Source organism: Galeopterus variegatus, unplaced genomic scaffold, assembly GCF_000696425.1.
Source record: "Galeopterus variegatus unplaced genomic scaffold, G_variegatus-3.0.2 Scaffold3592, whole genome shotgun sequence".
Classification (NCBI taxonomy): Eukaryota; Metazoa; Chordata; class Mammalia; order Dermoptera; family Cynocephalidae; genus Galeopterus; species Galeopterus variegatus.
Window position 1 is genome coordinate 32,990 of NW_007729703.1, and position 68,289 is coordinate 101,278.

At 42.3% G+C, this 68,289-nt stretch overlaps 3 protein-coding genes across 8 annotated transcripts in view; all 3 read right to left on the reverse strand.

Annotated features, from left to right (window-relative positions):
• The window catches only part of ZNF23 (zinc finger protein 23), a 16,607-nt gene extending 8,456 nt beyond the window's left edge, over positions 1-8,151 (reverse strand). For 3 of the 6 annotated variants that reach the window (XM_008585483.1, XM_008585481.1, XM_008585487.1), the window contains exons 1-2: positions 7,656-8,151; positions 2,766-2,830 (exon numbers count right to left, since the gene is read on the reverse strand). In XM_008585483.1, coding sequence (XP_008583705.1) covers positions 2,766-2,789 — 24 coding nt within the window. In that variant the 5' untranslated portion in view covers positions 2,790-2,830; positions 7,656-8,151. Of the gene's footprint in view, positions 1-2,112; positions 2,153-2,765; positions 2,833-3,535; positions 3,574-7,655 lie in introns of those variants that run through there. The other 3 variants (XM_008585485.1, XM_008585482.1, XM_008585486.1) reach the window with 3 other exon arrangements.
• A 12,682-nt stretch (positions 8,152-20,833) lies between these two features.
• Positions 20,834-32,143, reverse strand: ZNF19 (zinc finger protein 19). The gene is made up of 5 exons (XM_008585488.1): positions 32,047-32,143; positions 29,737-29,801; positions 26,683-26,809; positions 26,054-26,167; positions 20,834-22,161 (listed from the first exon to the last, which is right to left on the reverse strand). Exons 2-5 carry the CDS (start codon positions 29,767-29,769, stop codon positions 21,059-21,061), a joined length of 1,377 nt encoding a protein of 458 aa, XP_008583710.1. The 5' UTR covers positions 29,770-29,801; positions 32,047-32,143; the 3' UTR covers positions 20,834-21,058.
• Positions 32,144-38,843: 6,700 nt separating this feature from the next.
• LOC103601106 (zinc finger protein 19-like) lies at positions 38,844-50,977 on the reverse strand. Its single transcript, XM_008585490.1, is given in 6 exon segments — positions 38,844-39,054; positions 39,056-39,356; positions 39,359-39,604; positions 45,150-45,263; positions 45,841-46,067; positions 50,799-50,977. Coding segments are annotated over 6 exon segments (1,278 nt in total).
• Between the last annotated feature and the right edge of the window lie 17,312 nt (positions 50,978-68,289).

Genomic DNA, 68,289 nt, shown 5'->3' on the forward strand with positions numbered 1-68,289 from the left:
AAGTGAGGGGCAGAGGGTAGTATAAGGGCCTGGGGAGGAAGCTTGTGAAAGCACAAAAATAATAACAAGGAAAAGATTTGGTACCAAGAAAAAAAAAGGCTGGCTGGTTAGCTCACTTGGTTACAGCATAGTGCTGATTACACCAAGATCGAGGGTTGGGATCCCCATACCAGCCAGCTGCCAGAAGAGAAGTGAAGAGGAAGAGAAGAGAAAAAAGAAAGAAAGAACCAAAGAACGAATACATAGGGCCGAGCCCGTGGCGCACTCGGGAGAGTGCGGTGCTGGGAGTGCAGCAGTGCTCCCACCGCGGGTTCGGATCCTATATAGGGATGACCGATGCGCTCACAGCGCTCACTGGCTGAGCACCGTGCAGCTGGTCTCAAAAAGGACAAAAAAAAAAAAAAAACTAACAAAGAACGAATACATAGGGCCGAGCCCGTGGCGCACTCGGGAGAGTGCGGTGCTGGGAGGGCAGCAGTGCTCCCACCGCGGGTTCGGATCCTATATAGGGATGACCGATGCGCTCACAGCGCTCACTGGCTGAGCACCGTGCAGCTGGTCTCAAAAAGGACAAAAAAAAAAAAAAAAAAAAAAAAACTAACAAAGAACGAATACATAAATACAAGATTTGAGAAAAAGCAAACAAATGAATGAATGAATAAATAAACAAACAGATTTGAGAAAAAGCACCAGGAAACCACAGAATATCTGACTTCTCTCACAACATAGAAACCTCATGTCATTTTTTACATTTATAAAATATAATGTAAGTGGGGCTGAAAGAAAATAGATTTTCCCATAAGCAAATTCCCGAGGCCACTCTGCGCTATTAGACAGGCCATGCTCTCACTGGCAGACTGACCAATGCACTAGCAGTTGCCACGCCATCCCTTGAGATCTTGGCTTCTCTGTGCCGAAGCTCAGCCCTGGTCTGTGACCCACACCTTGCCCTCGTCTTTACACCTCAAGTCACCCCCAAAGAACAGTCCTGGCTCCCGTCTCATCCAGCCCCATCCACCACCTGATTCCCATCACACCCCATAAAGAGCTGTACAGCCTCTGCTCGAGCACCTCTAGCAGAGGAAGCGCAGCGCTGCCCGGCTGGGGCTCTCCCCAATACCCGGCATTTTTCATTACCCTCTCCCATGCAAGCCTCATCCTTTCCAACTTCTCCCAAGACCTCACTGTTTCTCCAGGGAGGTGTGGGAAAGGAGGGAGAGCAGCCTCGCCATTGGCCCAGCTCCTCCGCCATGCTTTCGGCTTTTCCTGTGAGCTATAAGGGTGGCATGAGTGCATGAGCTCTGCCACTCGGGGCTGAGGCTGCACCTTGTTCCCAGCCCACTCCTCCTACCTGGCAGCTGCAGCTTCTGCAGGTCCCCTTTGCCCACCTCAGCTTCCATGATAACAACTGCTCTCTGACAGCATCTGTCTCCTTTGATCCTACTGACCTCCACTAGCAATTCTAGCCCAACCTCTAGGTGTTTCTGTGAGCCCTGTTTGGAAAGGTCAAGTAACTTCCCTGCACAAAATTAAATGCCTTCACAGGGTGCCACCACCACCCTGTTCCCCAGTAAGTTGGCACCTTCTGAATCCATACCTCAGCTGGTTCAGCACCACCTGCATAGGAAACCTCAGCTAGAAACCCTGGAATCATTCTTGACTCTCCCCTTGCCCCCCATCCTTTGACTCTCTACATCCTGAAGATTTTTATGTCTTAAGCATGAATTGGATCCCTCCTCTTTAACAACTACTTTCCTTAATGAAGCCCACTTCACCAGTGGAATTCTTTCTGAAGTGGTCACCTTGCTTTTGAATCTCCCCTGAAAATCGTTCCATACATAACCATCACAAATCTGACCAAGTTAATGTCACTGTTTCCACAGTTCTCATATGACTGAACAGTTATGCATCACACTATAACTTTGTGACCTTGGGCATGTTACTCTGTTCCTCTTTGCTTTCATTTCTTTTCTGGCAGAATGAGTACAACACAGCACCTATCACAGAGGGAGGCTGTCAGGTCTGAACGATCCATGCAAAGGGCTTAGCACAGGGCCCTCGTAAGCCTCAGACAATATTATTGGTGTTATTGTGACTATGATTATTCCCAACCTGTAGTCCATGGATGAGCATCAGGGGGTCCATGAAGTCCCTGAAAGTGTATGGAAAATTTGGCTTGCAGGTTTATTTTTCTGAGGAAGAGGGTTGAGAGCTCTTACCATCAACCTTAAGTCTGAGTCACTGTACCCCAAGCCCTGAAAGCCTCACAAGGACACAATGAGAAACAGGACTTCCTGTCTTTTCCCTCCTTTGATCCTATTCCTATCATTTTCCCCTTTCCCTGATATAAAAGCACAGCCATCTCTCTGGGTGATCTGATCCTGCTACTCCTCTTCCCCTACAGCCCGAAACAGAGAATCCTAATTCTCTGGGATTCTCCTCCATTCACATCTATGCACAGTGCCTCCTTCATGGACAGCTTCCACATCCCCATTTACCCAGAGCCCTCTGGGGGGAGCTCCTGAACAGAGGAGCAGAGACCTTCAGTGTGCAGAAGGCTACCTTTCCACTTCCAGGCTTACTCTCCTGCTACCTCCACTTGTCACATCCTGGTCTCTGCTGCCCTCTCTCCACACCACCCCTTTCCCACAAGTTCCAGCCTGGCAGGCAGAAACAGCTTTCATTCCAAGGCTCCCTGGCTCCCCTTCTCAGTTCTCCTCAATCTGAAATTGCCCATGGGAAAAAGTGAAGGACACACAGCTCACCTGGAGCCAAGCTGTCAGAAGCATGGCTGTCGTCACCTGGTCTCCCCCTCAGAGAAGGGCTGTAGCTGAGGAGAAAGAGAGAGACAAGCGTGAGGCAAGCCATCCCTGCCAGGAGCAATGCGGCCCTCCTGGAAGCCCTGAGACGCAGACAGCCTGCATTCAGACAGCAGTGCAAACAGGAGCTGCCACCGGAAGAAAGCACTAATGTATTCACGGGTTCGGCACTTGGGACTCCTCCCAGCCTTGACATTGACACTCGCTGCCGGAAACCCTAGGATCTGACAATTCTGACACATATTATACATACGAAAGAGTGTATATAAAATGTAGGCAGACCCTAAAAAGTAATAAAACAAAGACTCATGGATCAATGATTCCATTCGAGAGACTGAACATGACCGAGATCTTTGACTCATTTCTCTTTCTCTAAAACAAGCATCTGCCTCAATTACAAGAGAAGGTAGGCCGATCCCTGTACTAGCCAGCCACCCCGTCAAAAAAAGAAGGTAGGCTGGCTGGACTGCAGCCCCAGCACACAGGCCTGGGGAGGCAGACCCCAAGGAAGCAGCACCTGGACAAAGGGGAAGCTAGCCCCCACAGCCCAGCACAGAGGCTCAGGGAGTCAGGCCCCAAGAAGGCAGTGCCTGGAGAAGGGGGCAGCTGCTCTCTGACATCCTGCCCCATTCCCTCAGAGCTCTGAGTGTCCTCAAGAATCCTAATGCCTCTGTAGAGATCAAGGAAGGTCAGCCTGCTGCGTGGCCCAGACTTACCTTGAGGAGGCTGGGCTGCGAGTGAGACACCAGGCTGCCCCCTCCTACTTTCCAGCTTTCTGATGGTGAGTACACCATGGCTTGGACTTCTGCTGCAGCTTCTGAGAGAGATCACTATAGCATTTAGAGTCCCATGACACAGCGCCTCTTGTTCATCATATTCAAAAACACGCAAACTGATTATTTTCTAAATTTTACTGCTCCTAAAGTCGGTCTTGAAAATTTATATTTTCTTCAAATATTATTCATTTCTTCCAGGATTTCAACTTCAGTAGAGTTGTAGAAAACACTGGTTCATGATTCTTTTCATTTCTTCTTTATCTGAAGTTACTTTGCTTTTCTTACCTCTCTTTTGAATATACGTGCTTTCTAGAACTTTTCTCCAGGGTTAGTGTTATGGACTAAATGTTTGTGTTCCCCCCAGTTTATATGCTGAAACCTGAACCCCCAGTGTGACTGTATTTGGAGATAGGGCCTATGAGGTGATAATAATAATGTTCAATGAGGTCCCAAGGTCGAGGCCCTAATCCAACAGGTCTGGTGCCCACACAGAGGAAGAAGAGACACCAGAGTTCACTCATGTTCACCCTCTCTCCCCCTCTCCATCACGTGAGGACACAATGAGAAGGTTGCCATCTGCAAGCCAGAAAGAGATCCCTGGCAGGAACCAAATCACCAGGCACCTTCATCTTGGACTTCTAACCTCCAGAACTGTGAGAAAAAAATTATCCCGTTTAAGCCACCAGTCTATGGTATTTTGTTATGGCAGCACAAACAGACTAACACAGTTAGACTAAACAGTGGTCTACTTATTTTAATGTGTTGTTGTTGTTGTTTTAATTTTCAAAGACCCAGCTTTTTCTTTTATCGCGCAACAACCACTTTCTTCTATTTGTTTTTAACTCCCCAATCCTGCTTTCTTAGTTTGTTCCTTTAGCTCTGTAGGAGACAGCTTAAGCACCACTCCACATCCTCTTGTCCCACCCTTAGCCCAGTTCCACCGAGGCCTTGACCAGCTTTGCAAAGCTGCAACCTACCAATGCCTCCACAAGGACCTATACCATATATGCCTAGTTCCTGCCCCTGGGGCCTCTTTGCTGTCCTTTGTGGGAAACCTAGGGACACCTGCTGGGCCATGAAGTGCAAGGGAGTTAACTCCTGCAGGGCCACCCTTGACCAATAGGGGATGGAAACCAATAGATAAACATCTTCCCCATCAGTCCCCCAAGTGGGCAACCTTGAGATGCCAAGGCTCCTCAAAGACTCTGCACGACAGAACCTGTTGAAGGGGCCAAGCCTGACAATGCGTCCTTGCATCAGTTTTCCCTCCTCCTGTTTTACAACCTTGTCCTTCACTCTGCCCGTAACAACATTCCTAAATGAATTCCTATACACAAATCTTTGCCCCACGTTCGGCTCTTGGGGGAAGCTAGACTACAAGAGGCTTTTTTCCTACCTTCTTGAGGTTGTATGATTTGTTTATTTATTTTCGAACTTTCCTATTTGGCAATTAAAGCCCAAAAGGCCATAAATTTTCTTCTGAATACAGTATTAGCCACATTCCAGAGGTTTTAATATTTCATGTTTTAGTTATTATTTTATAACCAGTCAGCAACTCTGTTTTGTCCCTGACTTATAATTGCTTAGGATAGTTTGTTGTTGCTAATTTCTTCTCTGTTCATAAATTCTGGCTTTTTGCATGATCTTTAAATAACCTGATCTAATAACTTCTACTTTAGAAATTTCTGAGGGTTTTTTTCTTATGGCTAAAGTGTCCATTTAAAAAAAATATTCTATGGTGTTTAAAAAGAAAACTTATTATATGATGGAAGAACATATAGTTCCACTTGAATCTAATAAATCAATTCCACCAATTATATTATATAGATTTTCTCCATAATCTTTGATTATTTTTACCTAATTAAACCAAGACAGCCAGTAAAGAGCTACCTTTCACAAAATGCTGAGCCCAGATGTGTCATGAGCCAATCTTTTCAAATCTTTGTGTTAAATTAAGTCTGTCCTCAAGGTTTTTTTCAGACATAGTGAACTACAACCTAACTTGATATGCAAACAGACTGTAACCTACTTTTGTAAAAAGCAGCTGAGTCTCGATCACAGGCAGCCAACTGAAAATTCAGCAGCAACCAGAACAGGATAGGTTCAGAGTGACTCCACGTTAGCAACTCAGCTAACGTGGAGTCACTCTGAACCTATCCTGTTGCTGAATTTGTGGATCATTCTTTGCTCAATTAAACTGTTAAATTTATCTATAGTTTTTTTTAAATATGAAAAATGAATAATTCTCAGGCTGGCCAGTTAACTCATCTGGGAGAAGAGCATGGTGCCAATAGCACCAAGATCAAGGATTCGGATCCCCAGACTGGCTGGTTGTGAAAAAAAAAACGAAAGAAATAAATGAATAGTTCTTTTTTTTTTTTTTTTTAAAGATGACTGGCAAGGGGATCTTAACCCTTGACTTGGTGTTGTCAGCACCATGCTCACCCAGTGAGCAACCGGCCATCCCTATATAGGGATCCGAACCTGTGGCCTTGGTGTTATCAGCACCGCACTCTCCCAAGTGAGACATGTGCCGGCCCCAGAAATGAATAATTCTAACACTACTTAAACTATAGCAGAGCATGGCAAAATAAGTTTCCCAATTCTTTTTATGATGCCAGCACAAAACTGATACAAAACCACAGTCATCTCATTTATGAATACTGACACAAAAATTCTAAATATTAAGGAATAGACTCCAGCAGTTCATTACAGTAATGCATCACAACTAAGTAGGATCATCGATGAAGATAAGTAAAGCTCAATAACTGTTAGGACACAGATTAGTATCTTTTCCACATTAATAAATCAAAGATAAACATACTGTCCATCTCAATAGACGCCAAAGGTGTTTGAAAAAACTCAACATTTATGCTTCATTTTAAAAACTTATGCCCTACAGAAACTCTCATATGAGGGCCGGCCCGTGGCTCACTCGGTAGAGTGCGGTGCTGATAACACCAAGGCCATGGGTTCGGATCCTATATAGGGATGGCCGGTTTGCTCACTGGCTGAGCGTTGTGCTGACACCACCAAGCCAAGGGTTGAGATCCCCTTACCGGTCATCTTTAAAAAAAAAAAAAGAAAGAAAGAAACTCTCATATGTAGGAGATATGTACAAAAATATTCATTATCAGCATTATTTTAATACCAAAAAACTGGAAACAACCCACATGTCCATTGAAACTACAGCAATAAGTTTTCATATAGTTTTTACAATGGAGCACTACCCAGCAGCTACACAAAACATGTATAAATTTAGGAACATGATATTGAATTATGCCAACCCCAGAGACTATACGCACCATGATGCCATTTATATAAAGCTCAAATACAAAAAAAAATAATAATTTAAATGATATATGTATATATGATAAAACTATATTTAAAATAGTAAGGCTATGATTAAAACAAAATTTAAGTTAGTTGCTACCTCTATGGGTGGGAGGCTGGGAGTTGGGTTGAGGAGGCGCATACGATGCAGCAGTACTTGCAATGTCCTCCTTCTTAATTGGGTGGTGTGTTCATGAGTGCTCATTTTATTAGTACACACACTCGTATATTCATATTTATAACATATAGGTACTAAGCACATTGATAGACGCAGCGGTACTGGCAATGTTCTCCTTCTTACTTGGGTGGTGTATTCAGGGGTGCTCATTTTATTACCATATATGCTTGCATATTTATATTTATAACAAATATATATATACACCAACCAGGATGGGGTGGAGGTGAAGTCCCAAAATGGAATACAAACAACAGCAAATGAGCCTAACTACACTACAATTGAATAACATAACCATCCCGATGTAGTGGGAAAGAAAACAATTAACTTCGGAAAACAGTATTTTGACTAATTACGATTCAGCCAAAGACAAAAAGACCTATATCCAAATACTGCACTGTACTCTAGATATTAAATGTTTCTCGTGAGGGTATGAATCAGCAATTCTGAATCTATTTTATGTGTATTCTAGAACTGAGCAAATTCGTAATTACGTTGTAAAAGTCACTCCCAGGTCATTGTCACCCCACAGAGAGAGGTAGGGCTGTTTACCTCTTGGGACAGACACGGCTCCAGGAGACAGTGCCCTACAAAATCCGGGTTCCTTCTGCTCCCGGGTAGCTGGGGGTCTCTGCTTTTTCTGCGCTCCCACTTGGCCCTGATTCATGACCCCATATCAGGAGGCAGGGAGCACACAGTCCAAACTTCATACAGGTAAAAGTCCCTGCACGACCTCAACATGTCAAAAGACTGTGTTATCACCTTCGGCCGCTTCAGCCCCACAAATATTCCGCGCTCTGGCTGCAATGACACATCTTCCCCGAACAGATCAAGTGCTAAACGCTCTGTGCGTCGTGGCTGTGACAGTAACACAGGCTTCGCCTTCCTTCCGCTGGACGGATCCTATTCGGCCACCAAGTGCAAAGCGGGAGTCGAGGAGGGCGGAAGAGAACCGCAGGCCGCCGCTCCTACTCTCTCCCCCGGTCTCGGCCTCCCGGCAGCACAGCTCACCGGAGACCCAGCTCCACACGGGATGGAGACGCTTCCCAACCGCACTCAGAGCCTTGGAGTCAGGGCACCGCCCAGGCGCGCGCAAACCCGCACTCACCTCCGCACGGGCGAGTCCGCGGCGCGGCCGGAAGTACGTCACCAAGGGGGCGACCGAGCCTCTCTAGGAGCAGGGTCGCTCCCTCTCGGTGGTGCCCGGCTTCTTGAGGCTACAGCCCTGTCCGCTGGGACCAGGCGCCCTTCGTCCCTCTGCATGGGGTCTGACCCGCGAGGGCCCATACTCCTCGGAGGACTGGGGTAGGCAGGAATCAGAGTCCAGCGCGGGGCCCAACCCGACGAGGGGCGCCGGGAATCTGAGTCTTGGTAAAGCTCCAGGTGCAACCAGGTTTGGGAGTCTCCGGACTGGACCGGGGGATCACCCGCTGTCGGACCCACTGCCCCCTTTCTTAACGTAGTATTTCATAATGTCCACTTTATTGTCCTATCATGAAACTCGTAAATAATGGCCTATAAAGTCATAGGTGCTATAAACAACCTACATTTTTAAAACTAAGATTATGCCTTAACTTTAATAAAGGAGAAAGAAAAGGAACACAGTTATAAAAAAAAAAAAAAATACATATTTAAATATGTAAGTGTTTGGTCATGACTGCTGTAGCGGACCTAATGAAGTGGTCAGATATTTGCCATCACACATAGACTTTGCCAGAATGCCACAGCCACAAAGGTGTGTCTTATGCTGGTGTTTCAAAAATCACAAGTGTGATTCAAATGGAGAACACTTTTTGGTAAAGTTCTGAATGAAACACAGTACAATCTTCTTTCGATTGTATAGTAGTTATATTTCTATAACATCATGTGTTAAAAGTGTGCAAAAATACCTTGTGCTTATACAGAAAACAAGTTTTAGATTCAGGTCATGTATAGATAGGGTTTTCACCTCCATGAATGTCCAGTAAGACATCTGAAAGTCTGAAATTTTTTTCAGTAGGTGGGACTGACCTGTGTATTGCAGGATTTGTGGCACTCCTGGCTGCCAGCCACAATGTTAATAGCGACCCCACCAACATCACCCAATGTAACCTACCTCCCCCCCATAAAATTCAAAATTGAGCCCTAGGGGAGAAGAAACAGCTAAAAATCCACTGGACTGGATCACCCTTAAGTTCTCCCACCCCACCCCTAATAGAGTAGGTCTTTCTTCCTTCCAGCTCTGATCCCTCCAGTGTTGTTGCACTGGAAATTGGTGTTTGGTTCCCACTCGCCTGTCCAGCTTCTTATTACTCCCATTCTCTCACTTCTCTCAACTTCAGCCCCACATACTGAACATGCTGTTTTCTAAACCTAGAATGCCCTCCACTTCCCATCCCTACCCTCCATCTTGACTATTACTGGAAGTGTCAGCTCAGATCCCATTTCCCATGTGAAGCAAGCCTTCCCTGAACACCAAGAATAAGGCACCGCCCACTCCCTGTTATGTGCCATCACGACATCCTGTAGTTCTGAGTACTTGGCACATTTGTACATATTTAATGGTGATAGTTTATTCAAATACCCAGTCTTCTGTGGTAGCTCCAGGGGGCAGGGACTATATCTTGCTCAACACCATTATCCTCAGCTACAGCATAAAACCTGGCACAAAGGAGGGGAGCAATAAATGTTTGTAGCTGACATGGTCCAAAGGCTCCAGCCCCAACTCCTGGGTAGAACCCCACTTTATTTCTGTGCCACCAGAGGAAGGATATGTCTTATACCTGAGGTCATGACACTGACCATTGCTCTTCTCTGCCTTACCTTCACCCTCATTTTCACTGGTTCCCCAAATGGGCACTTTAAATGGCTTCTCTCATTGAGATGGGAAAATGGTCTGCATGATTAGGCAGAGTGATAGCTGGGGATTACATTGCTTTTGGCAATCAGAGCTGGTTTTCACTTCTTCCTCCACTCAGAAAGCAGACTTTTAGGTAGGAGTGAGGGTTTGTTGAAAGAAATAGGAAGGAATTCGGAGATCATGGTGTCACATAAATGCTGGCCCCGAATGCTTGGATCATAAACCAGTCGCCTGATTTTACAGATAAAAGAACAGGACCCCCTAAATAACCACGAAGTTCCTACTCCTAAGAATACTAGGATAGATGTAAACCAAGTTTAAAAAGCTCTGTGGTAGGGCCGGCCCGGTGGTGCACTCGGTAGAGTGCGGCGCTTGGGAGTGCGGCGGCGCTCCTGCCGAGGGTTCGGATCCCATATAGAGACCGGTCCGCTCACTGGTTGAGCACGGTGCGGGCGCGACACCGAGGGTTGCGATCCCGTTGCCAGTCGCGGTACAGGCGTGACACTGAGGGTTGCGATCCCTTTACTGGTCACGAAAAAAGACAAAAAGAAAAAAAAAGCTCTGTGGTAGGTCTGGAGAGGCAGAGACCACTTGTTGTCTGCCAGCCTCTGTTCTTCCATTATTATACAGTAACATAATCACATAATCTCTAGGAAAGTATGTGACAGTCCAGGGGAAAAAAAGAACACATTTCCCAGAATCCTTCAAAGCAAAGCGTGACCATGTGAGCAACTTCTAGCAAACAGGCTGTAAGAAAGAGTGATGCTGTGTCCTCAAAGACAAGGAACATGCCCTTCCTGGCCCCATATGCCCATTGGCTGGGTGGAATGCTGACGAGAATGAGCATCTTGGACCATGTGAATGTGGGTGTGGCCCTTGGGGATGACAGAGCAGCTAATAGCGGGAGTCATGGAGCTGCTATATCAGTCCCAGACTGCTTTCCATCAGCGGGGATATGAGAGAGAAATAAAATTTCATCCTATTTAAAACACATTTATTTGGCTTCTATGAATGAATTCCCATGCCCATATCGTAACTAATACCCCTAGGTATTAGGAATAATGGAAAATCACACAACATAACAGCTAAAAATTTAAGCTGGCTTGGGCCGGCCCGTGGCTCACTCGAGAGAGTGCGGTGCTGATAACACCAAGGCCGCGAGTTCGGATCCTATATAGGGATGGCCGGTTAGCTCACTGGCTGAGCGTGATGCTGACAACACCAAGCTAAGGGTTAAGATCCCCTTACCGGTCACCTTTTAAAATAAATAAATAAATAAATAAATAAAAATTTAAGCTGGCTTTCAGAATTCAGCATTCTGGGAGTCCATCTCTATGCTGGGCCTGCAGCCATGTTTCCTCAGTTTCCTCCTGCTTAGCTCTAAGCCTTCTTCTCCTGTACCCTCTGTCTCCACAGTCCCAAAGCCTCCCTGAAACCCTTCCTCTCCAATCACCAAGGAAATGGACAATCTTCTGACATTAAAATCTTTTTTTGGTATTTCCAGTTTTAATATGACAGAGTAGAGATGGCTCTGGCTTCTTATTCTCTTGAAAATTGGGGCAAAACAATAAGAGTCTGGATGGGGTTCATTCCAGTTCGAGGATATTTTAATACTACAAAATTTTCCTTTACTTATTGATATTGTGAATTATATTAACAGATAATTCAACCCACTATGTATAGAAATATACTAGGGTAGGGAGAGGTCTTATTCACAAACAACCAAAGATATGTAAAAATAAGTTTAATAATGAATGTTTAAGACATACATGAAGAAAATTTTAAATACAAAGGAACTAAACCCCCAAAGAAACTTGTATAAATAGAAAGACACAGGTAATTTTTCAATATTCTTTATTTAATGTATAAATTCAATGTTAAACCAAATAAAACCTCAAAAAGATTTGTTTTGGAACTTGTGAAAATGATTCTAAAGTTCATCTGGAAAAAATATGTTATATGTTTATAAGATAGTACTAAAATTTAAGCAATGTAAAAGGATCAAAAGTTAAAGAACAGAAGATATGCCAGATGGGTATTAAGCTAAAGGAAAAATGTCATAGCTATATTAATATCTTACAACAATGACTTTAAAACAAAAAATCTTATTAGGCAGAATTCTATTTCAGGCAATGTAGCAAATAATATAAACTAGCATCTAGAAACTTAGGACAAGATATAATATGCAACATTATTTTATTTATTATTTTATTTATTCAGCATTCTATTAGAAGTCTCTTTATGAGAAGATGGGGGGCGGGAGTCTTTCTTTTCCTTCTAGGGGACTTCAGCATCAGAGCTGATAATTGGACTCCCTTGAGAACTCTGTGGGATTGTGGCCCAGCACCATTGTGTTATTCTGGAGGTCAACATCCTTGAAATTAGGGGAAAATATCTGTTGCCTGGTTATGCTATGCAAAGAAGAATACTCGGGGTCTTTCCTAAGCACATATAAAGAGCAAGCTATTAGGCAACACGTGAGAAAGAAGGTATGTTGTACTCATTTGGAGACAGAATGCTTGGTTCCCATTCATACCCTCTCCTCACTTGCTACCCCCCAACTGTTTACTTCTTTTCAGAAACATACAGTGGATTAGGTCTGCTTTCTCTTTGGTAAAAAGCTTGAAAACTTGGTTGTGGTTAGCAAATTTCTGTGAAGTTAGGCAAAACATACTTCTGAAGGAGTTTGGCATGCAGCCTCTTCTCCCTATTATGATGTTATAATTACAAACTTATGCATGAGTTATTTCTTTATGGACAAACATAAAAGGGTGATAACATCCACAAATAAGCTAGAGGAGGGAAAATGTTAACACTAATCGAGCAACTACTGAATTCCAAGCACTACTGTATGTACTTTAAGTAAAACAATACATGTGGTATATACAACAACTATGCACTATTACCTAATTTTTTAGATGAGTGAATGTCTAAGTGATTGCCCAAAGTATCACAGCTGGTAAGTGAAGAAGCCAGGATTTCTCAGTCCTGTATATTTATTTCTAATTTTCTTTTTTCTGTGTTTCCTTTTGGATAGTTTCTATTACTATATCTTCAGATTCACTAATCTTTTCCCCCCTGCAATGTCTAATCTTCTCTTAATCCCACCCAGTGTATTTTTCATTGCAAATTACAGTTTTTCATCTTTAAAAGTCTGATTTGGGTATTTTTTATATCTTCCATGTCTCTGTTTAACTTTTCTTTTTTTAAAAAGATGACCAATAAGGGGATCTTAACCCTTGGCTTGGTGTTGTCATCACCACGCTCTCCCAAGTGAGCAAACTGGCCATCCCTATATAGGGATCCGAACCCGTGGCCTTGGTGTTATCAGCACCACACTCTCCCAAGTGAGCCACGGGCCGGCCCTCTATTTAACTTTTTTAAAAATGTTTGTTTACTGAGTTGATTGGACTGATTTACTTAACTTTTAAACATATGGGACGCAGTCATAATAATTTTTAAATACCATTGTCTGCTAATTCTGTAGTGACTATTTCGGAAGTCTACCTGGATTAGTTTTCAATTTATTTTCTTGGATTATGAGTTTCTGGTCCTAGTAGGTACTATTAATTTAAACTCTGTCCTCGATGATACAGACTATGATTATAAATTCTTAGGGGACATTCCCACTAACACTCCAAACCCTAGGCAGAGACCACAAGTCCCCTTTCTTATATCTGTTTGCTCGAGAGATTTTTTCTAATTTACCCTTTTCATGGATCTACACATTTGAGTGGGTATATGTGTGTGACAGAAGCGTCAATTCCTCCTCCTTGCTTCATGCAGGCCTCCTGAATATTATAATTCACCTTCTTCAGACATAAAGACTTAGAAATCACTATCCCCGCTCATATCGGCCAAAGCATCAGATCAGCTCTTCGGGGAAAACCAACTCCTCTGGTTTCAGTTTCTTGTTCACTTTCAGTGTCTAGGTGCACTCTCCTGTGAGCTGAATGTAGGAGATTTCAATCACCAGGCACACAGGAGTCAAAAGTTCTAGGAAATTAGCAGTGCTTACCACAATGTGTGTTTATAGTGCCACCCTAATACAGGGGACACAGTAAGGAGACTGTGGTGCTGTCCATGGTGTTAGTCCCGCCTCATCCAGGTGTTTATGGAGCTCTCCAAGGTCCCAGACCCAACCTCAGAACTATTGGTCTCCAGCCTGGTGCTTGTCCCCTCTGACTGTATTCTAAGCTTGATCTCCAGACACCTGTCTTATCCTGTCTCTTTATTTGAATTCGGTTGGCCAGAACCTGACACATCTCACCTAGTGCCTCAATTACTGCTTGTGTTTGCCTATCATCCTGCCTTGACATCAAGAGAATTCCAAGAACGAGAATTTATTGTGGACCCAAATGGTCAAGGAAGACTGTTCTGGGAATTTTTTTTATATCTTAGAGATTTCTATAAAAATGAGTTACTTGGCTTTGAAAAGTTAAAAAGACAGAGACTAGATATTGTTCTTGTTCGGTAACAATAAATTACCTCAACACAACTTAAATGTTATAAAAGTGTAATAGAATTAGAAATGCCATATATTCCAATTGCTTTATTTAGCCACCTTAAACTCTCTGAGTGATTTACCTTGCATATAGGTGTTCTGACCCATGAAAACATCTTTCATCTGAATTGCACTTTACTAGCTATTAGACACTTTCATGTTTATTAAGCAATTTTTTCTTCATGTCATTCTGAAGAAAGTGCAAAAGATATTATTATATCAATTTTATAAATGAGAAAAAACAAAGCTTACAGGTTACAACCTTTGTAGAACATAGAATGTAGTGGAGGAGATAAGCTTTAAATCAGCCCCTGAATAAATACATCATTGTAAACTTATTCATGTAATGAAGATAAAGAGCAAGGTATTCAGGAGAGAATATCAAGGAGATACTATTTTTAACTTGTAGGTAAGGGAAGACCTGTCTGAGGAAGCGACTTTGTGCTGAGACCTGAAAGATAAGAATGAGATATCTAGGTAAATAATCAAGGCGAAAGCATTCCAGGCAAGAGGAATAACGTGTGTGTAGGCCCTATAGTGGAAAAAAGCTTAACCCATCCTGGGTAAAGAAAGAAAGTGGTACAACCTGTGGCCATATAGAGCTTTGCGGGCCAAGTTAGAGAGTTTGGACTTTATTCTAAATGCAATGGGAAGCCATTGACATGTTTTAAGCAAAAGCATGTCATGATATGTTTCATGTTTTTAAAAGCATACTCTGGCTGCTGGTTGGCAGATAGATTACAGTGATGAAAGAGCAGAAGTGGAGAGACCACTTAAGAATCAATTGTGGTAGTCCAGGAAGTAAATGTTGGTGGCTCGAACCAGGACAGTAGCAGCAGGAAATGGACAGAAGCTCCATTTTGCTCATCAGTAACATGTTCCTGTCACCTCACATATCGCCCAGCACACAGTAGTCACTAAACATTTGTTAAATAAATAAAAATCATTTAGTGTATTGGAACACTTCAAAGGATCTTATAATTAAAGAATCCAAATCCTCATATTAGTTGATGATCTGATAGGGACATGCATCACCAGGTCCTCTTTACAGGCTGATTACTGTTATATTTACCATATTTTAGCTCCAGGACACACAGAGCTACAGTTATATAAACTACTTGTCTATTTTAAATTAGGCATTTCAGTACTACACAGAAAAACTGGGTTCCATAGAAGAGTTGAAGTAGAAACCAGAAATGTACAGTCACCACTGAAAACAGACTAGGATTTCATCATGAAAGTTCTCACTCATATGGACCATTAGCTAACATCTAAAAGACTCCAGTTGAGTAGGCTGCTATATCTATGACTGGAATATGACTTTCTCACTGCCTGAAGGTTCTGTCTCCCTCTCTGTAGTCTGGGTTCCCTGAAGGCAGAACTTGAGGCAAATACTTGAATGCACGTGTTTATTTAGGAGATGATCCTCGGGAACAGGACTGAAAGAGCTGGTGGAGTGAGACAAGAAAGGAGGAAAAGCCAATATAAGGTATTATTGAGGTTGATTCTATGAGCACTGGGACCTTCCAGAGCAGTAAAGAGGAGGCTGTCCAGTTAGCACAGTTGCTTAGCGCACGGTGCTGATAACTCCAAGGTCCTGGGTTCAGTCCCTGTACCCTCCAGCTGCCAAAACAAGCAAAAAAAGAAGAGCAAAGAATCCCTCCTACTATTGTCCACATGAATGGTGGGAAACTGGAACCTTTATCCTCAGGCTCCTGTCCCCCACTGTTAAAGTTTTCCTGGGATTGTTATCCTGTGCATTCCCAGGCTATGCTTGCTATCAAAATGAGCTCTGAAAAAGTGCCTGAGGCAGAATGTGGAAAGGCATGAGGGCTATCTGAGCAGTGCAAGGGGAGTTCTGAGTTCACTTAGAACTACCCAGCACAGCTACAGCGAAATCCAGAGGTGTACCAAAGAATTTCATTGTTCCCAACCCACGAAGTGGAGATAAACATAGTGCCTGAGAGTTGTCATGAAATTTTAAATTCGTATAGCACAACCAGCTGTACACCAAAAATATTTCCCCTTTTCAAAGCTTTTAGACATGTAGAATTAGATGGCAGTCATGGACTGTGGCAAAGGCTGCTTGCTTCCCACCCATTCATTCTTCCCCCAGAATCTCAATTTATTTGATGTAGTACACTGCCATTCTTCTACAAGATATTTCCTAGTAACTTAGCATCCTGCTATAATCATGTGACTAGGTTCTTGACAAAAGCATTTAACTTCAAGTGTGCTGTGGTACCTAGAGTCTTCTTAAAAGCAAAGTGGCATGCTTTTCTTCCCCTTTCTCCATCCCACTACCTGGAACAAGCACTTGATGGCTGGAGCTCTTGCAGCCACCTTGGACCATGACAATAATGGCCCCACTGAGGATGGCCAAGTGGTAATTTGGAAGGAGTTGGGTCCCTGCTGACATTGTAAAACTGTCTTAGCCACCATGGGTTGCCTATCTCCGGACTTCTATTATTAGAAAAATAAATTTCTATCTTGTATTATAATCTGTTGTTGGTGGAGGGGGTTCTGTTATATATAGATGAATCTAATTAGCTATGGTAGGCTGAGTAATAGCCACCCAAAAGTGTGTCAGGTCCTAATCCCTGGAACCTATGAATGTTATCTTAGATGGCTGTTTTGCAGGTGTGATTACAGGTCTTGAGATAAGGGCCAATATCCTGGATTATCTGGGTGGTTCCTAAATATCATAACAAATGCCCTTATAAGAGGCCAGAAAGATTAGATACACAGAGGTGATGTGAAGACAGCACAGATTCAGATGATCTGGCTACAAGCTAAGGAATGCTGACAGCCACCAGAAGCTTGAAGAGACACAGACCTGACTCTGCCCTAGAACCTCCTGAGGAGTGCAGCCCTGCTGATACATTGATTTCTGCCCAGGGAAACTGATTGCAAATGTCTGGCCTCCAGAACTGAGACAGAATAAATTTCTGTTGTTTTAAGCCACCAAGTTTGTGATAATTTATTATAGAAGCCATAAAAAACAAATACATTAACCATAACTGGTTCAAGGACAATTAATTGTTCAATTGGAGAGGGTTTCCTGACAGTGGCACCAGGATCATGGACTGGGGATGCTAACTACTCAATAGGGAAGTCCAGGAAAATGGGAACAATTAAACCTCACTCAGCTATCCCATGTCCCAAACCTGAAAGAGATGTTGAAGTACAGATGCTTAACAACATCCCAATGCCACACAGCCTCTAAGAGTAAGGGGACCCAAGAACCAGGTCCTCTGCCTCCTATAGTCATGCTACCTCACTCACAGCAGCTAGATTGAGACACTGCCTGTACCAAACGTATCTTATTATTCTATCTCACCCCACGCTTTCCCCCACTGAGGCCCATTTCCCATCTACCTCCCATTCTGTAATTCGAGCACAGACTCCCTGTCTTGATTTGATTGATATTCTCTTCCATCTCTAAAGAGCATAAGACAGTTTCCTCCAACAACCCCTCTTCTGTTGCTGAGACACAGTTGCCACAGACTTTACATCCATCCTCTACAGGGCAATACTGAGTGTGAAGGTTAATTCTAGGTGTCAGCTTGATAGATTAAGGAATACCAAGCAACCTGGTAAAGCTATCTTTTTAGGTGTGTCCATGAGGGTGTTTCCAGAAGAGATTAGCATGCAGCCAGAGTGGACTGGATGGGAAACATCCGCCCTCAACATGGTAGGAACCATCCAATCTGCTGGCAGCCCAGAGAGAACAGAAAACAGGGGGGAAAGGCAAATCTTTCCCTCTATCCATAGGAGCTGGGATACACTCTTCTCTCCTGTGTGTGGACATCAGAGCTTGAGTCTTCAGCTTTTGGGTTGAAGGACTTACACCAAGGATACCATCAGCTTCCCTGATTCTCAGGCTTCAGCCTCAGACTGAGCCACGCTACCAGCATCCATCTTGCAGACAGCCTATCGTGGGACTTTTCACAACCGTGTGAGCTAATGTCCCTAATAAATCCCCTCTCATATATTTATAAAATATCCTATTGATTCTCTCTCTCTGAATTCACATTTCCTTAACTGTAACATGGAGCTAATTACAGCACCTTCTTCATAAAGTTGTTGTATCGAGTAAATGTTGTGTAGTGATTAGTAAAATGTCTGGCACATGGCAAGTGCCCCAAAATATTACTGCTGTCATCATATACTAAAGGGCAGCTATAGCTGAAGCAGCGACATGTGAAACTAATAGCCCCTGACCCTGGATACTTTAACCAGTTTCTTTTCTGGGTGACTTAGATTTTCTGTCTGCAAAATGATTTCCCTATAAGCCAAATGCCCGCAATGGTAGGGAATAAATTGTGGTATATCCATGCAATGGAATACTATGCAGCAATGAGACTGTGTCTATACTGATGATTCCATTTATGTAAAACTACAAAAACAAGCAAAATAATTTGTGGTGATATAAGTCAGAATAGAGGTTATGGGAAGAAAGAAGTAATGACCGGAATGGCATAGAGGGAGACTTAAAACAATGCTGGTATATTCTCTCTCTCTCCATCTGGGCCATTATATGTTGTACACCTATGACTTGTGCATTTTTATGTTATACTTCAACTAAAAAAATGTTTACTTAAAAAGTGATTCTCCCAGCTTATTATTCATTGGTCAGCCCAAGCACGTGATACAACTGCTCATCCCACTTGCTGGCAAGTAAGGAAGAGGGGTGAAGCCACCCAGCTGTTAAGACTTCAGGGAGCAGGTAGAGTCTGGAATTGGGTAGGAGACTCCAACACTGGCTGGCAGAAGGGCACATGGGAGGGAAGTGGGTTATAACATTCATCATCCAAAGAAAAGGACCCACTCTTTGTTTCCCTACCAGGGCATCTCTGCAGTGTGCCTTATGACTGAGAACCAGAGCATGTCCTTGGCCCATTAATGAGATCAAAGGGCAGGGTGAGCATGCTATTCCAGGCATTAAACTGGTAAATGCCAAGCTATAAAAGATATAATAGCCTGTCATTTACCAGTTTAATGCCTAGATTAGCAGTCATTCCAAATAAAAACTGAAGGGCTGGGAGCTTTGCCTACTTGGTTAGAGCACAGTGCTGATAACACAAAGGTCAAAGGTTCAGATTACCATACTGGCTAGCCCCCCTCCCCCCCAAAAAAAATGCCAAAACAAAAAAATAACTGAGTAAACAGATAATGAAAGCTTTAAGAGTGAAAACTTTCAGTTTCATAGTTGACTTCTCTTGAGAATGGATTCACTGATGCAGACATAGATTTATAGTAACATCAAAATGTTTATTACAGAGCTTAAGTTGTTTGAACTTCTGTCCACTGGTGCTGTGTAGACTGGAAAACCCACTGTAATGCTGCACAGGCCAATCTCATCACAATCATGGGGTTTGGGGACTGTCAGGACTATAGCTAAAGTCTTTCCCATATATCATACAGACAAAACATTTCTCCATCATCAAATATGTTATCCCTGAAGACTTTTCTTTTCTTTTTTTTTTTCTCTCTAAAGATGACCAGTAGGGGGATCTTAACCCTTGGCTTGGTGTTGTCGGCACCACGCTCAGCCAGTGAGCAAACCGGCCATCCCTATATAGGATCCGAACCCGCGGCCCTAGTGTTATCAGCACCACACTCTCCCGAGTGAGCCACGGGCTGGCCCTAGACTTTTCAAATAACTGTTACAGTGATAAAGGTCTGTATAAATCAAAACTCTGTTCCAAGGAAAGAAAACCTAACTCAAACTTGCCTAAGCACGAAAGAAAAAGTGGAATTTACTGGTTACTAGAATTTAAAAACCTACATGTATTATAGCTTCAGCTATGGTCCAACTGAAGTTATTCAGTTGCTCAAACAATATCTTCAAGATATGATTGCTCTCCAACACTAAGATATCTATTCTGCTGTGTTAACTTTATTCTCAGACTCCACAAGAACCCAGGAGCTACTCTCAGCTTTAAAACCAATGAAAAAAGTAGAAGGGAACTTCAAGAAGTTCGTGGAAAAATAGAACTGAAAGCTAATATGAATCTTTCCATTAAATTTTTGAAGTACCCACATTTTTCTTCCTACTACCTCTTGCCACATCCTGAAACTCTCTTGAGTTTGGATGTGTTGTCCCCCCAAAACTCATGTGGAAATCTGATCCCTGGTGTGGCAGTTTGAGTTATGGGGGCAGATCCCTCATGAATGGATTAGTGCTCTCCCTAGGTGGGGGGATTAATGAGTGAGTTCTCACTCTATTAGTTCCTGCAAGAGCTGGTTGTTTAAAAAGAACCTGGCACCTCCTCTCTCGCTTCCTCGCCATGTGATCTGCCTGTACCGCTGGCTGCTTGCCGCTTTCTGCCATGAGTAGAAGCAGCCTGAGGCCTGTGCCAGATGCAGCTGTCCCAGAATTGTAAGCCAAATAAACTTCTGTTCTTTATAAATTACCCAGTCTTAGGTATTTCTGTTATAGGAACACAAACGGAATAATACACTCTCACTTGACCATCGTGGACCACCTACTGACATCTGAACCAGTAACTGCGTCTTGAGGAAAGGAATGTGCAGCTGAGCCAGGCCTGTGTCACACATTCCACTCCCGAATGGAAAATGGAATCCAAAAGGAAAGTGCATGCACTGCTACCAGTAAAAGGGGGTAAAAAATTCTGGGAGGCCAAAATGACAAATGTCCAACACAGGCTTCTCTCCAGAGCAGACATGCTCACAATGACCTGGCTGGGAAGAAGTCCTAAAGGTTTTTCCATACTTGTTACACTCATAGGGTTTCTTTCCAGTATGGATTCTTTGATGCTGAAGAAGATTTCTTTTGCCAGTGAAGACTTTTCCACACTCATCACATGGATAGGAAGATTCCTGAGTATGAATTCTCAGATGCCTTTTCAACTGTTCCTGAGCACTGAAGGCTTTTCCACAATCTACACAGTCAAAGGGTTTCTTCTCACTGTGAATCCTCTGGTGCCGAGTTAATTTTGTATAAAAATTGAAGGCTTGTCCGCATACTTTACAAGAATAAGGCTTTTCCCCTGTGTGAATGCGCTGATGTTGGCTAAGATGGGAAGTCCTTCCAAAACTTTTGCCACACTCATTACACTCATAGGGTTTCTCTCCAGTGTGGATTTTCTGATGGCGAATCAGTGGTGAATTACCAACAAAAGCTTTTCCACACTCATTACACTCATAGGGTTTCTCCCCAGTGTGTATTCTCTGGTGTATAACAAACTCGGAACTACTGGTGAAACTATTTCCACAATCCATACAGTGATAGGGTCTGTCCCCACTGTGGATTCTCTGATGCCTGATCAGATTTGCATTGTCATTAAAGGCTCTCCCACACTCCTCGCACTGATACGGTTTCTCTCCAGTGTGGATCCTCTGATGTCGGATTAATGAAGAATTGCCATTAAAGGCTTTTCCACACTCACTACACTCAAAGGGTTTCTCCCCAGTGTGAATTCTCTGGTGTCTAACGTAGTAAGAAAAATAGGTAAAGCATTTCCCACACTCCTCACATCTGAAGGGTTTCCTTGCATAGTGAATTCTTGAAACCTTTCCTTTAAAATTTTTCACCATGGAGATTTCCCGGTGCTTCTTCATTTCATATGTTTCTGGGAAGTTGGTTCTCTGAGAGACACTCTTCGGCAGCCCATATGACATCACTATGTTTCTTTCTTTGGATATTCTTTGTGTTGGTGTGGACTCATTGTCAGTGGTGGTCTCAGTATCTAACATAAGAAACAGAACATAAATGCCACCTTAGAATTATACTAGAAACAAAAGAGCTAAAAATTATAGGTGGATCCCCATACCAGCCAAACGCCAAAAAAGAAAATTATAGGGCTTTGAAAGATATCATCCCAATCTCCACATCAGCCTGCTAGAAAGACAACACTACTAAAATGAAAGTGCCAAATATCACACAGACAGAGAAGAGTCAAGGTAGAACAAGCTATCAGTGCACACATCACATAAAGTATTTTTTCCTAAGCTTTTCTGCTCTAAATTTGAATGACTTCTGGTCATCCCTATTATCTTTTAAATCTATGGTATTTATAGGCCTAGAGAATGCCAAAGAAGGCACAGGTTCTAAAAGCAAGTAGTGACACTGAGGCTGGCAAGACTCACAATCCAAAAATAAAACAGAACAGAGTCAGAAAGCAAAGACAATGGAAGAATTGTTGTTCCTTTTAACAATTCATGCCTTGCAGATGGCCCAAAAGACTGGAGCATTAAGGGTACTAGGTACAGCGTGGTGTTGATAACACCAAGGTCCAGGGTTCAATCGCTGTACCAGTAGCCACCAAAAACGTTTTTTTAAAACTTAAAAAATAAGGGCACTAGGTTGTTGCAAGACAGAGAGAAAGAAAATCACAGAAGTGCTTAGAGGACATTACCCCCAACATGCTACATGATGACCTAGTCTAGAGGTTCTTAACTGCAGGTCCACAGATTGGATATGGACATGAGTGAATACCCTAAAACTGTTGGCAACTGCTTTGTCTCGTCATTAGACTCTGAAAATCTAAATCTCAAACATGAAAAGAAACTACTGTCCTAGACTCTCTGCCTATTTGGAAAGGGAAGAACCCAGTTTCCTTAAATGCACCAAGACTGCAGAGTATTCTTTGTCATATTAGCAAAAAGGAGACAAACAGCAGCCCATAAAATGGCACTTGTGTTTCTAAAGATTAGATGACATTTTAACTAAGTCAAAGGTAATCTATTTTATATAAAATGCTGGACCTTGTTTTAACATTAATTGGGGTTATCTGTGACTGGCCTGCTGCTTAATTAAGTTCATCTATGAGTGTGAGTTAAAAGTGTAAGGGACCTCAGAAGAAGAATGTTGGAATAGGAGAGATCTGAAACTGAAACATGATAACCAACAGTCCAAAAAAGAGTGAACAAGACAACTGGGAACCTAGGGGTCTGTTCTCACACCCCTCTTTTTTCTTGCTACTAGGCTGTTCAATGTCATAAGATCAAGACTGAGCAATTGATGACCCCAAAACTCTCTATTTTCCCTGATGCCACATACTCCACCATTCATCTTGCTATTCATCTTGCTCAGGATCCCCCCAGCAGTTCTTCCAAACAATATCCATTTCCCTACACCCCAGTTGAACTCCTGCCTCCCTAGTGTTCCAGTCATCGTCACCTCATTCCTGCTGAAAGAAACCAAGGCTGTGCAGGTGCAGTGCCCTCACCCTGTTTCCCTTCCATTTCCACATCCTCCCACCCCAAACTGCCCTTTCAAGTCTCACACTTGTCAGTCACCCTGGAGCCCCACTTCTCACACTTCCTCTGCTACACTGCCTGAGCAGCTGTATCTTCTCTTCATCTTCAACCTCCTCCTCTAGATTCTCAAATTCACTTGGGCTTAATGATCATCCCTTCACATCCAATTTTTCTTATAGTGTTTTTCAAACTGCCATTGGTCATGAAACTGATAACACTGCATTACTATCAAACAATTTTTTAAAGAAAGATGCCAGTAGTCTACATTAGAATGGAAAATATTCACACTCATTGCAACAGTAAGGGTAAATTTTATTTCCTGATACTCTCGTTTCAGAGTACACGAGGGAAAAGGTTCTGCTGCAAAATGTAATGCCTACTGAGAGTCATAATCAAGACAGAGTTTTGAAACATTTACTATATTTTCTTTCATTTCTAAACTTTCCAAAATAAGAAGCTAAAGTGCTGCATCAACTTTGTCATCTCCTATTTACTCACTCTCTGCAAACCACCTACCCTGAAACTCCTGCCCTTGCCTTCAACTTCACTGTTCACTCTTAATGGCCCACTTCTGATTCCTTGGCTACTTTCTCTTCTCTCTCTCACTAAAATTAAATATCTCTTAATATTTCAGATTCAGGGGCTGGCTGGCTACTTTGACTGGTTACCGCATAGCCTTGTAATGCCAAGGTTAAGGGTTCAGATCCCCATAGTAGCCAGCTGCCAAAAAAAAAAAAAGACAAAAATATATTTAAGATTTAGCCTTCTATTTTCTCTCTGGGGATCATTTCAACCAACTCTGGTTCCATCTACACTTGTATCTACACTTGCAGACCTGACATTTATCTCAGATTCTACACCTCCCTTCTCAATGGCCTGCTCTAGCCATCCACTTACATCTTAAAGAAACCCCACACTCCGTGCTTGTATCTGAATTTGTATAAATTCAAAAAGCTCCTCCCATGTCATGACGTCCCAATGTTATCTGACTCAACTCTCCCTTTTTATGGGCAAGCCTTGTCAGTGTTACCTCCACACTCTCCTTCCATTTCTGCATCACCACTATCCCCTACTCAATTTACTCACTCAAAAGTTAATGCTCGTGGGCCGGCCCGTGGCTCACTCGGGAGAGTGCAGTGCTGATAACACTAAGGCCCCGGGTTCAGATCCCATATACGGATGGCCGGTTTGCTCACTTGGGGAGCGTGGTGCTGACAACACCAAGTCAGGGGTTAAGATCCCCTTACCGGTCATCCGGAAAAAAAAAGTTAATGCCCAATATATAATAATAGTGGAACAGGATTTTATCCCTTCATTTCCTTCAGGGGAATCAAACCACATACTATACCAAATTAATATTTTGAAAACACAGCCATCACAGGCTTACGTCACTAGTGGCAAGGTCACTGTGGTGGGCGTCACTGCTCCTGCTCCACGCTATTTTTCCTGCTCTCCCATTTCCTCTTCCCTGTTCCAGATTTGCCTGCTTGTCCGTTTCTGTAAGTTCTCCAGAATAGAGCCAGCCCTTTGGGTCCACCACAAACTGCATCCTAGATTTCCCAACCCAGACTGGGTGGGTAAAACACACCACCCATATTCATCCACACTGTTGGCTACATAAGGGGCTCAGAATATGCTGCAGACTCTGCCAGCCCCAGTTTCTAAGAAGTCAAGAACAGGAAATCCCACTCAGGCTTTGAGTCGTAAGCCTCATGCTCTTGAAGTGCTTACTAGAAAAGACAGAAGAATCCCTGCAGGTGGGCTATAGAAATACTGATTGCTAAATATGCTCCCCAGGTGATTCTCCTGCACACATTAAACTGCAAAGTTCTTTACAATGACTTACTGGATGCTCTATTCCCTTCCTTGAGCTGGATACATGACCTTCTTTTTCCCCACCTGAAAACCATTGTAATCTGTCAAACTTCAAGGAGTGTTACTTATCTTCTAAGCTGGATTTAGTCCAACCCCTCCTTCTGCTGTGCTCCCACAGCACACTGCTGATATACCAAAAACAGCATTTAGCACATTTTTTTTAGATTTATATCTGACTCCATAACTTGTATCCTCCAGAGCTTCTTAAACAAAGCTTAGCATGGCAAGTGCTCAAAAAACGCTCTTGAATAAATCCATCCCATCCAAGGAAGAAGGACCACTGAGGTAGGCAATATTGAAAGCAGCAATGCATTTAAGAATTGCATATGAGATGTACTGAGTGGCAGTATGTTGATAAGACTTCAGACTGGTGGAAAAGGTTTCATATTTTACCTATTAGGAGAAAGCATCTACTTTATTTAAATCCTGCCTGGCATGATTCATTTTAAAATACAGTGTTCTGTAAAACTCTACAGTTGCTGGTTCTAAACCTGCCTCCCTTACCTTTACAGACATCTTTGGTCTTCTCTGCAGGGGGATCATCCTGCACCACCAGGCCCCAAGATAAATCCCCTTCCTCCAGAAGTGAGATGAGGGCAGGTTTGGGAACCGAGTAACCTGAAAAGGGGAAGAAAATGGCACCTTTCAGCCCTGTACCTGCTGTGTCAAAAGAGAAAACCCCAGGAATCTCAGTAAGAATAAGACCCACAGAAGAGGGCTCAGGACTGGGGAAGGCAAATGAGATTTTAATTGAGAGGAAACTGAGCATTTGTGACCTATTCTTAAAAAAAACTTAAGGGTAGGTACACTAGTGAGATCCTATAAGACATGTGCAAACACCATTCCCCAGACAACAGAAACCACAGTACTTATTCCTTAAGAGCCCCTTGGAGGATGGGACAAACTCTTACCAGAGGATAGCAATTCCCTACATTGGGACCAAACTGACCTAAGACCTCACCCTACCCAGCAATTTCTGAAGTTGGTCATTGAGCCTCAGTCCTGGAGTCACTTAATGGAGGATACCAGAGACAACCCCTTCTTCTCCATATCACATCCCCTGACTGTAAGGAGAAAGGAAGGAAGAAAACCAGAAAGTACAGCTCTGAGTCCCAGGACGAAAATGGCCTTACCCAGGGTAGTCAAGTTTCCATAATTCTCCAGCATCACACTTCTGTACAGGGCCCTCTGTACAGGAGAAAGACCAGCCCATTCTGTCCGGGTGAAGTACACAGCCACATCCTCAAAGGTCACCACCTCCTAAAACAACAGGTTTCTGCTGCCCCAGAGCCAATCCTCTGGCTCCAGACCAGAGTGAAGGGGCAAGGGGACAATAATGAGGGCCTGAGGGAAAGGTCCTATAAGGAATGAGTAATGAGAAAAGGCAAAAGAACTGGACATTAGACCTAATATAAACTACTATTTCTACAACCAAAAATCTAGAACTTCTCTCATTACTAAAACAGCTTCCATTAGGATACAAAGTTTACTGTCATAAAACATGAGTTAACATTTCAAACACCCTTGGAAAAAAGTCTCCCATTAATTAAACTTCCTAGAGCAAAATCACTTTGATTTTGTAAAGACTTTCAGTCTTTCATTATAGCACCTACAAATGGACTATTGGCTTCAATCTGTCCAGACACCCACTCACAAGTGGCATCTCAGGACCCCACTGTTCCCACTTTGCTGCTCCAAGTGCCCAGCTAATCCATCTGTTCCCCACATGTGCTCACTCCACCCCAAACCTCATGCCCATGTACCAGGAACAGGACCATGGCTTACCCTGATGAGCCTATCTCATCCAACCCCCACCTGACCTTGACCAAGAGGCTGTGCTGATTATGCTCAAGAACATCCACCAGAGGGAGCTCAGTGCCCTGGGGCTAGTCCATTCTGCTTCCTGACGGGTCTTCCTGGGAGAAGATGCTTCTGGAATTGAATTGCTGCTGCTACTGCTGCTGCTGGTAACTCTTCTAGCTGCTTATGTTTATACCTCCAAGACAATCTGTAATAACTTCTGCCAACCAAGCCTCATGCTTTTTTTCTTTTCTTTTTTTTTTAAAAAGATGACTGGTAAGGGGATCTTAACCCTCGGCTTGGTGTTGTCAGCACCACGCTCAGCCAGTGAGCGAACTGGCCATCACTATATAGGATCCGAACCCATGGCGTGGTGTTATCAGCACCACACTCTTCTGAGTGAGCCATGGGCCGGCCCTCCTCATGCTTTTTCAATAGATACCCTTTCCTCTCCTTAATGGCCCCTACTCTACCTTCCCAGAAAGTTCTAGCATTTGGTTTAGAATCTCTGTTCATGCCTCAGACTTTGGTATCAAACTTGGTTACCTGAACATGCAGTAAATATCCTCCCATCCTCAAACACCTCAACTGACTCTGCACACCCTCCCTTCCCACATGTCCCAGCACAGCCTCTGACTGTGGATGACCCAACACATCTGACCCACCACCCAACACCAAACTCATCTTCCCTTTCTAATGTATATAAACTAACTGGCACTGTGAATGTCAATTTTTCCCTCTCTCAGTTAATAGTACCATTTTCGGCCCAGTCTCCAATGCTAGAAACTTGAGATTCACTCCACACCATTACACCCCAGTCACTGCTCATTTCTGACAAGCAGTCAGTAATCAAATCCTGTCACTTTTATCACTTACTTCTGGAATCTGACTCTTCACCATGGTACAATCAGTACACAAATTCAACAGCCGGGGACAGTTAAACAGCTCCAATTCCAGGCTTGTCCTGCACTGAATCCATCCTCTGCCCAGCTGACGACCTGACCCCATCAACTCCTTAATGTCTCTCTTGAATGAATCACCACTAACTAGAACAGTAGTTATCAAAGCATGGTCCGCAGAGCACCACCAGTAGCAGCAGCAGCACCTGGGAACTTGTCAGAAAGGCAAATTTTTGGACCCCACCCTGAGAGTAACCTGTGCTTTGATGAACCCTCCAGATGACTCCGATGTACACTAAAGTTTGAGAACTCTGGATTATACAATAAAGTCCATGCTCAGAAACCTGAGCTATAGCAGGTAACAAGTAGAAGGTGATGGGAAGGTACAAGACTACACAAAGAAACTATGTGGGAAGCTCTGCAAACAAAATTCCGAGAATAAATGACAAACCCTAAATCGGAGTAATATAAAAAATGAGACAGATGGAAGAGATAATAGGCAGAAACAAGAGGACTTGCTGGTGGCTCTCTGGGAATGGTATCAAGAGAGAATAGAGTCAACAATTACTCAGCAGTCTAGAAACTGGGTGACCAGGACTGTAGAAAATCACAAGAGGGTGGGAGCTTTAAGAAAGATGATATATCAGTGGGATAGTTAGGTGGAGGGACTTGACAGATGTGAGAAATCCAAGATTGGGTTCATGGATCATAAGTGACCAGGAAGAAAGAAACAACAAAGCAACACCCAGCAACTCATCAGTCTCAAAAGGTAAAATACAATTCAAAAAAATCAATTTCCCTGTCCCCAAAATGTAAGGTATTTATGTTCACTTTACAAATGAAGCCAGTTAAGATGCAAAGAGGTTACGTGACTAGCTTAAGGCCACAATGCCATTGAGGCTAGATGGGATACCTAACATCAGGTGTCCTGTCCTAGCATAGATTTTCCTATCACGGCCCACTGCCTCACTTAGCCAACAGTACTGACCTCAAGAAGGAAATATGCTTACTGATTTTGAAGACAAAACTTCTTTCTTTTGGAAGACAAATGGCATGAGCCCCCTTTTTCTTATCTTCTTTCAGCTGTCCCTCTGCTGCTTTCCCAAGAACCTTTTGATCTTGCTGGTATCAATCACTCACACCCTATACTGGATCCCTAGATCACCAGCCTGAGTCTCTCATTCCCAAAGATCCCTCTGCGGGTGGGGAGGAGCTGCAGAACATGGGACTGTCCAGCTCAGTTGAGATCCTCAGCATGCAAAAGGCTACACTTCTGCTTCCCAGTACACTCTCTCCTGTCTTCATCCTCACTGGCCTTGGAGCCTGGCTGCTCAGTGCTCACCATCAGCTCTTTCCCCAGCATCCAGTCCAACTGATGGGAATCAAAAGAGGCTTCCTACTTCTCTGGCTCTAAGAATCACCTCTCTCGTCCCCCATTTTCTTCGAATCAGACCTCCATAAAGCTGACCTGAGGAATCCACAGCTCACCTGGTGCTGGTTTTTCAGGGCTATGGCTGCCATCACCTGGGCTCCCCCTCAGGGAAGGGCACGGGCTGAGGGAAGAAACAAAGAGAACCAAGGATAAGCCTTGTCCATAGAAGGCTCTCCTTTAAGCCAACGAACCTGCCAATAACAGCAGCAATCATTTACTAAATGCCCACTGGGTAAGTTGTGTATAAATACTTCTCTTAAACCACTCCATACCATGAGGTTTGTAATTCTGAGCAAAGTGACACTTTGATAGGATAAGTGACTTTCCCCATGTCACCAGAGCCTGCACTAACAAACATCAAGCAAAATAAAGAGCAAAATAAGCAAAAAACGCCAAAAAACTCAAAGCAAAATCTAACAAGAAAAAACCCAGACCTTCATTTTTAAAAATAAAATTTTACTGGAAAATATAAGGTTAAAGAAAAGAAGTATGTTTGGGGGTGAAAAATATGTATACACATTCAGTTCTCACAATAACCTGAAACTTGTCTTTTTCCCAAATGAGAAAACAAGACTAAGAACAAGTTTTTCTACCACAATCATTCAGCGGGTGGATGGATGAACTTGGATCCCAATGATATCTGCCAGACTCCAGAAACCCTGCTTTTAATAACCACACTAAATTGTGTCTCATCATAGTTCCAACAGATTTATTTTAGAACCTGACAAAGCGATTCTAGGGTTAATATGGAAGAATCGATAAGAGTAGCAAAGAAAATTCAGAAAAAGAAAGAGTAAATATTCCTTTTCTCGGTTTGGGGGGCAGGCATCTTTTTTGTTCATCACTCCATTCCAGGACCCAGTGATAACCAGAAACTGACTTAGCAAAGGTCCCTGAAAGGCCACCTCAACGTGCCAAAATGTCTGGATTCCCATCCCCTATAGACACTATGTTTTCTTGTTATAGTCATATTTTACCAAAAACCCAGCATCTTCCCTGAGGAGACAATGCATGATGCAGTTTCCTGCTAGACTCATCTCTTGCCACCTCCTCCTTTCTTTGTTTCCTCTACTATATTAATTTTATCAGGACCTTCGTACCTGCTATTTCCTAATGAACCATTCTTCAACCTCAGAACCTTTGTAGCTGATATTCTCTGCCTGCAATACTCTGCAGTAATCTGACCGTTCTTCACCTGGGTAATGCCAGCTCATCCTTCAGATCATGTCCTGTCTATACAGACCAGATCGGGTCCCCGTTACACACTCCATTAGCACTGTATTCCCTTCCCTGTATACCACTTTTCCCGATTTGAGGTTATACACTAATTTGTGCTTTCTTCATTCAAACATTTATCATATACATATTTCATGCCAGATCGCAAAAGATACGCAGGAGATACAGTGGAGAGAGAAAAAAGAATGTGATCCCTTCCTTCATGGAGCTTGGTCTAAAAAAAAGACACACATTAATCAAAGATTCTCACAAGTAACTTTAAGATCACAACTGTGATTAGTGCCAGGGGAAACTATCCTAGATAGAAACGCTCGGGCCGGCCCGTGGCTCACTCGGGAGAGTGTGGTGCTGATAACACCAAGGCCACAGGTTCGGATCCCATATAGGGATGGCCGGTTCGCTCACTGAGGGAGGATGGTGCTGACACCACCAAGCCAAGGATTAAGATCCCCTTACCGATCATCTTTAGGAAAAAAAAAAAAAAAGAAAGGCTTAAGAATAGGAATTAACTAGGCTAAAAGGGAAATCCTTACGAAAGTAACAGCATGTTCTAGTAGTGAAGGGTCAAGAAGGCTGTAGCCCAGCCAGGGTGAGTGTGCTGCAGGACGATACTGAATAAGTTGCAACAGATAAACCCACACCTTGTGCACATCTTGGACTTGGTCTTAGACTTACAAGCGATAGGCTGCAGCTACAGAGTTATAAGCAGGTGGAGTTAAATGCTTAAATTTGCTTAATATGTGACTTTCCCATTAAGCTGAAAGCTCCCGGCGGGCGGGGCCCACGCCCCGTCTCTTGCACAGCTGCATCCCCGGAACCTAGAACAGCAACTGGCATTTAGCTGCTCACTAACTAGTTGTCGGCCCGACGAGCAGAGGGGCTCTGTGGCTGCGTCGGGCCACAGGGCGCCTCCCTTTCCATCCACAGCCTCCGTTTCCCAAGGCTGCCGCCGCGGGCTATAGCGCAGGTCCCCGAGCACAGCGGGACTGACCCACAGGCTGCTTCCGCTCCCCAGACCCAGAGGCGCCGTCCTGACTCCCTCCACCGCGGCATCAGTGACAAAGCCGACCACCTTCTCTAAACGCAACGGATGCAGGCCTAGCGAGGACCCCTAGGCGAATAACACTCACCTCAGGAAGAACAGAAAGTGCGGCGTGAACGGAAGTGCGTCAGCACGTCGGCCGAGGCGCCCAAGCCTCACGTCTTTCCTCTCTAGGATGCGGGAGCTCTCCTCTCAGTGGTTCTCTGGCTTTACTCCTTGGAGCGGGGGGTTAACCCGGGATCCTTGAGTAGGAGAGAAGATATATCGTTGTTTTTGCTAATTTCTTACCGAAATTTAGCATTTTCTTCAATTGTGTGTTGCCAACAGGCCACAGTAGTATCAGCTGTACCTGGGACTTTATCACCAATATGAGTATAAATCAGTTATTTTCATATTACAGTACAATTGATGCATATCTCAAAATATGGGCTATTTTCATCACTAATTCGAAGTTACCGTTGTCTTTATTATGCCCACCTTTAGATCTTGTTATCACATTGGTAAAGATGCACTTAGATTTCTGTATCACAATTTTTTTTTTTCCTTTTTTTTTTTTGTCTTTTTTCTTGACCGGGGACGGATCGCAACCCTCAGTGTCGCGCCCGGACCTGACTGGGACCGGCAACGGGATCACAACCCTCGGTGTTGCGCCCGCACCTCGCTCAGCCAGTGAGCAGCCGGTCTGCATGTGGGATCCGAACCCTCGGCGGGAGCACCGCCGCACTCCTAAGTGGCGCTCTGTAGCAGTGCGCCACCGGGCCGGCCCACAATTTTTTTTTTTTTAAATGACTGTTAAGTGGATCTTAACCCCTGATTTGGTGTTGTCAGCACCACGCTCTCCAATGGAGCCAACCGGCCATCCATACACAGGGATCCGAACCCGTGGCCTTGGTGTCATCAGCACCACACTCTCCCGTGAGCCATGGGCTGGCCCTACACAAATTAATTTTTAGAAACTATTTTAATTGGTTTTGAACGGGTCCACAGATGTCACCAGACTGCCAAAGGGATCGATGAACAAAAAAAGCTGTCCTCCTCAAAGATGGAAGCACATTAAGAGAGACCAGGACTGAGGAGGGATATATTAAAGAACTATTTAAAAAGTGAAAACAGTGGGCATTAAAAAAATGATTGACTATGAGGGAGCTGGAGTAATTTGATAAACAAAAAGTTTGGATGACCTGACAGATGAAGGTGCCATTAGCTGAGATCAGGAATTCAGGAAGAGAAGTTTGTTTCAGAAAGGAAGGTTAAAGAATTTGGCTTTAGAAATACTGAATACACATACACCCCTGCTTTATTAAAATGTAATTCACATACCATAAAATTCATCCATTTAAAGTGTAAAATTCAATAGTTTTTAGGATGTTCACAGACTTGAGCAAGCATCACCACAGTCAATTTGAAAACATTTTCATCATCCCCCAAAGAAATCTCATAACCATCAGCAGTCACTCCCCATTTTCTCTATGGTAGGGAGAATGGTCCTCACCTTAAAGATGTCTACATTCCCACCTCTGGAACCTGTGAGTATGTTAGGTTATGAAATAAAGAGAAATTGAAGTTGTAGGTGGACATAAGGTTGCTAATGAGCTGTCTTTAATACTAGCCTAGAGTATCCAGGTGGGCCTAATGTAGCCATGAGTTCTTAAAAGTGAAAGAGAGAATTGAAAGAGAGAAACACAGAGATGACAGCACGAGGACTTGGCCCAACATTACTGGTTTTGAAGCTGGAGTAAGGGTGACAACAAGCCAAGGAAAGTGAATGTCCTCTAGGAGCTTGAAAAGTCAAGGAAACAGATTCTCTCCTTACCTGAATGAAACGCTGAATTTAATTCAGTGAGACCCATTGAGGATTTCTAACATCCAGAACTGTATGATAATAAATTTGTGTTTTTTTAAGCCACTATTTGTGGTGATTTGTTACAGCAGCAATAGAAAATTAGTACACACACATCCCCGCCAATCCTAGATAACCATTAATATACTTTCTGACTTTATAGACTTGCTTATTTGGGCCATTTATGTCACACAGATGTCCGTCAAATCTGGGTATAAAACAAAAAAAGTCTTTATTGTTGGTAATTTTATTACAGTCTTTAGAATCATGGGAACCTGTGTGTTTAGTTAGTGGCAAGAATTGGGTATAGCTTGATTTTTTTTTCTTTTTCTTTTTTGCAGGGAGTAGGGAGAAAGGGGGATACTGTACTTTTAATATGTGCAAACCCAACAAAAACAGAGAATACCCCAGTAAGGAGAAATGTTCAATTATTCCTAGTGAATGCACACTCCAGGCAGAGAAGCAGTGTGATTTGAATTGTAATTTTAGGAGCATTAGACAAACTACATATTGCACCACTCTTCAAGCCTAGCTAACAATGCTTGTAGTTAGGTGCTCTGTTCCGTGATACTTTATTGATTTTATGCAAGTCTTATTTCTTCAGCTTAGTAATATTTTCTAAATTACTGTAGCAGGTAAATGGCAGGTGAACAATTATTGTAGGAGGTGATTCATGGGAAGAATTAGAAGTTAAATAGCATTTGCTTATTTCTTGTGTAGTCACATTTTTATAAATTAGAGTGCATTATTACTCTGTTCTCTTGATATTTAGAATTAAATTTCTCTTAGAATTTTGCAATCTGGGTTTCCCTGACCAAGACTCTAATCCAATATCCTTAGGAAAATTTGAATGGGGAGAAGGGTAGGCATCCTGAAATCCTCTTTTTGCTTAAATAGTTAGTGAGATAATTTCCACTCCCAGTCTAGAATGTCTCCCAGTGAGTTTTCAAGTTCATTAATAACAATAACTAATCAGTGTTGGCCTGTTTCCCCACCATTGTACCACCTCTAAAGAAATGTATACTAGAAAGGAAAGAAAGACCACAGTGGTGTGCTGGACTTGCAGAGGGAGAGAACAGAAATAGGGATACAAAGTGGAGTGGGAAAAGTGGGATGGGGAGGGAAGTTGGGGACAATTGAGGGGATAATTGGGTGTGGGACATGGGGTATAATCACAATTTGTGGTAATGGACATGCTGCCAGTATGGTTCTGGCCATCACATATTGGGCACGAGTGGTGACAATTTGCTTTGTATGCCATGAATATTCATAACCTAATAAAAACAAAAAAACCAAAAAGAAGTGTATACTCATACTCATGTCTGTAATGATCTCTATTATCAAACATACTATTTTAAAGCTTTGGCCACTGCTTAATTCCAGTGGGAACCACCTCTCCTTCTTGTTACCTCCTCTCCTTCTGGTTACCTCACAGCCTAAATATCCAGCTCTCCCTCTAACCCCTACACTATCTATCTTTAACCTAGACCATGAGTAATATAAGATCATGGGACCCAGGATATAGATAGATCATGGAGTGTTTACTGTTATTCCTGACTTGAAAATAGTGGGAAAATACAACTGCTTTCACAGATTTCTGGACAAAACTGGGTTTTGTCAAAAAAAACAGCCAAAACTGGGATGAAGTTATAGTGGAACTTAAGTTTTGTACACAAAGTCATTTTTGCCGTGGCTGCCAAAAAATATGTACGGTTAAACTAAATATTGCACTGCAGTAGCGATAATGACATAGGATTTAATGTTATTCTCTCCTCAAAGCTGAAAACATACTTAACAGTGAAAGAATGTCTTTCCCTCCAAGACTGGGAACAAGGTAGGTATGTCTGCTTTTACCGCTACTATTCAATGCCACATTGGGAATCCTAGAAAGTGCAAGAAAGCCAGAATAAGAAACAACAGGCACATGGATTGGAAAGCAAGAAACAAAACTGTTACTACTTGCAGGGGACATGATTGTCTACATTAAAAATCCCCAAAAATCTACAAAAAAAAAGCTCCTAGAAATTTCAATTTCCAACAATACAATTTTGATAATTTTTTAAAGTACCACTTATAACAGCATAAAAACATGAAATACTTAGTTATAAATCTAACAAAATATGTACAAGATATGTACACTGAAAACTACCAAATAACAAAAGAAATGAGAGACCTAATTAATGGAGAGATATGCTGTGTTCATCAATTGGAAAAGTTAATATTGTTAAGATGTCAATTCTCCCCAAATCGATCTATAAATTCAAAGCAATCCCAATCAAAATCCCAGCAAGACCTTTTGTAGAATTCAATAAGCTGGTTTTTACTGTATGGTAATCATACAATAAAGCTGAAGAAAAGCAGTTGAGAAGGGAGGGATTACTCAATAAATTATACTGGAACATTTAGATATCCCAATGGGAAAATAAAATTAGATTCTTACCTATACTATTACTAAAATAAATTCCAGGTGGACTAAAAACCTACATGAAGCAAATGTAAAACTTTCTAAGTATGGGTGGTATGATTTCTACAAATGAGCTTCATCTTGGCTGCCCCCCATGTCTTGACAGCTGAACCCTGTAATAGATGCCTCAACAAGGGGCTGGGCAACCTGTGCTCCAGCGCTGCCAGCAGATGGACACAGCAGCTCCAGAGGCATCTCAGATGGCCATCTTGTGTTTGTACCCCCTTGCAACCTACCTGGACATAACACCCAACTGACCATGATTACCATTTCAAATCCTGTGTTTTCCCTTAACCAGCTCCCCCCTCCCACAAACTTGAGCTGATACTAAGGATGAGATTCTGCCGTGGGTGCTACTGGAAGCCCAGACATTCCATGAAGATGTGCTATTTTCTGCTAGAGGCCAGGAATACAGCTAAACATCCTTCAATGCACAGGACAGCCTCCCCCGCAAATTATCAGGTCGCAAATGTCAATGGTGCCGAGTTTGAAAAAACCCTGCTTCAGACTAAGAACCAAGGTGATTTCCTTAGTTATAAAAGCCCCCTAACCAGACATGCTATTCTAGATATTATAATGATAAATGCCAAGCATTTAAATGCAAACATGAGTAATGAAAACGATATAAGTTTTGCAGACCAACAAATTAGGGAATGACAAAGGGCATATTTTGAAAATAATTTTTAGACTAGGAGAAATAACGGGTACAAATCTAGGCTAATGGATTTCTAAATGTCAATAGAAAGTTATAAATTGTCAACATTGGCTCAAGAAGAAATAGGCAATGTAATTGATCAATGCCATACAAAGAACTGATAAAGTTCTCTTTACCTCTACCCCCAACAAAAGCAACTGGCTCAGGGAGCTTCATAGGTGGATTTCTTTCCAACATCCAAAGAACAGGTAACTGTTAGACTGTTCAAACTGTTCCAGAACAAAGAGAAGAAACAGCCTCTGAACTATTTTTAGTGAACTGGTATGACAAAGACTGGTATGACAAAGATGGAAAAAAAAAATAGAGGGCAATCACACTTAAAGATGCCAATAGCCTAAACATGTTAACAAATACAATCCAGCAGGACATAAAGAAATTTAAAAGATGATATCCAACTAAGATTAAGAATATAAGGATGACTCAATATTAGTAAAACATTAATGTAATTCATTACATAAGTAGGTCAAAAATATCATCTTGAAAGATCTTATATAAGATATAAGGGCCGGCCCGTGGCTCACTTGGGAGAGCGTGGTGCTGACAACACCAAGTCAGGGGTTAAGATCCCCTTGCCGGTCATCTTTAAAAAAAAAAAAAAAAGAATAGTAAACCCTTAAAGGGCCGGCCTGTGGCTCACTTGGGAGAGCATGGTGCTGATAACCCCAAGTCAAGGGTTAAGATCCCCTTACCAGTCATCTTTAAAAAAAAAAAAAAAAGAATAGTAAACCCTTAAAGGGCCGGCCTGTGGCTCACTTGGGAGAGCATGGTGCTGATAACCCCAAGTCAAGGGTTAAGATCCCCTTACCAGTCATCTTTAAAAAAAAAAAAAAAAGAATAGTAAACCCTTAAAGGGCCGGCCTGTGGCTCACTTGGGAGAGCATGGTGCTGATAACCCCAAGTCAAGGGTTAAGATCCCCTTACCAGTCATCTTTAAAAAAAAAAAAAAAAGAATAGTCAACCCTTAAAAAGAAGTATTTCATTTGCTACTCAGTTTCTAATAGGAATGGATGCTGAATTTTTTATCTTTTTTTTGTTTTTTTTTTAAAGATGACTGGTAAGGGGATCTTAACCCTTGACTTGGTGTTATCAGCACCATGCTCTCCCAAGTGAGCCACAGGCCGGCCCTTTAAGGGTTTACTATTCAATACATTCATCTTCCCTATTGAATACTCATTGATAGAGATTTAGTTTTATGATAACTTCAAATTTTCAATAAAGTGCTTAAATTTAAGCCATAACTTCCATCCATTCAGGATGCCTGAATGTTGACTTGGTTTAAATAAGGGTTAATGGCTTTTCCACATCAAAATACTTGAGCGTTTGCCTGCGTGTGAACCATCAGAATCCCAGCTACAGCCTTTCCAACACAGCACACACATGAAACATTCTTCATAATATGGACTCTATGCCAAATCAGATGATGTTAACTCTAAAGGCTTTAAAACATATGAAACACTGAAATGGCTCTATATCAATTAGGATTCTGTTACAAGTGACAGAAAACACAAATCAAAACAAACGAATTAACTGATTCATGTCACTGAAAAAACCAGAGGTAGGTTTAGTTCTTTCCATCTCTCAGTCTCTCATGTGCAGGGTTGGCTAACTACTCAGCCTTCGTGTGGATCATAGCTAACATCCAATACCAGCAGAAAAGAATGTCACTTCCTGGTAGAGTTTGCATGGTCACAGGGTCCATTCTGATTGAATAAATGGGTCATCACTATGGCTTGGCAAAAGGAACAGTGTAGATAGGACAGACTAGGCATATGCTCCATTCTTGAAGTGGGGAACAAAGCCCCACCTAAAACACACGAACTACTGAGTGGGGGTGGAGGGGTTTCCCCCCAAAAAGTAGGGCAGTAACTACCATGAAAAGGGGGTAAAAAATGCTGGGAGGCCAAAAGAACCAACGTCAAGCACAGGCTTCTCTCTAGAGCAGGCAAACTCATGATGGTGCAGCTGGGAAGAAGACCTAAAGGTTTTCCCACAATTGCTACACTCATAGGGTTTCTCTCCACTGTGGGTTCTCCGATGCTGACTTAATGTGGATTTAATGGTGAAAGCTCTTCCACTAATTACACTCATAAGGTTTCTCCCCAGTGTGGATTCTCTTATGTATAACCAATTCAGAACTACTAGAGAAGCCATTCCCACATTCCTTGCAGAGATAGGGTCTGTCCCTACTGTGGATTCTCTGATGCCTGATCAGATTTGCACTATTATTAAAGGCTCTCTCACACTCTTCACACTGATAGGGTTTCTCTCCAGTGTGGATACTGTGATGCCGAATTAATGAAGAATTGCCATTAAAGGATTTTTCACACTTCTCACATGGATAGAGTTTCTCCCCAGTGTGGATTCTCTGGTGTCTAATGAAGAAAAAAAGCTGAAGCAACTCCCACACTCCTCACATCTGAAGGGCTTCTGGACATAGTGAATTCTCTCATCCTTTCCTTTAGTATTTTTCACTGTGGGGATTTCCTGATGTTTCCCCACTTGACAAGCTTTTGGAAAGTCATTTTCCTGAGAAATACTCTTTGGCAGCCCAAGTGACATCATCACACCTCTTTCTTCAGAAATTCCCTGTGTTGATGTGGACTCACTGTCAATGTTGGTCTCAGCATCTGACATAAGAAATAGAAAACACAAACGCCACCTGAGAATTATACTAGAAACAATAGAGCACTGAAAGTATAGGGCTTTTAGAGATTACTATTCCAGTCTCCATGTCAGCAAGCCAGAAACACAAAGCTATTAACATGGAAGTGCCAAATATCGCAGAGGCAGAAAACAGTAAAGGTGGACCAGGAAACTGGATTTTTAACCCCAGGTCACTATACTTTCCAACACAGAAGATTGCTTCCTAACTTCTCCAGAACTATGTATTCCTAATAACTTGTGACTTCATAGTACTTAAATGCCTGGAAATTCACAGAGTCTAAGACCAAGAGGCAACTCCTGACAAGCTACAAGAATTGAGTGTACACCCTATAACTGTTAGAAACTGTTGAGCCTATGCACTGTTGTCAGACTCAAAAGTGTCTGCTGGACTACTTGGGAAGGAAAGAGCACAGTTTGCTTAGAGACCCAGGAGACTGTATAGTACCTTTTCACAATGAGGAAAATGGAAATCCAAGATGGGAGAAAGACATTTGTTACAGAATGTCCAATGGTATTTGTATTTCTAAAGACTGGATGACATTTTAACTAAGTTAGTTTAAATTTAATACATTTTTAAAATCATGAGTTAAATTTCATATTCAAGGATTAACTTTCATTTTTTGCTCTTTTGTTTAATATTTGTATACTAATAACAGATTGGTAGCATTTTTATGCCCTTATGCAAATAAAACTATGTTCTGAATGCCTGCTTTATTTTTCCTTTTCTTCACAAATTAGCTAACCTTGATTTTAAAGCACTAGAATAAAAGCTCCATGAGAGCAAAGGCTTTGTTTTCTTTCCTGCTGTTTCTCCAGTGCCTCAAACAGTTCCTGGCACAAAGTAGACACTAAATAAATATAATAAATGATTGAATAAATATATGTTACTACATGCAAGATAGGCATAAGCAGAACAGTTCTCTGGGTAATCTTGGAATGACCCAGTTCTCTCCCCTTTCTTGTTTGCACTTCTCAAGAATAACTATAGAATGTGCTGGAAAGGCAACATCCTGAGATGGGGGAACTGGCCAGAACAGCCTGTGCTCTGTTCCAGCCCTCCCCCGACCCCAGAGCAGGATGTCCTTCAGTGCTTTAGCCCAGTGATTCATGTTGCCTTAGGGTATAAAACCCAGGGTGAGCTGCTTTCTGGGATCCCTAACCTGTGGTGAAAGTGGGGCACTTGAAGAGAAGACTCCATCCACCTGGGCAGCTTTCCTGAGCCTTGGGGGACTGGATTGCAATGAATCCTAGGCTTCTGTTGTCCCTTGTTGCCTTTCTGTAAGTAATAAACCCACCTCATGTACCTCATTGTTTTGGGGGGGATGTGGGGGGGGTTCTGTCTCACGAGACTCAGACAAGTTGGTAAAACAGTGAACCTGCCTCACAGTATACAACTTATGTACCATAATAATAAAATTACTTTCTCTCAAAAGTAACTGCCACAGTATACAACTTATGTACCATAATAATAAAATTACTTTCTCTCAAAAGTAACTGGCCCCGGGTTATAACATCATGGCTGACAAGTTCTATTTTAACAGCAGTGGGGGGAGGTTATCTGGGACTTAGAGGAGTAGGCTTGTTGAAATGGGGAATGTTGGGAAACAGGAGCAGAGAGACAGCTGAAATTGTGAATAAACAAGGTAAATAAAAATCTGAAAAACAGTGACCCAAACAATGGAGAGCTTGGAGGTCAATTCTCATATACCTTTCTCTTTTCTGTTATAGGGCAAGAAGCAAGCATCACAAAATCAGGATTAGAATAGATGACAAAGAAACCCCCTTTCCCCTGCGGCCCTATAACTCTAACATTCATATTGATCAGGCTCCCCAGGGCAGTTTTTGCAAGGTTTCCTGAACTTCCAACTTGCCCTGAACTCCCAACTGCTCCCACTGCCTAACTAGTCTAACACCTCTTCCTTGCTGTGAAAACCAAGGTTGCCTCGAATGTGCTCCTCAACCTCCTTGCCCTCCACTCCCACACGGCAGCGCCCCATCTCCTACCTTCCCTACAAGTCTCACCCTTCCCTCACCATGATGCCAGCTCTTCCTGTTCCTTTAGGATGAAACTCCATCAGGTACATCCTCTCCCCTTCTCACCCTTAACCTTTTCTTACATTAGATATTGAGGTGCACTGGAAGATAATTATCTTTCCTAGGCTAGTTTTTTTTCTCTTTTTAATTGTCTGTGAACCACTAACGGGTCATGAGACAAATGTAGTAGATTGTGAGCAAAAACTTTTCTAAAAAGTGAAATAGGTCAGAATAGATTTGAACAGAGAATTAATAAGAAGTACCAGAAGTCAGAGCACCGGGAAAGCTAAGTATTCATCTGAAACTTTGGTTTCAAGTATATACAGAAGAGTATACGCTGGGATGTGAAATAAAATGTATTTCTTACTGCATGTTATAGTAAAGTTTGCAAAACATTGCCTTAAGCTACTATTTAGTCTTTCCCTTCATTCCTAAACCTCACAAGAGAAGAATCTGTACTGTAGTGCTGCCTCAGCGCGTTCCCTTCCCACTGACCTCCCGACGGCCTTATTCTCTGCCGCACGCGGTCTTCCTTGAAGAGCCCTTAGCTTCAGTTTCTCTCATCTTTTCTTGTTGGTGCTCTTAGTCTCAGTTATCTCTACTTCCACCTCCTCTCTCCTTAACCCTAACTATTCCTAAAGATTCTGTTTTCCATCCTCTTCTTTTCTCTATTCAGGGGAAATTTCAGCTAAATAGAGTCTGTTATATAGAGCAGGTTTTCTCAACCTCAGCACCACTGACATTCGGGGCTAGATAATTCTTCTTTGTAGGGAGCTGCCCTATGCACTGTAAGATGTTTAGCACCATCCCTGATAAAGTAGCATACCCTTTTCAGTTTGAACAACCAAAACTGTCTTCAGACACTGCCAAATATCCCCAGGGGGGAGGGAGGTGCGAAATTGCCCCGAGTTGAGAATCACTGATGTAGAGGACTCCCATATATACCGGGTGACCATAAAGTCTGGAAGAAACATAAAAATAATATATTTCTTAATAGATTAAAGATGTACTTGACACCATTATGTGTGTTTGCCCATGTTTCCAGACTTTGTGACAGCCTGCTATCCCCAGGGAGGTGTGTGTCCCAAAGAAACCTCATCTTCGCTGTAAAAGCTGTTCTTATATCATGACTTCCTTTTGTTGTATGACTCATTTACACTTTTACTGCTGAGCTTTGTCAGTGCTACCGCCACTCTCCTCACAGTGCTTTCTACTCCTGTCTACCCTGTCTGCATCCTTCATGGGCTTCCAAAGTTACAACTGGAACATAATAACGATGTGACAAAGCTTTATGCCTTCAATTTTCCCTCAGTCCAATCAAACCCCATACTATGTTGAATGAGAATTTTGAAAACATAGCCATTACAGGCCTATGTCACTAGTGGTAAGGTCACTGTGGGGTCACTGCTTCTTTTCAACACTCTGTTTTTGTCTGTTCTTCCATTTCCTGTTCCCATGCCTTGAGTTCCCTAGGACAGAACTTTTCAGGTGTGCCATACTGTATTCCAGATTTCCCACACGCACTGACACTGTTTACACATGGCTGGCTAAGTAAGGGTACTGAAGGGCGTGCTCTGTAGTAGAGCAGAGCTGTCCGAAAGACATACACAATAGCAGCTTTAAATGGAAGTCATGTTATATAATTTTAAATTTTCTGGTAGCTACGTTAAAAAAGTAAAAAGAAAACGGTGAAATTAATTTTAATAATATATTTTATTTAAACCAATACATCCAAAATAGTATCATTTATCATTTCAACATGTAGTTGACACATAAAAAATTATTCAAGTGATAATTTATTTTTTTTGTAATTTTTGCACATTTTTGTACTAAGTCTTCAAAAGCTGGTATACATTTTATACTTATAGCATATCTCAATTTGAATTAGCCTCATGTCAAGTACCTAACAGTTTAATAGGCCTATGTAGCTAGTGGCCACCATATTAACAGCACAGAAGTAGAGAAAGTCCTGCTGGTACTCTTAGTCCTAAGCCTTATGCTCTTGGATCCTTAGTAGGAAAGACAGAAGAATGAGTGCTTGCAGGTGGGCCCCAGAAACATCCATTTCTAAATATGCTCCCATGATTCTCCTGCACATTAAACCATAAAGCACTTCACAATTATATTTGTGATCTATATGGAAGGTAAGTAGTGATATCTCATAGTGGTTTTAAATTGCATGCCCCTGATGGCTAATGAAATCAAACATCTTTTCATGTCCTTTTTTGCCACCTGTATACCTTCTTTGATGAAATGTCTATTCATACATTTTGCTCATTTTCTAACTGGATGGTTTGTACTGTTGACTTTTATTTATATATTCTAGATACTAGTCCTCTGTCAAATATTATATAATGTCAGAAGTTATACTGGATCTTCTGTTCCCTTCCTTTAACCAGACTACATTCCTTTTCTCCCATCTACAAACCATTCTTATCTGCTGAGCTCAGAACAAATAGCCCTGCCACTCAAGCAGCATTACTTGACTTCTTTTTTTTTTTTTTTTTTTTTTCTCACTATAAAGCTTTGTATAGACACTCTTGTTTTATTAACTATTTTCAAAATGCCCCAAACAGGGGCTGGCCTGTGGCTCACTTGGGAGAGTGTGGTGCTGATAACACCAAGGCCACAGGTTTGGATCCCTACATAGGGATGGCTGGTTTGCTCACTTGGGAGAGTGTGGTGCTGACACAACCACGTCAAGGGTTAAGATCCTCTTACCAGATATCTTTTGAAAACAAACAAACAAACAACAAAAAAAAAACTCCCAAAACTACAAGACCCCTTCATTTCCACAGGATAACAGCCATCTTTTACCCAATTACGTCCTTTCTCCCTCCAAATTGGTTATGATCACACTTCCTCAGATTGGCCAACTATATTTAGATGTGAAGGAAAAGGAGTGACAGGTGGTCACTGGTCAAAAGAAACACAGATGCAGAGGTGTTTCAGGTCAGTACTAGAGAGTTTCACAACATTCCAGGGTTTTGACTGCTTCAGTGGCAAATTCTCTTTCCTACTGTCATGCTAAGAATGGTTCAGCTTCAGCGGGCCATACGGGCCTTCACAATTGTATTAAGACTCTCTCTTTAGAAAAGACATGGGTGTAGTTTTGCAGGCTGGGAAATCCAAGGTCAAGAGGTACATCTGGTGAGTGCCTTATTTGAGGGAACTCTACAGAGTCCTGTGGCCACATCGAAGGATATCACATGGTAGGGGTTGAGCGAGTCTCATTACGTGACTTCTAAAGTGGAATTACTCTAACCCTGCTTCCGCCATGCTGCCACAGCCTACTGCTTATATACCAACAACAGCACTTAACACGTTCTCTTTCTTAGCTCTTGACATCTGCCTCTATAACCACTATCCTCCAGAGCTTCTTAAACAAGGTTTGGCACAGCAAGTGCCCAAAAACAGCAAACCACATATCTGACAAAGGACTACAGTTGCCGGTCCTAAACCTGTCTCACTTACCTTTACAGATGTCTCTGGTCCTCTCTGCAGGGGGAGTATCCTGTACCTCCAGGCCCCAAGGCAAATCCCCTCCCTCCAGAAGTGAGATCAGGGAAAGTTTGCAAACTGGGTATCCTAAAAAGGGGGAAGGAAATGGGGCTGGAAGTGCAGTCTGACATCAATGTTCCTAAGGTACCTTGTGGTCCTGTGTCCACAGAGACAAGAGAAGGAAACCCCAAAGTGGCTCAGTAAGGATAAGGCCCACAGAAGTGGGCTGGGGTATAGGGAAGCCCAAGAAGATTCTGATCAAAAGGAAACTGAGCATTTGTGACCTCTTCCTGAAATGTCACTCAGAGAGGGCTTGTTATCGAGATCCTGTGAGACCCACACAAGTGCAGGGAAGGAGTGACAGAAGTCCTCCTTAAGCTTCTGAGAAAGCTGAAGGAAGCCGAGAACTTCAACAGAAGATGCTTCCTTCACACTGTTGCCCTGCAGAGAGCCCCTATGATGGGAAGTGTTCTCACCAGAGAAGAGCCTGACCCACATGAGACCCAAACTAACCTCAGGCCTCCCCCCCCCCACTGACATCCTCTGGGGCTGAAGGATTAGGAATGTTTTCCCCCCAAATATGCGGAAGGTTATTAGATTCATGCAACGATCCACCCCTACCCTTGTCCTATGAGTCTAACTCCCAAAGGCAAAGTGGCCTTACCCAGGGAAGTCAAGTTCGCATAACTGGTCAGCATCGCTTCCCCGTACAGGACCCTCTGTGCAAGAGAAAGGCCAGCCCATTCTGTCTGGGTGAAGTACACAGCCACATCCTCAAAGGTCACCATCTCCTTAAACAACAGGTTCCTGCTGCCCCAGAGCCAATCCTCTGGCTCCGGGCCAGAGTGCAGGGGAGAGGGGACAGGAGGCTTGAGGGAGGGTCCTGCGAGGCTGGAAAATGAAAGAAGGGTGCAAGCATGTAGCGTTGTGTGCTAGTGAATGATTACATCTGAAACTATAAGTCAGAAGTTCCTCTTATTGTCAGAGGAGCTTCAACCTGCGCACACAATGTCCTACCACAAAAGGCAGCATCACATTATAGAAAAATTGGAACAGAGGGCCTGCCTGTGGCTCACTTGGGAGAGTGCGGTGCTGATAACACCAAGGCCGCGGGTTCGGATCCCTACATAGGGATGGCCGGTTAGCTCACTTGGGAGAGCGTGGTGCTGACAACACCAAGTCAAGGGGTAAGATCCCCCTACCGGGCCTCCTTTTTTTTTTTTTTAAAAAATGGCGGGGAGGGGGTATTTACCCCCTTGACTTGGTGTTGTCAGCACCACGCTCTCCCAAGTGAGCTAACCGGCCATCCCTATGTAGGGATCCGAACCCGCGGCCTTGGTGTTATCAGCACCGCACTCTCCCGAGTGAGCCACGGGCCGGCCCCCCTTTTTTTTTTTTTTAAAAAATGGCGGGGAGGGGGTATTTACCCCCTTGACTTGGTGTTGTCAGCACCACGCTCTCCCAAGTGAGCTAACCGGCCATCCCTATGTAGGGATCCGAACCCGCGGCCTTGGTGTTATCAGCACCGCACTCTCCCGAGTGAGCCACGGGCCGGCCCCCCTTTTTTTTTTTTTTAAAAAATGGCGGGGAGGGGGTATTTACCCCCTTGACTTGGTGTTGTCAGCACCACGCTCTCCCAAGTGAGCTAACCGGCCATCCCTATGTAGGGATCCGAACCCGCGGCCTTGGTGTTATCAGCACCGCACTCTCCCGAGTGAGCCACGGGCCGGCCCCCCTTTTTTTTTTTTTTAAAAAAAAAAAAAAAAAAAAGGAAAAAAGGAAAAAAGAAAAACTGGAACAGAGCAAGTCTGTGTGAAGTCACTTTCCTAAAGCAAACTCACTTCATGTTTGCATGTGCCCTCCCGAGACTCTGCACAAGCACATGATTGGCCTCCAACTACCCTTCTCACTGGTAACATCTCAGGACTTACCTGCTATCTGTCCTCACTTCACTGGCTGAGGGCCTGGCCATCCATCCTGCTCCCCACACGTATACTGAGCCCTGCTCTGTTCCCACAGCTACCTGCTCCACCCCAATCCCCACACCCACATACCAAGAATAGAGCCATGGTTTGTCCAAGTGGGCCTCTGTCTTCTGCACCCCTCCTCTGATGCCTGAACCCTGTTGTGCCACCCAACACCCCCAATCCCCTAACAAAAGGCAGCTGTGCGGCCTCTGCTCAAGCACCTCTGGCAGAGGAGCCTCAGTGCTGCCTGAACAGCCCACTCAACTGCAGATAGCCTCCGTAGGAGAAGGTGCTTCCTGATTCTAATTGCTGCTAGGTGGCTCTTTATACCTCTCAGATAATCTGTCCTCTGCCAACCAAACCTGCCTGCCCACCTCAACTCCACCGTCCCGGACAGCACCCTGATCTGGGCACTCTCGCCTCTTTGGTGACTTCCCTGTGCAGCAGTGATCCACCTGCCTCCTCACTCCAAGGTCTCATGTGGTTCTGGCACTAGTCACAGCACTACCTCAGATGCCCTGGTGACCTTCTTGCCAGTGACATTCCTGATGTGTCTGAGCCACAAGCCTGTACTGAACCTACCTTCCTCTCTAAACTGGCTCCTTGGCTCCTCTTCCTCCTATTCATATGAACTGCGCAGTACCAGGAGAAACAATTAGTAAGTGCTCAGACATGATGTTGGCTATTATTTTTATTCCCTGTCTCAGTTAGCAGCACTACTTATAATCTGGTCTCCTAGCTAGAAACCCGAGAATCATTCTTACCTCTCACCCAGTCACTGCTCAGTTCTGACAATAAATCACTAATCAAAACCTGCCAGTTACATCTCCTAATAAGTTCTGAATCTGATTCTTATTTACCACCACTAGTTACCACATAATTCAAGTCCTCAGCAACTGATCCTTGAACCAATGCAACAGTACATAAGGTCAAGCTCATCCTCCAAATCCACCTTCTGTCCAGCACACAGAATGATTTTTCTGAAATGCCAATCTGACCCTTAACTCTGTTGGTTAAAATACTTGAATGGATCACCACAGAACAACAAACTTAAATCCAAGATCCTGAGCCTGAGCTCTCATCTTACATCAACAAATGTAAGATGACTGGAGGGCACAAGATTGGAGACAAAGGAAATAGCTGGGAGGCTCTGAGGACAAGGTCCTAAAGAAGGGATGATAAAATCATAAGGAGAGCCTTACAAAAAAGGAGACAAATGGGTGCTGAGAAAGGAATAGGATTTGGATTGAATGTACAAGGGGACAAGGGAGAATGAAAAGTCAAAAATGGCTCAGAAATCTAAACACAGTGACCCAGATGGTGACACGGTGATACAGCAATTGGTAGGAAATGCAGGAGTGGGGTGGAAGGTACTAAAGAAGACAATGAACTGCAGTTCTAATGTGAGATTAGGCTGTGGGCAGGGAGATATTAAAGGGAAGGAGCACACTGACAGCGGTAATCTGTGACAGGTACTGGTGGTCTTTGGAGATAAGATCACAGATGCTGAGATGTGAGACAGAGAAGACTCAAGAAGACAGAGACCCAAGCAACACTCAGCAACCCATTAGTCTGCAGAGCTGAAAGGCACTTGGCAAAATATTTTTCCCTAGTTGGGAATGAACTGCATTGTTGCCATCGGACAAAGGAAGTCAGCTGAGACACAAAGAGGTTACGTGACTACATGACTGGCTCAAAGTCACGATGCCACTGAAGGCTGATGGGAAATCTAATCTGAAATTAAATTTCCTGCCACCTAGTACCAGGTTTCATACTGCAGCATGCTGCTTCTCTCAACCAGCAGTACTGACTCTGAAGGAAGACATATTCGTGCTGTTCCTGGACCAATTTTTTTCCTCAATGATCCCAAGCCCCCAACTTCTACCTTGTTTTGGGAGGACAAATATTATAGGCTCCCTTTTTCTTGACTTTTTTGCTCTCGTTCCTCTGCCACCACTTCCCAAGAACCTTGTGACCTTGCTAATCTCGATCACTCCCATTCTATACTGGATCCCTATATCACCAGCCTAAGTCCTTCATTCTCAGGTATCCCTGTGCAGCATTGGGGATGCTTCTGAACGTGGGGACCCTCCAGCCCAGCAGAGGTCCACAGTGCTAGAGGCTGTACTTCTGCTTTCTCTATCCATCACTCCCTAGGCCCTGGAGTCTCTGGCTGCTTAGCCCTTACGCTCAGCTCTCCCTCCTCAGCATCTAGACCCACTGGAGAGATGAACAAGGGCTTTCCTACTGCTTTGGCTTTAGGTACGTCCTCATCACCATACATCACAACCCCCATTTCCTTCAAATCGGATCTAAGGCTGACCTGAGGGATCCACAACTCACCTAGTGCCAGGTTTTCAGGGCTATGGCTGCCATCACCTGGGCTTCCTCTCAGGGAAGGGCAGGGGCTAAAGGAAGAAGCAAAGAGAACCAAGCGAGTTGCTGTGGTTTTTCCCTGCCAAAACTCATTTTGAAATGTATTGCCAATGTAACAGTGCTGGAAGGTGGTGCCTTTAAGAGGTGATTAGGTGGATAAAGTAGATTAATGTCTTTCTCAGAAGACTGGGTTAGTTTTTGTGGGAATCCCCGTGACAGCGAGTTGTTATAAAGCAAGGGTGCCTCTCGTGGTTTGGCCTTTTGGCACACACCTGCTTCCCTGCCATGTTATGATGCAGCATGAGGCCCTCACTGGAAGCCGAGCAGATGCCAGTGCCATGCTTCTGGGACTTCCCAGTCTCCAGAATCATGAGCCAAATAAACCTCTTTTCTTTATAAATTACCCAGTCTCAGGTATTCTGTTATAGCAACACAAAACGAACTAGGACATGAGTCCTGCCCAGTCAATGTCTTTCCTATAAACTTGCAAACCCGTGTTAGCTGCTAATAAGAACAGCCAACAGTCACTGACAGCTTACAGTGTGCCAGCCTCAGAGCGCAGCACCTCACATTCATTAAAATACTAGCAGATATGTAATACTATTGTCCTCATTTTACCAAGGCAAGGAAATAAGGCTTAGAAAGTTGAGGTAATTGTCTTAGCCACAGGGTTTGTATTCATAACCACTAGGGAATGCTTTCTTCCCCAGGTAAAACACAGGTAAATTGTGCCACAGAAATCGTGGGGTGAGGTGGGAATTACTCTGGTCAAGGAAATTTAAGAAGAGGAATTAACCAGGTCAACAGGGGAATTTTTACCAAAGGAACCACATGTTCTAGAAGTAAAAGGCCAAGAAAACTGTAGTAGAGCCAGCTGTGCTGCAAGAGGGAGGGCGAAGAAGCTGTGAGATGGCAGGCTACGTCGGGCCTTGTGTACGTAAAAAACCTTGCTCTTCTGCCTAGAAGCAATGGAATCATTATGAGCCGGGGCAGAGGCAGGGTCAGAATTTATTAATACTGTCTTTCCCGTTGGGCTCCAAGTTCACACGTATCTCATTCAGTTGCGTGCCAGGAACCTGGAACAACACCGCGCTTAGTAGGCTCTAGATAAGATAACGGACTGAATGAACGGCGGGCTTCGGTGGTCGGGTGGGTCACACGGGGCCACACCTGCCACCTGCGGCCCACATCCACAGTCCCCATTTCCCAAAGCTGCCACAGCAGAAGAGTGAAGGGGTCCGAGGAAGGGCGGGCCTGCCCCGCAGACCACCCCGCTCGCCCGGTCCTGGCGCCTCCGCCCGACTCCCTCCGCGTTTCGGCCTCCCCGAGGCCGCGGAAAGCGACAGCAGCCTCCTGCCGGGGTAAGCGACGCCGCCGGTCCCGGCCGCTGGGCAGGAGCGCCCCCACCCGGCACTCACCTCCGGCGGCGCGCGGCGCGGCGCTCCGGAAGTGCGTCATCGCGCATCGCTTCCTTTCCTCGGGGACGCCTGAGCTTTTCGGTGGTCCTCTCCCTTTCCCGGGGCCGACCCCCTGTGAGGAGGGAGATACCTTCTCTCTGCGGAGTGTATGGCGGCCCGGCTGTTCAACCTTCGGAAGCAAAAGGATGAGCTCTAGCTCACGATGAGCTCTAGCATCTGGGGATTCTCTGACTTGACGGCACTCACGCTGGATTCGGGTCATGGTAACTGCAATGTGAAGAGTGGATTTAAGTTGGGCACGAGAGCAGTTAGGAGTCTACGTAAAAGGCCCCGTCACGGTAATGAAGAGCTGAATCAAGGCAATACTGTTTACAATTCTTTGCCATGAATGTCTCTCACAAGCTAGTCTCTAACAAGAAACAGCTGCCAAGTGTAGATGCACTCAAGCACGTTTACATGAATCACGTATACATTTGCTCAGCCTTCTTGTTGGTACCTCTGTAGAAATGAATCTTTTCCATTACACGAGATCAGCATCCAAGCTGCTTTAAAATCGCTGTTTATTCTGTCTCAGTGCCCTGTCTTGACAAAGAACAAAATGTTCTGAGATACGCCTTCTTCACATCAAGATTACTCCATTATTCCAATGAGAAAACTGAGTCCTCGTGGCCGGCCCGGTGGCGCACTGCTACAGTGCGCCGCTTGGGAGTGCAGGGGCACTCCCGCCAAGGGTTCAGATCCCACATACAGACCGGTTCCCGCTCACTGGCTGAGCGAGGTGTGGGCGCGATGCCGAGGGTTGCGATCCCGTTGCTGGTCCCGGTCCGGTACGGGCGCGACACTGAGGGTTGTGATCCATTGCCAGACACGAAAAAAGACAAAAAAAAAAAAAAGAAGAAAACTGAGTCCTAGAAACATGAGACAAGTCCGAGATCTCAGTGATGTAGGCTTCTTGGCCACCTTTGTACTATAACCCTGACTTCTATTTCTGCGTGCCACTACTTCAATTTAGTCACTGGGCACTAATGTTTCTTGAGATTCTGCAAATCCTTCCAGTGCCACTTCTCCACAGACAGATAAATAAGATGTCCTGATGAAGTTGGACTGTAAGCTCTGTAATTCAGTTCAAATTAAACTAGGTAGGAGAAACACAAAGGGGACTCTAGGGAGAATTTGGTCTGGCTATTGCTCTGGATAGAGCCAGAAGGTCTCTTCTGGGGGCTTCTGGCTTGGCGGGGCTTCTGGCTTGGCAGAGCTTCAATGAAGAGTTGTTGCACTCTGGCTTCCAGGGAAGGGCAGGGAATCCACTGACATTCTTAGAGGCTCAGGAACAAGGCCATTAGTTAGGTCCTTTAGGATTACTGGGGGTGGGGGGCTTAGGGGGGTGGCAGGATTGAGGGTAGAGATGGTTAACTAAGTAATGCTGCAATACAGGAGAGCTTCCAGTTTACACTTGTAATACCCACAACTTAATGGCTTTCATTTTTTTTCTCCCTATGTGGATTCTATGGTGATGACATTTATACTGTATCTGAAACTTTCCCATCAGATTGTTTCCCAGATTAGTGATTGCTAGAAGTCAAGGGTGTTAAAAGATAAACTTAGGCATACTGAAATTCTGAAGAGTTTATTTGAACATTCAGCAATTCATGAACTGGGCAGCACCAGACCACAATCAGTTCCTTGCTCCACCAAGGGGGCAAGAGGGGGAAACTTTTATAAGGTGTTCAAGGAGCAAGGCAAAGAAAATATTTGATTGGTCAAAGTGGAAAGTCCCTAGTTAGAAGTTAATTGGCAATTAACCTCTAGTAGAGGTTAATTGGTAGTTTCTGATTGGTTAAGCTCAAGTTTTGTTTTGCTGCTCACATTGAGTTGGTCCTCAGCTTGCTTACATAAGAACCCAAGGCGCTGGAGCCATCTCTGCCTAATGGCCTCCCAATTAATTTTTTTTCATGAGGATCAAGGGAGTATGTGAGTACAAAGGGGCGGCAAAAGGGAGTTTTACTGAGGTGATAGAACTGTTCTACATCATGATTGCAGTGGTGATGGTTACATGATTGTGCAATTGCCCCTTCATAGACCTGTACAGCCAAAAAGAGTGCATTTTAATGTATGTAAATTTAAAATGAATTGTAAATGGAAGTATACATTCTTATAAAAAGAATAGGTAAGCATAGAAAGTTCAAACACTATAACGAAAGTATAAAAGAACAACGTCAAAGTTACTGGAAACCCCACAACACTTAAATTTTTGGTAAATACTTTTTCAGAAACCTTTCTATGCATATATATTTGTACACATATTAGATTATTTCGAAGACAATTTTATATAAAATAGTATTGTAGTATATGTATTCAAGTTCTATAGCTGTCATGAGATATGAAGTTTGTCTCCAGCTAAGATCACATCTTTGCTTAGCTTCTCTCCCCTTGTCCTATCTTGCTCTGTTCACTCCTCCTCTCCTAAGAGCACTCCTTCAATTAATCACTTGCACAAGAATTCCCATCTCAGATTCTGCTAAAAGATAATATGAATATTTCTATGAATTTTTTGAAGTATCCTTATATTATTCATCAATAAAGAGAAATGAGCTATCAAGCCATAAAAAGACATGGAGAAACTTTAAAGGCATATTGCTAGATTAAAGAGTCCAACCTGAAAAGGCTACGTACTGTATTATTCCAATTATATCACATTCTGGAAAAAGCAAAACTATAGAGCGGGTAAAAATATGGTTCCTGGGGTTTGGTGGGGAGGGGAAGAGGGATGAATAGTTGGAGCACTGGGGAATTTTAGTGCAGTGAAACTATTCTGTATGGTATTGTAATGGTGAATACATGACACAATGCATTCGTCAAACCCATAGAACTGTAGAATACAAAAAGTGAACCTTAGTGTAAAGTATAGACTTTAGTTAATAATGATGTATCAATATTGGTTCATTAATTTTAAAAAATTTACCTCACTAATGAAAGATGTTAAAAATAGGGGAAACTCTGTGGGAGGAGGGGGCATATATGGGAAATCTGTAATATATGCCCCATTTTCTTGTAAAAGTAAAACTCTTCTAAAAAAAGAATCTGATCCAAAACAGATATCATACTCTGCACACTATTCTGTAATTTACTTTTTCAGTCAACAAGATGTGACATTTTTAATGTCAATAATGATTCTCATTATTGTTTTAAATGGCTCTATAGTATTCCCCAGCATTTACAGTAATTTATGTAATCACTTATTGATGGATATTTAGGTCATTTTCAATTTATCACTAATATAAATTGTATATAAAGCTACAACAAACACTCATAAGTACACATCTGAACACAATTTTATTATTACTTGAGGATAAGTTTCTAAATGTGACTTTTTTTTTTTTTTTTAAAGATGACCGGTAAGGGGATCTCAACCCTTGGCTTGGTGTTGTCAACACCATGCTCAGCTAGTGAGCCAACCGGCCATCCTTATATAGGATCCGAACCCGGGGCCTTGGTGTTATCAGCACCGCACTCTCCCGAGTGAGCCACGGGCCGGCCCTAAATGTGACATTTCTTAGGGAGAGCATATTTAAGCTTTTATTACATGTGCTACTACTAACTGCTACTCAGGAAGTTTATCATCAATCTACAGTCACAACAGAGCACAAGAAACCCCATTTCCCCAAACTCGCACCCAAAACTGGGCTTGTCAATACTTTAAGCAAGACATAAGTAACACTAAACTTTCTTTGAATTCCATTGATTACATAAAACTTGGTCCCAGGCCAGTGATACACACCAGAGTTCATAATTTAGGTAGCAGAGGATACCCAGGAAAAGCAAATCCCACTAAAGATAGGCACACACAATTTTTAAAAAACAACTTTGAGATGAAGCAGCAAGGCAATGAGCAGGATCCAAGATATAGAATTAACAACAACAAAAAAAGTAAGATAATTGTGAACATAAATATTAAAGACATAAAAGGAGAATTAAAAACTCAAGAAAGAAATGATGCTATATAAAAAGATGTGAAAATAATTAAATAGAAGCTTAGAAATGAAAAACAGAGACACTGAAATTGAAACCGCAATGGATGGGTTAAACAGCACAGTAAACACAGGTGATGAGAAAGTTAATAAACCAATGCAGATATGAGGAATTTACATAGACTATAGAACAGTTAAAAATAAGAAGAATACAAAATAGAGGACAAAATATGAAAAGTAAAACAAAGTATCTGATATACAGCTAATACAAGATCCAAAGAAGAGAACAGTAAGCATGAGAATAAGTGATAGCAAAGATGTAGGGAAATGGATACTCTAACATTGCCAGTGAGAGTATAAATACTATAGAAATGCTTTGGAGAGCACTGGGCAATATTACATATAGAATTACAGTTGAAGCCCTTCTCACCCTATACATATTTGAAAAGTTAAAGTTTCTTACGGCAGATTCTTTAATGTTCAATTAATTTTGTATTAACATGGAAGGATTTCTCCAATGTGGATATATATATATATATATATATATATATATATATATATATATATATATATATATATATATATATATATATATATATATATATATATATATATATATATATATATATATATATATATATATATATATATATATATATATATATATATATATATTTTTAAGATGACCGGTAAGGGGGTCTTACCCCTTGACTTGGTTTTGTCACCACCACGCTCAACCAGTGAGCAAACCGGCCATCCCTATACATAGGATCTGAACCAGTGGCCTTGGTGTTATCCGCACTGCACTCTCCCGATTGAGCCACAGGCCGGCCCCAATGTAGATATTCTGAAGTTAACTCAATTGGGAGTACACCTAAAGGCCTTCCTACAGTCACTGAACTCAGAGAATGTCTCCCCAGTGTGGATTTTCTGATAAATTAGTCTTACATTGATGCTGAAGGCTTTTCCAGATTCCTTACCATGAAATGGTTTCTCTCCAGTATAAATAAGCTGATGCTTTCTACATTGGGAGCTACGTCTGAAGGCTATCCCACTCATTACAATCATAGGGTTTCTTTCCAGTGGGGATTCTCTGATGCTGAATTAACTGTGCATTAATACTGAAAGCTTTCCCAAACTCATTACATTCATGTTTCTCCCCAGTGTGTATTTTCTGATGTCATATATAGAACTATGGTTCAAACCATTCCCATATTTTATTTATTTACACAAATAAGGTTTATCCCCATTATAAATTCTTTGATGTCTGACTAGACTTGCATTGACATTGAAAGCTTTCTCACATTTATTACGTTCATACGGCTTCTCTCCAGTGTGTATTCTTTGATGTCTAATACAGTAAGAACTATACTTGAAGTCTTTTACACACACTACACATTTGAAGGGTTTCTCCCAAGTCAAATTGGCTTCCTTGATGTCAAATTAGTTTTGCATTCACACTGAAGGCTTTCCCACATTCTTTACAATGATATAGCTTCAGATCTCCAGTGGACTTGCTAGTGCTGAGTTGGGAGTTATATCTAGATGTTTTCTGACATGCTATACATTTGAAATGTTTCACCCTGGTCTGCATTATTTGGTGCTAAATCAGTTTTAAAACCGAAGCCTTTCCCACATACCTTACATTCATAGAAGCTCTCAATAAAAGAAATGCTCTGAAATTGATAAAAGATTTGTATGTTGATTAAGATAAACCTTCTCTCCAGTGGGGACTCTTTCATCCTCCCTACACCTATTGGAAGAAACTTTTATTCCCCTCGTACTCCTTGCTATGCGTATTTCCTATTGCCTCTTCAGTTTATAGTTGTAGTGGATTGAATTATGTCCCCCCAAAACTCCCTGAAGCTTGAATTGTGTCCCCCAAGTTTTATGTATTGGAAACTTAACTGCCACTGAGACTGTTAAGAGGGTGGGAAATCCTATTATGATAATTGAAAGTTGGAGCCTTGAAGAGGTTATTAGATTGTAGGACCCTGCAGTAGTGAACGGATTAAAATGATGGTCAAGGGCGTGGTTCTGAGGGTTTTAAAAGGAGAGGAGAGTCGGTCTCTCTATGCTCTATCTGCTTCCACCATCTTGCAATGTGAGACCCCCTGGATCACTGTTGCCACGACGTAATGGACTTTGGACTTCCCAGCCTCAGAAACTGTAAGCAATAAATGTTGTTTTTCTTTATAAAATACCAAGTTCCATGTATTTTGTTATAAGCAACACAAATGGACTAATACAATAGTTATGTGGAAAGGTTGTTCCTTACGGAATGTCTTTCTGGAGTTTACCAAATATCATAGGCATAAGCTCTTCCTTTGGTAATCTTTTGTTGTTATGAATTCATTTACACTCTTGGTTACATCATCTTTATTAAGAAATGGAAAACAAAATTGCACTTAAGAATTGCTCTTGGAAAGGCAACAGGATCATAAAATCATAGGACTACTAAATATCATTGGCCCAATCACCTCAACTTACCAATGACAAGGTGAGGCTATTATAAAGGAAATACACAGTATCTCAAAAAAGGAAAATGGCCAAGGTAGAAAACATAAACCAGGTCTTAACTGCCAGTTTCATGTTCTTTCCATCATCAGCAATGTGCTTCTCCTCACTTTATATAAGACACAGAAATTCTACTTCCAAATTTATGTTATAGAAAAAAATTATTCCACATATGCACAAGGAAACGTGCAAAAATGTTCACTGCATCTATTTGTCAAAATGAAAAACTATAATAACCTAAATGTACATTATTAAGACAATTCTAAATCAATCGAGGTATATCCTACACAATGAAATACTATACAAAACATCAGTGAGAATAATTAACTCGAGCTATGTGTACCAATGTACTTAAATCTCAATTCCATAATGTTGAATTTAAAAAGTAAGCTGCCGAAGAATACATCATGTATACCATTTAAACAAATTCAAAACATGCAAAATTATATTACCGGTTAAAGAAACGTATATAACAAGTTTTAAAGCATCTATGGGCACAATGGTTAAGAATTCAGATAGTGACTACCTCTGGAGCCACAGAGGGAAATGCAATTGGAAAGAGGTATACAGGAGACTTCAATTCCATTTTTAATGCTTTAGTTCTTAAAAAACATATAAAACCATGATAAAATTGTCAGATATAATAATGCTGAAGACAGGTACATAGGTGTTTATTATTTGCCATATTTTTCTACATCTTAAATATTTCTAGGAATTTTAAAAAATCTCAATAGTACCACTAGTAGAATAAAAACAGAAAACATGTCTTCCAAAAAAGCAAAGGATGACCAAAAAAGCAAAGAAAGCAGAGTCTATATAGCAAAAGAGACAAAATAGGAAGCCAATAAGTATTAAAAACTAAAAATACTTAAGACCACAGATAAGAAACCTAAATTTATCACAACTGATGTAAATAGTAACGGATGGGATAGGATACTTTCCATAAAGCCAAGGGCAGATAAGCCTGTGAATAGGGTGATTGCCTTTACCTAGAACAGCCTTCATGAACAGGACATCCTGTTTCTAATACTTAGAGAGTTCTAGCATTTTTCACTGAGAACAAGACTCCGTGTACCCACGAAGTATACTGCCCTAAAAAGAAATCCCTAAATTACTAATGCAACAATTATGTATAAGTGAGGTCTCTTCTCATCAATCATTCTTTCATAGTTCCTATACTTCTTCCTAAAGCTCAGGAATCATTAAAGACTAACTACAGACACAATAACTTCTGTGTGTTATATTAGGTTTCTTGTATGACCTGGTTGATCTGGACACTCCAACAGAGGCAGGTCTCCAAACCTGCTTCTTCAAAACAACTGAACCCCACAAGAGCCTTGGTTAAAGCCTCAGCCTTCTGTGACAGAGCTCAGAGGCCTGCTCAGTCTCCCAGGGCCAGGCTCACTTCTCCCCTTCTCATGCCCCAGCAGAGCTATCTACAGTCACTTCCCTCACCTTTCCCATCTTTGGGCTGCTCTGTCTCCTGCTCCTGTTCCAGCAGCAGAGCTTGCAGCTGTGCAGCCTCCAAGGAAAAGTAAGCGCAGGCCCAAGGTGGCCACCGCTGCACAGGGACACACTTCACCTGAAGCACTAAAGCAGGAGCCCTCTCCTGCACCCTTGTTCGAGTTTGGTCCCAAGCCGTATCAGGAGCGAGGGATCAGCCTTGGCTGTTGCGCTGACCCCACTCCCAGCCCAAGCTGGTCCAACCAACCCTGCCTGACTGTGCCAGGTGAAAGGAGGCCAGATGTGCATCACACGCAATGTTGGCCTTCCTTTCTAGGTGGCAATGTGGCTGCCTCTCACTCTCAGGGTTTCTTTTTTTTATTAGCATATTCACTGTTACAAATCATACTTATTCTTTATGCCCCTTACCCAATCTCTCCCCTTCCCCTCCCCCTCCCTGTCTTTTCCCCTTCTCCCTTCCCCCTCCTCGTCCACCTTCTTTTTTTTTTTTTTTTTCCTTTTTGTCTTTTTTACTGACCGGCAACGGGATCGCAACCCTCGGTGTTGCACCCGCACTGCGCTCAGCCAGTGAGCGGGAACCAGTCTCCACATGGGATCCGAACCCTCGGCGGGAGCGCCGCCGCACTCCCAAGCAGTTCACTCTCCAGTGCGCCACCGGGCCGGCCTGTCTCCTCTGCCTTCTAATAACCATAGATTTGTTCTCTCCATCTGATCGATTAACTGTTCCTCTGTTGACGGTTGCCTGGATTATCGGTCCTCTGGGAGGCGTTGTCTTCCCTTCCTGGCACACATTTTTCTTTCTCAGCAGGAGCCTCACGCCTCAATCATTCTTCAGTTGGGTGGGTCATGGAGAGGATTAAACACATGAAAAGCACTTATTTTAGTGTCTGACTTATTGTAAATATTCAATACATGTTAAATTGTTTCTTTTTATCGAAGTATAACTTAAAGGCAATAAAGAGCACAAATCTTAAGTGATGGAGTTTGGATGTGTTGTCCCCTCCAAAACTCATGTGGAAATTTGATCTCCAATGTGGCAGTGTCGGAAACTGATTGAGTGGTGGGGGCGGATCCCTCATGAATGGATTAATGCTCTCCCTGGGGGCGGGAGGATTAATGAGTGAGTTTTCGCTCTATTAGTTCCCGCCAGAGCTCGTTGCTTAAAAAGACCCTGGCACCTCCTCTCTCTCTCTTGCTTCCTCTCTCCATGTGATCTGCTTGTACCCGCCAGCTGCCTGCCACTTTCTACCATGAGTAGAAGCAGCCCGAGGCCCGTGCCAGATGCAGCTGTCCCAGAATCATAAGCCAAATAAACCTCTTTTCCTTATAAATTATCCAGTCTCAGGTAATTCTGTTATAGCAACACAAAACAGGCTAATACATTAAGTGTACAGATTGATGAATATTTATATACCCAAATCAACATATGGAAAATTCCAGCATCCCAGAAACCTCTCTTGTACATCCTCCTATTTGATAGCCTCCTCCAAGTAACTGCTCTTCTGATCTTCATCACCTTAGATTAGTTTTTCAAACTTCATGTAAATGGAATCGTATAGTATGTGGCTGGTTTCTTTCACTCAATATTACATCTACGAGATGTATCTATTGGATATAACAGTAGTTCATTACTTTTATCATTGTATAATCCACTGTTTGAATAAACATTTTTTTTTATCCCAAAATCTGTGATAGACATTTAGGTTGTTTTCACTTTTTGTCTATTATAAATAACACTACTATAAAATTTTCCACACGTCTGCTGGTGAACATAAGCTCTTGTTTCTCTTGGATAGACCCAGGATGAGTTTTCTGGATCATTGGGTACCATATGTTTAGCTTTAGTTAATATTGCCACGCAGCTTTTCAAAGTACTTATGCCAATTTTCCCTTTGTCAGCAGCCTATGAAAGTACCGCTTGTACTCAGTAAATGTCAAGCATCATGAGTCATGACTCATTATTTGGTGAGGCAGAGAAGGAAATCTAAGATTATATTGGGCTTTACCTTGGGTGACTGGGTGGATGGTAGGTTTCTGAGGGAGAAGTAGACGAGCTTTTGGTATATGTGCAAGTAAACACATCCAGTTAGGCAAACCATCTGAAGATCAGGAGAAAGTGCAGGGCAGAGACAGAGCCAGGGTGGATAAATTCAAAAGACCAGATGGGATCACACAGAACCAGTAGGCCTAGACCTCTGTATTTTTCCCATGTCCCTTGGGTGATTATGACACACGTCAGTATTTGAGTACCACGGAGGAATGCCGTGGGTTAAGGAAAGAACGATGACATTTAAAGAGGAAAAAGGAAGAGGGGGCTGCTCTCAAAATACGTTCAATATCAGAGAGGTACTCAGAGAACCAGGAGAAAGTAGTGTCTTAGAAAACATAGAGGTAGAGTATTATGAAATCAGAGTTCAATTGTGTCAAATACAGTAGTTTTAATTCGTAAATTTACAAATAAAATAAGGACTACAACAGCACCACCTATGGGGAGTTCCGGGAGACATAATAACCAACCTTTACTTCTATTGTTCCCTGCCACCTGTGTTTTTGTTTTTGTTTTTGTTTTTTAAAAGATGACCGGTAAGGGGATCTTAACCCTTGGCTTGGTGTTGTCAGCACCACACTCACCCAGTGAGCTAACGGGCCATCCCTATGTAGGGATCTGAACCCGCGGCCTTGGTGTTATCAGCACCACACTTTCCCAAGTGAGCCGCGGGCTGGGCTGGCCCCACCTCTGTTATTTGACTTCATAACTGAAAGCTCTGAGGTCTCACTTCTTTTCCCCACAAATATACACACAGCCATATTTTAAATATATACACTTAAATATATTTGTATGTGCATACTTATTATGTTAGAATTGCCTGGGGTTTTCACTTTCATTTTTTCCTCTTTATTTTCTAAGCTTTCTTTTTTTTGGATTTTAAAAAAATCACACAGTAGGGAAGAAAATATACTGAACCCCCTTGTCCCCATCCATCATCATCAGCTTCAACAATGATGCCCTTTTTGTTTCACCTGCTCCTACACACACACACACACACACACACACACACACACACACACACACACACACACTTGGTTATTCTGTATTTGTTTCACTGGAATATTTTAAGATAAATCTCAGACATCATATCATTTCTCCTGTCAACACTTCAATGTGTCTCTATAAAAGATAAGGTATTTTTTTAAAAAATAACACAATTATACTACCATTATCAACTCAAATAACAAACAGAGAAAGGCTCTCTAAAAGAATAATGGGTTTAATTGGGAATATAACATTGCAATGGGAATATGCATGCCATAGTAAACTATGTGCATATTCAAAGAGGTAAAGGAAGACAAAGGGTTTGAAGGAAAAATTATGCAGAATTACATAATTGTTTTGGGATAATTATACTTGGCTACAAGGATCAATAACAAAGGTGACTCTAGTATGAACTTGGACAGACAGTTGCTGAGCAGATGTCCACACAGGAGTATTTTCTGTGTAAGGTTGCGATGGCCTTTGTGGAGGATTGCGTTTTTGCAGAGTCCTTTGTGATAATTTTTGCTATCAAGCATTCACGCATGAGAACCTTCCTTTCATAGCCTTCCCCAGCTCTATTTATCAGGGTTTGTTTATTTTTTTGAACACAAGTGACTTCATTTTGATTCTGGCAACTTTCACACCATCAATAACAATTCTTAATATCCCCTAATAACCAGTCACAGTTAATTTTCCCTGCTTTTCATTAAAATATCTTTTTACAGGTGGTTTATTCTAATCATGATCTAAACAAGGTCCTTGCATTGCATTTGGCTGAAAAGTCTTTTTAGAATCTATAACAATTCCTGTTCCTTTTAAAATGCTATTTATTTTTTGGAGATACTGGGCTATTTTTCCAGCAGAATTTCTCCCATTCTGTGTTTGGCTGTGGTATTGCTTAACATCTCTTCTTATCTCCCACCATGTTTAGTGTAAGTTGGTAGTTTGATCTAGAGGCTTGATTTTATTTTACTCAAGTCCAATTCTGGGGGCTCTTCACCCTCTTCCTTAACATCATTCTCTTTTTTCTCTTTTTCAATATTTATTTAATAACCTCAGAAAACTTAGTCTCCCTCTCCCCCTCTTCATTAAATGTGTCGGGAAAAACAAAAAACAAACACACACACACAAAAACAGATCTTGATGGGTAATCACAGGAGAAAAACCAAAGATAAAACTTGAACATGGAATGGAAAACCATATATACTGTTTTAATGACCAAAGTTTAGGGCATCAAGTTGTTGTTTTTTTTTTTTTTTTCCTTTTTGTCTTTTTTCATGTCCGGCAACGGATCACAACCCTCGGTGTCGCGCCCGCACCTCGCTCAGCCAGTGAGCGGGAACCGGTCTGTATGTGGGATCCGAACCCTTGGCAGGAGCACCTCCACGCTCTCAAGCGGCGCACTGTAGCAGTGCGCCACCGGGCCGGCCCTAGGGCATCAAGTTTTAAAGCCCTTAAGCATTCCCAGAAGGCCCCCTTCCACTAACATCTTCAATAAACTCCTAGTTCTTCAATGAATATTTATTTGACAAGTATTTATTGAGGTTCTACTATGTGCCAGGTACTGTTCTAGGGATATAGAAGTTAATAAAATAGACAAACGTATTTACTTTTATAGAACTTACAATTAATTGTAATTAATTGTTCTCACATTATGCCTGCAGTCTTAATAAAGAGAATGAAACAAAATAAACCATTTTCATTTGGTAGTTACTAATATTGTAATCGTTTTGTTTGCTACACTGTTTTTTGCACATATACAGCAAAATTGTTCCATTATGGAAGATGCTGATTTTCTTCTGACCCCATGTCGATCATTTGAAATAATCCTCAGGATTTGGCCTACCCACAGAGAGCATTATTTTCCTGTAGTAAGATGACTCTCAAATAAAATGAAAGTGTGCCACAAGAATTTAATATTACCCAAGAAAATCTTTCACATTCAATAGTCCAAACCTGTTTTAAAGCAGCATCCAGCGTTTATCATAGGAAAGTACCTGGTTTCTCCACCCATTTGTAGGTTGAATGACAACTTTAGAGAAAGAACTCATTGGCTGACTATTTGGAATATCATCTTCCTACTAAGAGTTGAAGCATCATTGTGATAAATCCCATGCATGGGTTAGTTATAAATATGGAGGTGAAACAATAAGATTCCTAGTTTTTCAAGGAAGGTAATACGATGAATTTCCATTAAGACCATCATAAGGGCCAGCCCATGGCTCACTTGGGAGAGTGTGGTGCTGATAACACCAGGGCCACGGGTTCAGATCCCTATATAGGGATGGCCGGTTAGCTCACTAGGGAGAGCGTGGTGCTGACAACACCAAGTCAAGGGTTAAGATCCCCTTACCGATCATCTTTTTTAAAAAAAAAGATCATCATAATGAGCTCTGTGGTGATCAGATCATCATCTCTTTATTTCTGGAGTCTAATCAACACTTTTATAGGAGAAACAGCCTCTGGTCAATGTAGTTGTAGAGATTTTATTACACACCTTTATCCTACAAGTTGCAGACCTACATGCAACCTTGGTTTTTAGCTCTTTATTCTGAGCCTCAAGTATGTTAGTGGCTTTTTTTGGATTATCAAATTTTCTATCCTGTTCTTTTACATTTATTTTCATCCTCCCGTCTCTTGGAAGATTCTCATCTTGTGCAGATTTGGATGCTGGAAATAAACCATGAACTGCAAGTGAGAGACCACAAACTGCAAGTGAGAGTTTGGCTCCTTGAGGATACTAGTAGTACATGTAGAGTTACCACGTGTAGAGTTCAATTTGGGTTCTAGTGGCTTGTTTCCTAAAGACTGTTTCTAGCACTGTTCTCTTCCCCTCTTTCACTCTGCACAAAGCTCTCCAGTTCCATGATCATACAGTGTTTCTGTTCAAGCTTTTCAGCAACTTGATTCATATTTTCAACATGTCATTGCAATCTCTGTTTTCCCCTAAGCTTTTTACCTTGAAGTAGTAATTAACTGTCCTCATGCTTTTTCTGATTTTACTCCATTGACTTTGTTAGTGTTTGGAGCCACTTTTATCTTGAGGCTCTTTGTTCATCCCTGAGGTCTTCCCCCAGAGTTTGCATCTACTTTGTGATTTGCAACTTTATGTCCTACTTCATCTTAAACATTTGATTTGGGGTCTTTCCAATGTAGCTGGAATCTTCTTCACCTATTTGGTTACTTTAATAGAATATGAGTTGATGTGGTCTCATATTGGGAAGAATTATTATCTTATTTGTTACCCCTTGGAAAAACTTCTGTGATCACTGTTAGTGTGGCTGTTGCTGAATTAGACCATATGTTGGCATGGAGGGCAGTGGGGAGAGGAATTAACAATCTTCAATCACTTGAAGAGCCTGACCCTGTCCTGAATATCAAGTAGCACTCCTGAGTGGGTGCTACATTTATATGGCACAATAATGACACATCTAGTGTCAGCTGGATGAATCTCAGATGGCTCTGAAATTTAAGAACAGGGTCTTAGTGCCTCTCAGGATCCTCACCTCAACTTCCTGCAGAGACAAGAAATTCTTTTTCCCATGAAGACAAAATAAGTCTGCTTTGACCAGGTCAGCTCAGTTGTAATGTCTTGGGAGATCTGGTATAAGTCAGCAAGTCATGTCCACCTGTCCTGGAAAACATTATCATAAGGCCATTTTTAGTGAAAGGCAGACTTTATGGCACCAGAGAGTCATAAAGTAACTTAGAATGCTTTGTTTAGCCCTAGATCTCTGCACTTAGGATATAACCTAGTAACAATCCCAAATCTATCCATCATGAACAAGCAATGGAAACACTGATGAAGTGATTAGGCAGCGCTATCCTCTCTCTCCTTTGATTCTTCCCCATTTTTGTGATTATAAAATGCTAGGCTCTGCTGGCTCTGCTCCAAACACATTTCTCAGGGTGATCTGACCTATGCATTTCCAGGTTGCAACGGTCATATCGGCTTAATAAATCCGATGTTTTATATGTTCAGACTCAGTTTCTTTTAGGTCAACACCCAATCTGTCATTTGCCTTTTAATTTTCTTAACAATTGTGCTTTCGTTTTTTACATTACTGAGATAAAATTAACATTTTTAGAGTACAATATGACAGGTTTTGACAAGCAGAGAACAAAATAGACAAAAGGCCTTATTCTCATGGAGCTTACATTCTTAATGGCCAAAATTATTTCATATGGCTACCCCTAACATCAGAGGAATCTGAAAGGCACGTTTTTTGATTTCTGGCTTCCATAATAGCAAGAGTATGGAAAAACTATTGTATGAGCCAACCTACAGTTCCTGCCACAATAGGACTGAGGAGCATACTCAAATTGTATAAATGCTTATATACAACAATTAGGGTTAAAACACATTTCAAAAATATTGACATGCTTGTTCTTTAATTTAAGCCAGCCCTATTTTTTATTATTACTATTATTATTAACTTAAATTCTCCTTATTTGATGACATGTGAATAGATCCCCTAGCACAAGACCTTGGTCCATAGAGGACCTCCAGTCGATGATAGACACTATCTTGGCACCAATAATGTACACCCTAGTGTTGCTTAGACCTTTCATTAGCTCAGGTTGCTTGTTCACTGTGAAAGCTCTCTGTAAGCTACAAGTTCAACTGGCTTTGCTAGGGTCTCAAGTCACTCACAGTCTCTTTGTTTACCAGACACCCCTTGATGGGAAGAAACAGATGCATACTAGATAGGATAAGTGGAACTGCTTATCTGGCTCAGAATATATCCATTCTCACTGAACTAATTTTTTTTTTTTCTGGCTGGTAGCTGGTACAGGGATGGAACCCTAGACTTTGGTGTTATCAGCACCATGCTCTAACCAGCTGAGCTAACCAGCCAGATATTTGAACTAATTTTAAATCACCAGTTTATAAAAACCTACTCCAAAATTGCCGGGACTTTCCACCAGGGTACACTTCCCAAAGGAAACTCCAACAGGGCACTGGTTGGCTATACATTGGGATCACCTGGGAAGTTTTTAAAATATATAATGCCTAGGTCACACCCCTGAGAGCAGCGATTCTCAACTGGGTGATTTGCCTCTCCCCCAGGAAACACTTGGCAATGTTGTACCATTCATTTGTGAGAAAGCCTAGGTTTCCCACACATGCTGGAATGAACATCTCCACAAACACAAGATTTGCTGTTATTATTTACCTTATGAGTTGGCCTCCCTGGTGTATAGTTCAGGAGGATCATTAACTACAGTCAAATATACACATCTGGGGAACAGGTCACTTGGAGTTACACATGGGAGAAGTAACTCTTTTGTGAGTGAACCCTTCCTGCTGTTTGGAAGGGTGATAGCTTCTTCCTCTGGGGCACCTCCAGGAAGGACCACTACAGCTGCATAGCTCCAGGGGGTACCATCCACATAAAACAATGTGAGTGACGCTTCCTGGGTCTGTGGTCCCCAAAGTAAATTTTACATTCACTAGAATGTCCAGACTTTTAAATCAGACCTTTTAAAGTATTTTTGCCAAATGAAAATATCCAACTAGCTCTATATATTTACTCTGATACTTATTCATATTGTTTCAGATAATGCTAAGGGAAATATATCTTATGTTACATATATACAATATATGTATACGCATACTTTTTTAAACGTTTTAATGCTAATGGTGTCATATTATGAACACCAACCTGCAACTTGCTTTTTTCACTTAACCCTTTATATATCACCCACTTCACATGTCTAGACACGTAGATATATGAGGGTACTTCAAAATGTTCTTGGAAAAATAGAATGAAAAGTTAATACTAATCTCTCCATGAAAGTTTTGATTAGTAATGTCTTTTCATTATATTTTTCCAAGAACGTTTTGAGGTACCCTTGAACGTCTTTTCATTTAACAGTGGCAGAGTGTTACATTGCATGGAACTAATGACCTTAAAGAATAGTTGCTTATTAAATATGAGTGGATTAAACATGGTCATTTCCTGAACCCCATAACATGACACTAAAAGTACAAAAAGGATAAAAATCCACACGGACAAGAGAATGAGAAAGGAGACAAAAACAGATGAGAGATGTCAATACAGTCTGTGAAGATGGAAAGGGGTAGAGAAGCCACCAGAGAAAGCCTTGCACAGGAGTGGGGTGGGGAGGAGGGTGGCCAGGACATGTGGACAATACCAGGAAGCAAGCTGATTCAGCCAGTGGAAAGGCTCACAAGCAAGAGGTGAGCCACAGGGCAGATTTATAAATAGCAATTGCCCCCATAGATCCCATTTCCACATACAAAGCCTGGAGACCTCTCATCCCAAAGCATGCAACACAGGAAGCTTATACTCTAAGGGGAAATATATATATATATATATATATATATATATATATATATATATG

Coding starts and splice junctions, on each gene's coding strand:
- ZNF19 (XM_008585488.1), bottom strand. CDS start 29,769: ATGGCAGCCATAGCCCTGAAAAACCAGCACCAG. Junction 26,810..29,736: donor CCCTGAAAAACCAGCACCAG/GTGAGCTGTGGA, acceptor CTGTTGTTTTAG/GAGGTGGTGACCTTTGAGGA. Junction 22,162..26,053: donor GACCAAAGATGTCTGTAAAG/GTAAGGGAGGCA, acceptor TTCTTATGTTAG/ATACTGAGACCACCACTGAC.